The sequence below is a fragment of the Ranitomeya imitator genome, chromosome 6 (genome assembly GCF_032444005.1).
Source record: "Ranitomeya imitator isolate aRanImi1 chromosome 6, aRanImi1.pri, whole genome shotgun sequence".
NCBI classification, from domain to species: Eukaryota; Metazoa; Chordata; class Amphibia; order Anura; family Dendrobatidae; genus Ranitomeya; species Ranitomeya imitator.
In genome coordinates, this window is record NC_091287.1 from 412,301,270 (window position 1) to 412,373,358 (window position 72,089).

Here is a 72,089-nt window from a genome sequence, read left to right on the forward strand (position 1 = left end):
GAAGATTATCCAAAAGTGTCCTTGACACTTAGAAATATTTTGAAAAAATCACGATTTTGTGAAAATTGACACGTTTCCCCTACTTCCACGCCAGGGGGGCGTCAATATGTTGTGAGGTACCCCAGGACAGTCGCCCAAATGTGGGTGAAGTTTGCGAGTCATGGGCGCAAAGTCGAATTTTGGGTGAAAAACCGCATTTTCATACTCTAAAAATTTCAGACAAGTGTCAGACTTCCAGGCAGGGAGAAACCGCAGTAGGCGTACCGAGGAGGCTTCCAGGAGCCTGGGGAAGATTTTCCAAAAGTGTCCTTGACACTTAGAAATATTTTGAGAAATTTCCGATTTTGTGAAAAATGACCCCTTTCCCCTACTTCCACCCTAAAGGGGCGTCAATATGTTGTAAAGCACCCCGAGACAGAGACCTAAGCGTGGGCAAAGTTTGGGTCTGATGGGTGGAACACTGAAAAAAACGCGATTTTCCACTTAGAACAAACATAGAACTTTCAGACTTCCAGGCGGGGGGAAAGCTCTGAAGCTGTACCGAGGACACTTCCATGGCCCCCGGATCGATTTTCAAGAACGAGTCCTTGGGACTTTGAAATTTTTCGGCGATGCGTTTTTGGCTTCCGGGAGCCGCAGAACGTTGGGAAATTCGTTCCGCTCGCCGGCTCCAGGTGTTTCGGGCTAGTCCAGGCCCCAGCTACGCCGCCTGGCCGCCAAATTTCGCAAAATCGAAAAAAAAAAAAATAGAACCGGAATGAGGAATTTCTGGCCGCCGGATCCGCCGCACAGCTCCAGGAAGTCGGACACTTTTCGGCTTCGCTCCCTTAAAGTGTGGGTCGGTGTTTCGCCATGCAAATACCCACTTTTGCACACCAGCTGCAGGATATAGGAGAGAGGGGTACCTCTCGGGCCCGACTGATTTCCGATGTTTTCGTGGTTCCTCAAGTCGGGTAGGCGGTTTGGCGAGTACCCCCCTGTTTGCATGGAAGTCCGCCCTCGCGTCGACACCAGGCTTCCGCGGCTCCAGGGGGACTCTTGCCGGTCGTCTGCCCCAAGTCAGAGACGCGTTTCCCGGGTCGCCTGAGCCTGAACGGACCCTCCCCAAGCGTGTTCTGGTTCTCCGAGGGTGACGGATGTCAGAAGGGAGGCAGATCTGGAGTCTTCGTCCCGAGGAGGGCTCCAGGAGGGCGGATTGCACCCCCTGACTCGGTCCCCTCAGAGCAGGCTTGGCGTTTCTCTGTGTCGGATGTCTCCCGCTTCCACGCCACCGGGGAGACCTATGAGAGAATCGCACTGTGACCCGGATTCCGTCTCGAGGGCGCCCGTAGCGTGTCGGAGAGGGACCTCCAGGACTATCGGGCATGTTTCTTCCCCGTCTCCCCGAGGGGAAGGATGGCAGCGGGTGGGGTTTCTCACCCATGCCCCCCACCGGCTCTTCCTCCGATCGATTTGGCTCAGCGCTCCCGGGTGGGGAGGTGGTGCCGCTCGCTCGGCCCGGGCTTTGGAGCCCGCGTCGGTCTAAGGCGGGCGGTCTCCTTCCTCTTTTACCCCCCCGGGATTCAGGCACGCATCCTTGGGCGTGCACGCCGGCAGTCGCCTCCCGTTCGCAGGACGGTGGCTGCCGTGCAGAGGGGGAGTTTGACCCGAACTGTGGTACGGCAGGGGTCCGACGACCCGCGCGGGCGAATGGCGGGGCGCCCACCCACCTCGGCGTGGGGGCCCGTCGTCCGAATCGCTCCCCGCGCGGGGTAGCACAACGATCTTCTCCGAGGGCGGCCCTTTGACTTCCAGATGCGCAGCTCGCCCGCGGAGGCCCGTGCCGACCCCCACCCAGCGTCCGATGGGCGGCCTCCGCGGTGGGCATCGGCGAGAGCGGCGGCGGTGGGTGGCGCTTCCACGCCACCGCCGAGCTCCGCGTTCTCCAGTCTTTTCCCGAGCCCCTACGATAGTGGGGGGACGACAGACGCGTGGGGAGGCAGGCGGAGTGGGTTCTCACCGCGTGGTGTGCCCGGCCGAACGCCGTCGCCTTCCCCGCTCGTCCGACGTCCTCCGAGGCGGCTCGGAAGGGAGCGCGAGAGGGAGAGAGCGAGAGAGAGAGAGACCAAGCGGACGCCCCAGAGCGAGAAGGGAGGATGGAAAAGGGAGAGATGAGTGGGGCAAAAAGAGTTTTGGCGAAGGGGAGTACCCGGCGAACTGCCGCCCCGGGCTTCTTCTGTTCTCAACAGCGGAGGCACGGCTTTGGGGGGGAGACGCCGCTCGGTTGGGGCTCCTTTGAGGTTACGGGCAAGAGCCCGGGACGAGGGACTACGCCATAGGGCGACGCCGACACGGCCAGGCCAACTGCGCCCCCCGTGCGACCTCCGCGTCGCTTGCGGGCTCTGCGCCTGAGCCGCGGTGGACCCCGACGGCCAGCCCCCCTCTCCCACTCCTCGCGCCCGTCCGCCGGTGGGTCGAGGACCCCCCGCGGCGGAGGCAGGTCTAAGCCAGACGGAGGCCCCGCATAGGCCCCCCACCGCCCTGGCCCCTCTCCCCAGCAGCGACTCTGTGTGTCGCCCCGGGAGCGGTGGGTCACGAGGCAGGGTGGCCGTGGCGTCCTCCGAAGGCCAGTCACCTACGGCCCTCCCCGTGCAAGGGGTGGTTTTTACAACAGATGCCCTCCGATCGGGAGGCCGGGTCTAAGCCAGATGGTGGCGCCGCATAGGCCCCCCACCGCCCTGGCCCCTCTCCCCAGCAGCGACTCTGTGTGTCGCCCCGGGAGCGGTGGGTCACGAGGCAGGGGAGCCGTGGTGTCCTCCGGAGGCCAGTCACCTCGCCCTCTCCGTGCAAGGTGGGTTTTTTTCCAGACACCCTCCGCATCGGCCGCCTCGCACCGTACAGCGTGCACGATCTCCCCAGTGGCACTGCACTCGCCGTTCAGGCTCCTGTTTTCCTCCGGAAGGTGACGCCCCGGGATGCCCGCCTGCCGGCACGGACGACGAGGAGGATTTCCCTTCCTCCGGGTGCCCTTCCCGCTGCGGGGCTTCCTATCTGGCTTCTCTCCCTCGATTGATTAAGTCCCTGGCCTTTGTACACACTGCCCGTCGCTACTACCGATTGGATGGTTTAGTGAGGTCCTTGGATCGGCCCCGCCGGGTTCGGCCAAGACCCATGGTGGAGAGCCGAGAAGACGATCGAACTTGACTATCTAGAGACAGTAAAAGTCGTAACAAGGTTTCCCTAGATGAACCTGTGGAAGGATCTTTAATGGGCGAGTGAAAAATACCGATGAGGTGCAGATCAGGAGGCCAGCCGCCCGCCAAATCCCCGAAGGGTACCGAACGTGATGGGGGCGGTGGTAGGTCTCTTTCTGCTTCGCCAGGGCGCTCCGCAGGGTGGGGACGGTGAGGGCACGTGAGGACAGCGGGCGGGCGACGTCGGGAGGGTGCGGGGAGCCCCTCTCGCTCCGTCGCCCAGGAAAAAGACGCCCGGCCTCGCGCCGACGATTGTTGCCCTGCCGCTGCCTGCCGAGGAAAAATAAGAAGCCCCCCGCGTACGCGAAAGGCCGTCCCGGGTACCATTCTCCTGTGCGCTCACACACCCCTCCCCGGGGTATGTGGGTCTGGGCGGTAGGTTGAGAAGCCTCGAGCCCTCCTTTGTTCTCCTCCCCGCTGGAGGGAGGGACGGGGAGGCCGAGCGCCCGGGCAACAGGGCCGAGATTTGAAAACAACCCTCCAAAGCATCCCAGTCTTTTGCGGCCGGCTGACACGAGAGTGAAAAGGGGGGCGCCTCCGAGTGTCCCCAAACCAGAAAGCGCGACTCTTAACGGTGGATCACTCGGCGCGCGCGTCGAAGAACGCAGCTAGCTGCGAGAATTAAGTGTGAATTGCAGGACACATTGATCATCGACACTTCGAACGCACCTTGCGGCCCCGGGGTGCTCCCGGGGCTATGCCTGTCTGAGGGTTGCCCCTCCATCTATCGCCTCCATGGCGCAGCTGGGGTCCCCTCGCAAGGGTGACAACGAGGGAGGCCTGAGGCTCCGTGCCCTGATGGTCTCTTCTCCTTTATCCCTTACGTCCCCCCAAGGCCAGACTCACCTGCCCTGGGCCCACCTGATGGGGTTTACCATCGTCACTCCCCCCGTTGCGACGTGAAACCCTGTGGCGCAATGAAGGTGAAGGCCGGGGCGCTCCGGCCGAGGTGGGATCCCGCCGCCCGCTCCGGGGGGTTGACACGGCGGGTGCACCATCGGCCCGCCTCTGTCGGGGAGGTGGAGCATGAGTGCGCGATAGGACCCGAAAGATGGTGAGCTATGCCTGGGCAGGACGAAGCCAGAGGAAACTCTGGTGGAGGTCCGCAGCGACCCTGATGTGCAAATTGGTCATCTGGGTATAGGGGCGTTTGTAGATGTGCTTGGCCCGTACGGGGATCGAACCCACGACCTTGGTGTTATTAGCACCACGCTCTAACCAACTGAGCTAAATGGCCATAGGTGTGGTCCCTGGGTATAGGGGCGAAAGACTCACGGAGACCACGGGCAGACGTACAGGGGCCTGATCAACCCCTGGACCGTACGGGCTGCTGTGCCTGCCGCAGGCGAGAAGCGAGAACCCCTTCGGGGCACGGAGACTACAACCGGACGTACGGGGGTCTGACCCACCCCTGGACCGTACGGTCTGCTGGCTGCCGTGCCTGGTGCAGGCGAGAAGCGGGAACCCCTTCGGGGCACGGAGACCACAACCGGACGTACGGGGGTCTGATCAACCCCTGTACCGTACGGGCTGCTGGCTGCCGTGCCGTCCTCAAATTGCTTGGCCTAAACAAAAGTCAATTTTTTGTGACAACAGTGATGACCGTGACATAGCACTGGAGGTGTACCCCAAGACAGTGACCTAAGTGTGGGTGAAGTCTGTGGTTCATGGGCGGAAAGTTGAATTTTGGGTGAAAAACCATACTTTCACACTTTGAAAATTTCAGACATGTGTCAGACTTCCAGGCAGGGGGAAACCGCTGGAGGTGTACCGAGGACACTTCCAGAAGCCTGGGGAAGCTTTTCTGGAAGAGTCCTTGACACTTGGAAAATTTTGGGCAATTTTCTGAGAAAAAAAAAAATCACATTTCCCCTTACCCCCCACCCAAGAGGGGCTTCAATATGTTGCAGAGTACCCCGAAAGGGTCCCCAAAGTGGGAGAAAAGTGAGGCAAGTCAAAGAGGCAAAGATGAATGTACATTTGAATAATTTTATTAATGTCAGATAAAAATTGACATATTCACAAGGGCTTTGTTCTCCTGATTGGGATGAGCCGAATATTCTTGAGACTATACTCCTCAGTAGAATCGGATGACTCGGTATCACTTTCCGTGAGGTCTACCACCTCGTTATCCAATTCACTGGTTGATGCCATTACTGGCGACATAATTTTTGCGTCCTCATGATTTCCTGCGTTGAACACTAGCTCTTGGGCACGGCACATATCGGTCAGGGTCTTCTCCCGGTAAACTCTCTCGGCCACATCGTTTGTATGTGCCAAGTAGCGTGCAAACAAGCGCTTTTCGCAATCTGTGTATTGTGACAAAGTCCATGTCTCGCAAATCCGCCGTACAAGGTGGCTGGTGATGTTTGGGAGGTTGTAGCTACGGAGGAAAGCACATTGTTAGTACTGGTTGCTACTTATGGCTGTGGGTCACTTGACTTGTGGCTACCTTACCTTGAATGGTATCGTCTGAGTCTCATGGATGGATTTTTTATGACCTTCCCGGTACACGTCACGAAAAAGTTTGTGATAATCTTTCGGCCAAAGGTAAAGACCGGTCTGACATATTCCGCATACGCATTGAACCACTGAAAAAGAAAAAAAATATATATATATGTTACTCTCCAGTCTGGGGGCACCCCTCCAAAAGGTTTTACATGGGGACAAGAGAGTGTTTTGCTCCCCACAATGAGTGGGGTTGCCTGGGTTCCCTGGCTTTGAGAAAAGCTTACCGATTCCTCTTCCTCTGAAAGTACAAAAGTTGCTACCTGAGAGGTGGAGCACTTGTGAGTCTTCACACCCACAATTGTCTTGCGTCTTCCTTGGTACGTGTGATGGATCCTCTCATTCCACTCTGAAACCTACGATGTGAAAAAAAAAGGTGGAAAAATATTGAACCGGTTCAGCAAATACCGCTGACCCACAGGGCCCGACGACTTACCGTCATGTTACGAACAACACCTGGTCTTTGGAGATGTTTTAGAATCAGAAGGGCCTCGAGGTACAGTACCACTTCCCGGCGATCTACTTCTGATCCGCCATCTGTCACAGCCTCGATGCTAGCTAGAAATGTTGGCCTTGCCTCCTCCAGTATAATCTGGCAGTCCTTGGGTGACTTTGATGGCTTCATCAATAGATCGTACCTGTGGGGAAAAATAAAGGCAATTAACCAACATCCAAGGTTTGGTAACAATGCGCTGAATATTGGCTCTTTTGAACGGTGTACCTTTTACTTACAGACTCTCGGCAGGCTCCCTTGTACAATGATTTCTGAAGGTCTGTTGTAAAATTCATGAACACTTCGCATGCCTTATAAAGTTGAGGATTCTCTAGTCTCAGTTTGGTAGCCCTCATCTGATACATGGTAAATCTCCGTATATGCTTCAACATTTTGAGGGAGGTCTGGCTCGATAGATGGAGTTTTCCAAGTTGTTGAAAAAAATTATTAACCTGGTTTGGTTTTACGAGGTACTCCAGAGTTACAGATTTTGGGTTCACAAAAAATAGAAACCGTGCTACGTTTGATACCTCCTGTTGACAGTTTGGGACCCCATGGGTAACTGTTAGGTACGAGTGGAACCCCTTTAACATGGGGTGATTCAATGAGTGACGCTTGTACAATCCGGCGGCCTTGGTAGCCGTGCGGTTTTTGTCTTTCCATTCCCTTTTCTGGATACTTAAATTGCTGCCATCCATGACCTCCTCATTGCCTATGCGGTCAGAAATGCTCCCTGTGTGGTCAGGCTCAGGGCACGGGTCTCCCTCCCGACTGTCTACCGGCCGTAAAAGGAAAGGCACATCCATCTCATCCGAATCTAGCTTTGGCGTGGGGCATGGGTCTCCCTCCCGACTGTCTACTGGCCGTAAAAGGAAAGGCACATCCATCTCATCTGAATCTAGCTCTGGCGGGGGGCACGGGTCTCCCTCCAAACTGTCTCCCGGCCGTAAAAGGAAAGGCACATCCATCACATCTGAATCTAGCTCTGGCATGGAGCCTGGGCGGAGCTCCGGATTGTCAGTTGGTACCTGAGCGGGCCCTTCACAGGTCAGTGGTGTGATTTGTGACTCAAACCTAGGCTTGTTTGCTATCAAAAAGCCGCGACCTTCTAAGAAGGCTACAGTCTCCTCCAAGGATTGGAGGGGCTTGAGCTCACTGAATTGGATTGTTGTCCCCTTGTTGGCGATACAGCGAAGTTGATACTTTGCGGAGGCTATGGCGGTTTTTATCTCCGAATCACCGTGTGACCTCAGGCATACCCTTCTCAGATGTGTGGATATATATTTGGTTACCCTGTGGCACACGGGGCATGTAAGTGGTGTCCGTGGGTGCCTGCGGGGGAGACACAAGCAATAAAACCGGTCACCTTGCCAGCAAGTGTACAACTCCACTACAAGGTACATTCATGTGTCTCTACGTGGCCGACAAATGTCTTCTACTCACCGCTCCATTGCGAAGGGTTTCCCGCAGTCAAACAGAGCGTCTCGTAATAGTTTATTAAAGTGCCGTGTTTCTCTGTGTCTTGAACTGTGGCAAATGATTTTCCTCCGCGCGAGTCAGCCACGCAGGTGAAAGACGCCAGCTGAGGTGATTGAAATTAACCGGATGTGTTTTGCCGTACTCTGATATAGGTCACCACGGGGGTTGAGTCAGCCCAGGGGGTGGCACCTCCACGGTCGCTAAACATCCGTAGGGTTGATGATATATCCCTCTGCGGATTTTTCTGCTGCGGATTTGATAAATCCGCAGTGCTAAACCGCTGCGGATTTATCGCGGATTTACCGCGTTTTTTCTGCGCCTTTCACTGCGGTTTTACAACTGCGGTTTTCTATTGGAGCAGTTGTAAAACCGCTGTGGAATCCGCAGAAAGAAGCGACATGCTGCGGAATGTAAACCGCTGCGTTTCCGTGCAGTTTGTCTGCAGCATGTGTACAGCGATTTTTGTTTCCCATAGGTTTACATTGAACTGTAAACTCATGGGAAACTGCTGCGGATCCGCAGCGTTTTCCGCAGCGTGTGCACATACCTTTAGAATTAGGCTATGTGCACACGGTGCGGATTGGCCGCTGCGGATTCGCAGCAGTGTTCCATCAGGTTTACAGTACCATGTAAACCTATGGAAAACCAAATCCGCTGTGCCCATGGTGCGGAAAATACCGCGCGGAAACGCTGCGTTGTATTTTCCGCAGCATGTCAATTCTTTGTGCGGATTCCGCAGCGTTTTACACCTGTTCCTCAATAGGAATCCGCAGGTGAAATCCGCACAAAAACACTGGAAATTAAAACACAATGCCATTTACCCGCGGATTTTTCAAAAATGATGCTGAAAAATCTCACACGAATCCGCAACGTGGGCACATAGCCTTAGGGTTAGGGTTGGAATTAGGGTTGTGGTTAGGGTTATGGCTACAGTTGGGATTAGGGTTAGGGGTGTGTTGGGGTTAGTGTTGGAGGTAGAATTGAGGGGTTTCCACTGTTTAGGCACATCAGGGGTCTCCAAACGCAACATGGCGCCACCATTGATTCCAGCCAATCTTGTATTCAAAAAGTCAAATGGTGCTCCCTCAATTCCGAGCCCCGACGTGCGCCCAAACAGTGGTTTACCCCCACATATGGGGTACCAGCATACTCAGGATAAACTGCGCAACAATTACTGGGGTCCAATTTCTCCTGTTACCCTTGGGAAAATGAAAAAATGCTTGCTAAAACATCATTTTTGAGGAAAGAAAAATGATTTTGTATTTTCACGGCTCTGCGTTGTAAACGTCTGTGAAGCACTTGGGGGTTGAAAGTGCTCACCACATATCTAGATAAGTTCCTTGGGGGGTCTAGTTTCTAAAATGGGGTCACTTGTGGGGGGTTTCTACTGTTTAGGCACACCAGGGGCTCTGCAAACGCAACGTGATGCCCGCAGACCATTCCATCAAAGTCTGCATTTCAAAAGTCACTACTTCCCTTCTGAGCCCCGACGTGTGCCCAAACAGTGGTTTATCCCCACACATGGGGTATCAGCGTACTCAGGAGAAACTGGACAACAACTTTTGGGGTCCAATTTCTCCTGTAACCCTTGGGAAAATAAAAAATTCTGGGCTAAATAATTATTTTTGAGGAAAGAAAACGTATTTATTATTTTCACGGCTCTGCATTATAAACTTCTGTGAAGCACTTGGGGGTTCAAAGTGCTCACCACACATCTAGATAAGTTCCTTTCGGGGTCTAGTTTCCAAAATGGGGTCACTTGTGGGGGGTTTCTACTGTTTAGCCACATCAGGGGTTTTGCAAACGCAATGTGACGCCCGCAGAGCATTCCATCAAAGTCTGCATTTCAAAACGTCACTACTTCACTTCTGAGCCCCGGCGTGTGCCCAAACAGTGGTTTACCCCCACATATGGGGTATCAGCGTACTCAGGAGAAACTGGACAACAACTTTTGGGGTGAAATTTCTCCTGTTGCCCTTGGGAAAACAAAAAATTGCAGGCTAAAAGATCATTTTTTTTTTTAACCATTCAAATTTTTATTGCATAATAAAACACAAGGGAGTACAGAAACAGGGTAGGAGGGAAGGGTAGGAAGGGAGGGGATACAGACCATAATGAGGATCAACATGGAGAACAGCCCAAGATACATAGGGATATGTATACATGCGAGAAATGAGCTTAAACACATCATTAGAGGGATGAGGAGGAGTGGTGATCCGGAGAAGTGATATAAGGCGACGAAGTCCAAGGATCCCACCATGTAAGAAACTTATTCTTCTTCGAAAGGCAGTCAGCAATAATTGATTCATAACTAAAATGAAGGTTAATCTTAGCAATTAATTCAGCTTTAGAGGGAACAGTCGGAGATTTCCAATGTTTTGCAATACAGAGTCTAGCTGCTACAAGAATATTGGATATAACAGGTTGTAAGGAGGGAGGGAATTATATCAGTGAAATTCCTAAAACTGCTAAAGGGCCTGTTAACGTAATAGGAATTTGGGTTACTTCTGATATAACATCCTCAACCTGGCGCCAAAACAACTGCACCTGCGGGCAACTCCACCACACATGAGCGAGCGAACCTGATCGATTACACTTTTTCCAACACATAGGGGAGGATTGAGGATATATTTTGGCTAATTTGACAGGCGTGAAATACCACAGAAGTTGAGTTTTTTTGGATTGTTCGAGATGACCAAGACACGAGGAGAATTTAGATGGATGTAGCATAGCTAAAGTCCAGTCATCTGGGGGGCTTCAAACGAAAAAGCCGCCTCCCACGTGGCCATAAAGGGGGGTCTTTCTGAGAAGTCATGAGAGAGGAGGGCTTTGTAGATTATTGAAATGCCATGTGGGATTACAGTGTTAGGTCTAAAGAATCTCTGTACAGGAGTCTCCTCCCCCGGGGGAGACGCGGGGACACCAAATACATTCCGATGCTTCAAGAAGCTACGGATTTGAAAATACTGAAAAAGGGCCTTAGGAGGCAGATTATATCGAGCAGAAAGGTCTGCAAATGACTTCAGACCAGAGTCATCATATAGGTCACTTACCCGGTGTATCCCGCAACTCCCCCAAGCGGAGAGAGAGAGACCCTCCACTGCGTTTTCCAGTGCTCAAATAGAGATATAATCAAATAAGAATGGGAAATGGGAAGGGCAGGATTTTGTCCAAATCTTTGCAGCGGCGGACATTGTTTTGAGAGATGAGCTTGGCTCAGTCGAACGGAGTAGGCATAATTCTAGCAATAGTCTGAGCGAGGACCGAGGGGCGAATTGCGACTCAATATTAAAGCATTGGAGAGAAGAGTTCCCCTCCCACCAGATTTTTAGGGGCTCTATAAGAGCGGCTTTGTGGTATAATTGAATTCTGGGGACTCCCAGGCCTCCTTTGGAAGATGGTAGTGTCATTAATGCCCGTTTTATTCTATGAGGTTTGTTATCCCAAACAAAACGGTCAATAACTGATTGAAAAGCTGAGAGATCTTTGGAGGGAATGGAGAGGGGGAGACATCTGAAAAGATAAATAAGTTTAGGGAGGATTAGCATTTTAGATGCTTGTATTCTAGCCATCCATGATAGATGAGAACTCGTAAAGAGACCTATTTCTTTTTTAATTTCGGAAAGAGTTGAGTCACAGTTAGGGCGAACTATATTTTTAATATGGGTGATTTGGATGCCCAGGTATGTAAAACCCCCAGGGGACCAAATAAAAGGGTATTTAGCCTAAATTTGGAGCTGGAGGGAAGATGAAATAAACAAGGGAAAAATTGTAGACTTGGATAAATTAAGTTTATAGTAGGAGGCCTCGGCAAATTGGGAGAGGATGGAGGAGACCGCAGCTAGTGAACTAAGAGGAGAAGAACAAGTCAAAACTACATCGTCCGCATAGAGGCCAATTTTATGTTCGTGATTCCCTACCATCACACCCCCAATATCTGAACATTGTCTAACCGCAGCTGCTAAGGGCTCCATGATCAGAGCAAAGATGATGGGAGAGAGGGGGCAGCCCTGTCGGGTTCCATTGGAAATAGAAAAGACACGGGATTTGAAGCCAGCAGAACAGACAGAGGCACATGGGTTGGAGTGCAGGGCCATAATGGCTGAGAAAATTGGGCCTGCAAGGCCAAACCTACTCAAAGTGGCAGCAATATAACCCCAGTGCACTCTGTCAAATGCCTTTTCCGCGTCAAGGGATAGGAACACAGAGGGATGTTTCCCCCTCTCCACCACATCCAGCAGGTCAATTAAGCGTCTTGTACCGTCTCTAGTCTACCTGCCTGGTACGAAGCCCACCTGATCCGAGTGAATTAAGGATGGGAGAACCGACATCAACCTATTAGCCCAGACCTTGGCATAGATTTTGACATCACAGTTTAGCAAGGCGATAGGGCGGAAATTACCCGGAGAAGTCATGGGTTTCCCGGGTTTAGGTAGAGTTGATATGCATGCCTCCAATCCCTCCTCCACAATGGAGCCAGTTGTGCGCCAATAGTTGAATAGGCGTAAGAGAAAGGGGGATAAAATAGAGAGGAACTGAGAATAATATGAGAAGGAAAAACCGTCTGGACCAAGAGCTGAGCGTTTTTTGGCTTCCTTGACAATTTGTAAGATTTCAAATGCCTCAATAGGGGCATTAAGGAGAGATAACTGATCTGGTTTAAGTGCAGGGAGATTTGTTTTGTTTAAGAAGGCAGCTATTGAAGCTTGGGAAGGTTGGGGGGTGTTCGGGTCAGAATTAAGATTATACAGGGAGGCATAGTAGGAAGCAAATTCCTCCGCAATGTGGATGGGGTTATAAATACGGGTACCATCTGATTTAATTAGATAGGCAATTTTAGCTTGGGCTTCTTTTTTTTAACCCGTTTAGCGAGTAAAGTACCAGCTCTGTCACCCATGGAGTAAAATTTAGCATTGGATTTCCTTAGCGAATTTTCTGTTTTATGGAGGAGAAGCTGGCGGAGGTGAAGACGTGCAGCCGAGAGGTTAGAAAGGAGATGGGCAGAAGGGTGGGCCTTGTGGCGGGACTCCAATTGGGCCACTTCGGCTAAGGCAGACTGAAGATTTGAATTATATTTACGTTTAGCTGACGCATGCCATTTTGATAAAAAGACCACGTGCTACTGCTTTATGAGCGAACCATAGAGAGTCCTCGCGTACATCCGCAGAGTCATTAAAGGCAAAAAACTCTTGCAGAGAGCGTTCAATTTGTGAGGAGTTTGCCTGCTCAGAAAGGAGGTGGGTATTAAGGCGCCAGTGTGAGGGAGGTCTAATTGCAAGAGGGTCTTTAAGGGTAACTGAAGTTGGGGCATGATCAGACCAGGTGATATTACCTATGGATGCAGCGGTACAGTGAGGGAGGGCTACGTCATTCACTAAGATATAGTCTATCCTGCTGTAGGAGGCATGGCGAGGCGACCAAAATGTATAATCTCTTTCATTACAGTGGAGATATCTCCAAATATCATGGAGATTGTAAGAGTTAATCACGTGGGCCGCCTTGCCCCTAGAAACAGAGGATGACGAACAGTCTAAATTTTTGGATAACGGAATGTTAAAATCTCCGGCGATTAGCTTATAACTTTGCTGAAAATTACCTAGTGCTGTAAAAAAACTATTCATAAATTTAGTTTGACCAGTGTTTGGACCATATACCGAGACAATGGTGTAGGGGTTATTATTAATTGAACAAGAAAGTATAATATATCTGCCTGCAGGGTCAACTACAGATCTATGTAACTAGAAAGAATTAGTTTTACTGAGGAAAATAGCTACCCCAGCTTTTTTGGATTTCCCGTTTGCGAAGAATTGATGAGGGTATAGGTTTGAGTACATTCTTACATTGTCTCTCTCTAGGAGATGGGTCTCCTGTAAACATATAATGTCATGTTTAGATTTAGCAAGTTGGCGCCAGACAAGTGATCTCTTGCTGGGGGAGTTAAGACCATTGACATTAATAGAATATAATGAAACACTCATGATAAACAGTTATTAGGTTATGAATGCAGGCATACATGCTTATGTTCAGTAAAACAATACCGCAACACCATGGGCTACTATGTGGCAGCGATCTGAGATATGTAGAAGGGGGGAGGGAAGAGGGAAAAAGGGGAAACCAAACAAACAGTAACCAGACATTACAACAAAGGACCATCCAGGGAGTTCCTGTGTCCAAAGTGAATTAGCAAAACAGTTCACCTGAGGGGCAATAAGCTGAGGAAGGATCAGCCAGTGACCAACCTCAGCAAAAAATCAGCAAGAGAAAAAAAAGTAGAACAAATTAAGGAAGTACTATCATTGTGCGGGAAGAGGAAAAAAAAAGAGTTTTCCCTTTTCTTTCCAACCAGGAGATGGAGACGGTTAGCACTTAAGGCGACCTTCCAGTCGGGGGCAATCCGGCGTCTTCGGGAGTTAGAGCTCCCAGACTTGGAGGAAGGAACAGCAGGGAGGGGGCCAGGAATATCAAAGCCCCATTGCGACAAAGTCTCAGCTGCTTGCGACGGGGTTAGGCACGTGGTGACGGATCCATCCTTACGAATGCAGAGTTTGGTGGGGAATCCCCAGCTATATAATATACCTTTTTCCCTTAGGATTGTGGTATAGGGCAAAAACGCCTTACGGAGGGCTAGGGTTCCTGGGGATAAGTCAGGAAAGACAGTGATGGCCGCAAAACGTTCAGGCAGAGTTGGTTTAGCTCTCAGGGCCTGCAGAAACTCGTCCTTCATAACAAAGAAATGAATGCGGGCCAAAACATCTCTAGGGACCGAGGGGTCTAGTCCTGGGGGCTTAGGGATCCGGTGAATGCGGTCAATTATGATGCCTTCTTTAGTATAAAGTGGGAGGACAGTAAGGATAAAGTCTTGAAGGAAGGCTTTAAGATCCTCAGATCCAACCGATTCGGCGATGCCCCTGAGTTTGACATTATTCCTTCTGGATCTATCTTCTAAGTCTAGAGTTTTGGCATGTGTCTTTGTAGCAAGCAATTGCAGATTGTCATGAGCATCCCACAGATCATTATGGGAGGCCACTAGTTCAGCCATTTTATTTTCTAGGTGGTCCGTGCGGGCCCCCAGTTCCTCCACTTCTCCCCTGAGCTCCGACATCATGGAGCGCATATCCTCCTGCAGGGAGGCACGAAGATCCCCCAGCATGTCTCTGAGGAGCGACGCTGTGCCCGGGGCGCCGGGAATATCTGCTGCTGCAGCGCTTGAGGCAGAGGACTGAGAGCCTCTGCGTGCAGCCTGGGAAGATCTGGGAGACAGCGGCTCCATCTTGGATTTCTGGGGCTGCTGTGAGGAGGCGGCAAAGAAATCCACTATGCGCCTAGACGGGTCACCGGAGCTGGGCTTGGATTTCCCCATGTACTCACCGGCCGGTAAGGTTGCCGTGCGGGGAGTTTGGGGGAGGAAGGCGCCGTTCGTGCGTCGCTATGTGCCGCTTAAAGTGTCCTGGGTGTGGAGCTCCCGCGCTATGCGACCTGTGCCATCCGAAGCCAGGCCACGCCCCCGCTAAAAGATCATTTTTGAGAAAATAATTTATATTTTTTATTTTCATGGCTCTGCGTTATAAACTTCTGTGAAGCACTTTGGGGTTCAAAGTCCTCACCACACATCTAGATAAGTTCCTTTCGGGGTCTTGTTTCCAAAATGGGGTCACTTGTGGGGGGTTTCTACTGTTTAGCCACATCAGGGGCTCTGCAAACGCAACGTGACGCCCACAGAGCATTCCATCAAAGTCTGCATTTCAAAACATCACTACTTCACTTCCGAGCCCCGGCATGTGCCCAAACAGTGGTTTACCCCCACATATGGGGTATCAGCGTACTCAGGAGAAACTGGACAACAACTTTTGGGGTCAAATTTCTCCTGTTACCCTTGGGAAAATAAAAAATTGCAGGCTAAAAGATCATTTTTGAGAAAATATTTTTTTTTTTCATGGCTCTGCGTTATAAACTTCTGTGAAGCACTTGGGGGTTCAAAGTCCTCACCACACATATAGATTAGTTCCTTTGGGGGTCTAGTTTCCAAAATGGGGTCATTTGTGGGGGATCTCCAATGTTTAGGCATACAGGGGCTCTCCAAACGTGACATGGTGTCCGCTAATGATTGGAGCTAATTTTCCATTTAAAAAGCCAAATGGCATGCCTTCCCTTCCGAGCCCTGCCGTGCGCCCAAACAGTGGTTTACCCCCACATATGGGGTATCTGCGTACTCAGGACAAACTGGACAAGAATATTCGGGGTCCAATTTCTCCTATTACCCTTGGCAAAATAGGAAATTCCAGGCTAAAAAATCATTTTTGAGGAAAGAAAAATTATTTTTTATTTTCATGGCTCTGCGTTATAAACTTCTGTGAAGCACCTAGGGGTTTAAAGTGCTCAATATGCATCTAGATAAGTTCCTTGGGGGGTCTAGTTTCCAAAATGGGGTCACTTGTGGGGGAGCTCCAATGTTTAGGCACACAGGGGCTCTTCAAACGCGACATGGTGTCCGCTAACGATGGAGATAATTTTTCATTCAAAAAGTCAAATGACGCTCCTTCCCTTCCAAGCCTTACCATGTGCCCAAACCGTGGTTTACCCCCACATATGGGGTATCAGCGTACTCAGGAGAAATTGCCCAACAAATTTTAGGATCCATTTTATCCTGTTGCCCATGTGAAAATGAAAAAATTGAGGCTAAAAGAATTTTTTTGTGAAAAAAAAGTACTTTTTCATTTTTACGGATCAATTTGTGAAGCACCTGGGGGTTCAAAGTGCTCACTATGCATCTAGATAAGTTCCTTGGGGCGTCTAGTTTCCAAAATGGGGTCACTTGTGGGGGAGCTCCAATTTTTAGGCACACGGGGGCTCTCCAAACGTGACATGGTGTCCGCTAAAGAGTGGAGCCAATTTTTCATTCAAAAAGTCAAATGGCGCTCCTTCCCTTCCAAGCCCTGCCGTGCGCCCAAACAGTGGTTTACCCCAACATATGAGGTATCAGTGTACTCAGGACAAATTGGACAATAACGTTCGTTGTTCAGTTTCTCATTTTACCATTGGGAAAATAAAAAAATTGTTGCTAAAAGATAATTTTTGTGACTAAAAAGTCAAATGTTCATTTTTTCCTTCCATGTTGCTTCTGCTGCTGTGAAGTACCTGAAGGGTTAATAAACTTCTTGAATGTGGTTTTGAGTACCTTGAGGGGTGCCTTTTTTAGAATGGTGTCACTTTTGGGTATTTTCAGCCATATAGACCCCTCAAACTGACTTCAAATGTGAGGTGGTCCCTAAAAAAAATGGTTTTGTAAATTGCGTTGTAAAAATGAGAAATCGCTGGTCAAATTTTAACCCTTATAACTTCCTTGCAAAAAAAAAATTTGTTTCCAAAATTGTGCTGATGTAAAGTATACATGTGGGAAATGTTATTTATTAACTATTTTGTGTCACATAACTCTCTGGCTTAACAGAATAAAAATTCAAAATGTGAAAATTGCGAAATTTTCTAAATTTTCGCCAAATTTCCATTTTTATCAAAAATAAACGCAGAATTTATTGACCTAAATTTACCACTAACATGAAGCCCAATATGTCACGAAAAAACAATCTCAGAACCGCTAGGATCCGTTGAAGCGTTCCTGAGTTATTACCTCATAATGGGACACTGGTCAGAATTGCAAAAAACGGCAAGGTCTTTAAGGTCAAAATAGGCTGGGTCATGAAGGGGTTAATGTGCTCATTACTGATTTCCTCCTTATCAATGGTATGCCTGATTTTAGAGATTCCATTTTGAATTGCTTGTAGTTCATCCACCGATTTAGCAGCCTCAAGTTTATTATTGTTCGATATTCTCCTCCTTGTTTTTATTATGGAGAATAGGCTTGAGTAATGATCCTGGAATGTTTGGGATTGAGGTACCTGGGTTATGGCCTGTACCTCTATCAGCTCTTGTATGTCTTTCAAAAGTCTTTCGTGGATTACCGGAGACTGAGTTGAGGTTAGGCAGTATCTTCTGGGAGGTCGCTGGATAAATTCTATTTTGTACCCCTCTGCAATTGTATTTAATATCCACTAATTTTGGGTAATATGCCGCCAATTTTCCAGGAAGTACTGGAGTATCCCTCCCACGTTCCTGGCGTCATTGTCTGCTGGGTCTTGTCCTCTGGTCCTGAAAGGAACCTCTACCTTTCCCCCCTTTGGGATAGCTCCACCTGCCAGACTTCCCTTTATAGTCCTGTGTGGGGTGGGAGTGGGTCCTCTGAAAGGACCGCATTCTCTTAGGCCTTTCTTCAGGAAAGCCTTTCTTTCTGTCTGATGCTTTTTCAAACAGCTCATCTAGTATAGACCCAAATACATGAAGGCCTGAAAAGGGTATGGAACATAATTTGTTCTTTGACTGAGTATTCCCTGTCCAGGGTCTCAGCCACAGAGCTCCTCTCGCTGCATTAGACAGCGCACTGTTCCTTGCAGCAAAGCAGACTGATTCAGCTGAAGCATCTGCCATAAATTCAGTCACCATCTTCAATAGAGGTAGCAACTTTAGAATCTCTTCTCTGGGAGCTTTGTTCTTAATGTGATCTTCTAGCTCGTCAACCCATAAGCTCATTGATCTGGCTATCGAGGTGGCTGCTATCTTCACCTTCAAAGGTTGCCGATGATTCCCAGGCTTTCTTGAGGAGGTCTTCTGATCTTTTATCCATCGAATCTTTAAGGTCGGATGAGGGGATTGCTGTTTTTTTAGAAACCCTAGCCAAGGGTATGTCAATTTTTGGAATGGTTTCCCATACCTTGGTCTCCTCTGGATCGAAGGGAAGGCAGTATCTAAAGTCTCTTGGGACTATAAGTTTTTTTCCCCGTTTCCTCCCATTCTTCTAATATCATAGCCGCTATGTGTTTGTTAACTGGGAATACTCTATTCCTACGAGCTCTCAACCTGCCGAACATTTCGTCCTGGGTTGTTAACGGCTCTGTAGTGTCCTCTATCTTCATTGTATTCCTGACTGCTTGCAGGAGTATGTCCGCGTTATCGGAAGAAAATAGATATCTCTTCCTTTCTTTCGGAAGAACTGCCGAGGACCATTCAACCGAATCCAGGTCAGAGTAGCCCGACACCTCTCCTTCCTCTGAGCTCTGTTCCAGATCCCACCTGGGCCTCTTAGCCTGTGGAGATTGTGGTGGTACGAATGCTGCGACCGTAGTTTGCACCTCCTCTCGAATCATGGACTTTATACTATCCAATAGAGAGGACTGCTCCGCTTTGAGCAGTTCGGATATGCAGCCTTCACATAGCTTTTTTATATATCCCTCTGGGAGTCTGGCCGAGAATATGGGGCATCTATTGGGCTTCTGCTTGGTAGTTGCTGTGGAACGCCTGGGTGTTTCCTTAGTCTGAAAGACATCTATGGAGAAAGCTCTTGTAGGGCTGCATCCGGAGTACTGTTAGGGGACCCTTACTACCCCACTACACACATGTTCCAGAGCCCGCTGAGGATTTGACGTCAGGACAGCTAAGGCTGGAGTCACACTAGACCGTAATGCGGGTGAGTGCAATGCGATAAAAAAAATCGCATAGCACTCGGCCCAATATTAACCTATGGGCAGCTCCTATTATCCGTTGTTTTCTCGGCTGTATTCAGGATCCAAGTGAAATCGCAGCATGCTGCGTTTGTCAGCATATCTCGGCCGAGAATCGCCAATGCAAGTCTATGGGTGCGAGAAAAAAACGGATTACACATGGACCATCAGTGTGACTTGCGAGAAATACGCACCGGTGTTCTATAGAAAAGCCGGCAATTCAGCGCGGTGTACAGTAAAATCACACTGACAGGTTAGAATAGGACAGATAAAATTAATGTGTACACATAGTATACGTGCAATATATATATATATATATATAATCAGTGAGAAACATATATATATATATATATATATATATATATATATATATGTTTATATTTCATATAGCGCTAGATAGCAGAAAAGCCGGTAATTCAATTGCCGGCTTTTGCCATCTCCTTCCCAAACCCGACATTTACATACAGTAAACCATTTCATAACCCTTATTTTTTACATATTCCTCACTAGTAATGTTAGAAGTGTATGTGTGCAAAATTTGGGGTCTCTAGCTGTTAAAATAAAGGGTTAAATAACGGAAAAATCTGGCGTAGGCTCCCGCACAATTTTCTCCACCAGAGTGGGAAAGCCAGTGACTGAGGGCAGATATTAATAGACTAGAGAGGGACCATGGTTATAGGACCCCCCAGGCTAAAAACATCTGCCCCAGCCACCCCAGAAAAGGCACATCTGTAAGATGCGCCTATTCTGGCACTTAGCCTCTCTCTTCCCACCCCCGAGTAGCAGTGGGATATGGGGTAATAAAGGGTTAATATCACCTTGCTATTGTAAGGTGACATTAAGCCTGGTTAATAATGGAGAGGTGTCAATAAGACACCTATCCATTATTAATCCTATGTTCATAAAGGGTTAAAAAAAACACACACATTAGGAAAAAAGTATTTTAATGAAATAAAGACACATGGTGTTGTAATAGTTTATTAAACGCTCAATCCAACTGAAGACCCTTGTCACCTGAAGCAAAGTTAAAATAAAAGCAACAATATCCCATACCTCTCCGGAATTACAGTCATGTCCCACAATGTAAATACATCAGAAGGGGTTAAATAATTTTACAAGCAGAAGCTCTGCTAATGCAGCTGTGCTCCTGCCTGTAAAAAGTAGGGAATGAATGGAAAGCATGGGAACATAGCTACCTAGACTTGCGGAGCTGCGCCCCGTTGGCATAAACTCATATGAACTCATTACATTGTAAGCAGATGACCTAAGGATTGGACACACAGACGAGTACAATGGATGTGTGAACGCAGACTGCAAACTTTGCTGGGGAAGAAATATAAAAAGTTATTTTCTTCACTGAATTCAGGCACTTGGTGTTTATTGTTTATGGGTCAAAATTAGACAGGAGTGAGGACCCCAGTCTTGCAAGGCAAACAAAATTGCTCTCTACCCACCCCAAGTATACAAACACACTGAAGAGAATTGCTCCTCCTTCTTGTCTACATGTCCATCTGCCATCACCTTGCATCCAGACTCTTAAAACCTAGAAAGGAGTGACAGGGGAACAGACTGTATAGTGATTATACCAACGTCTTGTGATAGTCTAAGCGCTGCACTTTCATTGCTGGACTCAATGCATAGTAATATGGTATGTAGGCATAAATGAAATGCTGAAGCAGTGTACACGATGGGCCATTTATATGGATGCACCTGAGTGGGCCATTTTTAAAGTTGCATCCAAAATGGCCAACTTAAAAATGGCCACCATGGTCAATACCCATCTTGAAAAGTTTTCCCCCTCCCATACTAATGTGCCACAAACAAGAAGTTGATATCACCAACCATTCCCATTTTATTTAGGTGTATCCATATAAATGGCAAACCCTGGTGCTTCCATATAAATGGCCTACCCTGTATATAATTATTGTGCATATAGTGTAGAAGCCCATACACGAGACAATGGTCACAACTTTATCAGTAATAATTTCCCAATGTGGAGTCAATGGTTGACTGCACTTTTAACAAATTGTATTGAATAGCAGTGTATTACAGGATTGCAAAGTTATAGGCATACAATGAATTATGTATATTTACGGTATGTGGCAGAAGATTCTATTATACAAGACGGGAAGGGTAAGTTTACACAGGGTGTTTTTGCTGCATTTTTATGCCAATTTACAGTACCAGCAAAGCCTATGAGATTTCAGAAATCTCGTGCACACACATTGGTTTTTTGTGTGATCAGTATTTTGTGCTTTGCTGCGTTTTTTGGATATGGAGCATGTCACGTTCAGCGTTTTTTCAGCGTTTTTCACCCATTGACTTAAATGGATGTTGAAAAAAAACGCAGCAAAAATCATTATTTGCTGCGTTTTTGCTGCTGAAAATTCAAGGACATTAGCATGGACAAAGAAAAAAAAACGCACCAAATACGCAACTAAAATGCACCTAAACCTGCGTTTTTGACACAGCTTCTTTCCTGCCAAGAAGATCAGATTTTGCTGCAAAAAAATTGCAAAAACGCCCTGTGTGAACTTACCCTAACTCTGCTATGGTCAGCAATTTATAGCTGGAGGAATCCTGAGATTACACAGATCATATTCTGTGTGATCACGGTCAGCACAGACTAATTGCAGATTACTGTGAATATAAGGAACTTAATTACTTTTTCAAGATAAACCAAAAGATCGTAGGATAGAATGCTTGGATCAAATCATTAAACTAGACAATGATCAGCTTTTGGGCTCATTCACGTCCATTTTTCTCATACAAGAACTGTGTGTGGTTTTAACAGATCACATTCGTACTGGATATTTTTTGGCGCTGTGCACATTTGGACTAAATACTGCAGTCAAAGTGTGGTCCAGTTTTCAAGAACTGACAAAATGGGGAAAAAATATTTTTCCTCCATGTACAAGTAAAACTGATGGCACTCAGACCAAACACTGATCAAAGTAATTGATCCGTTTTTTTCAAATGTGGAAAAAAAAGGGTGAATGAGCCCTTTGAGAAAACTTATATTTGTTGGCTAATTGCATTTATAATATAGCCAAAAAAGTCTTTGTGGTCAGCAGGATCTCTCACAATGTAAACAGTGGTAGTACTGCGAAAAATGTGCAAACTGTAAGGGGGGGCCAATCAATCATTTGCCCAAATACCTTTTTCATTGGACCTTGTAAAGGGATTAACCCCAAAGCTTGTTTTCACCTTGATTACCAAGCCAAATTTTACAATTCTGATCACGGTTACTTTAGGTGGTTATATATCTGAAACGCTTCAAAGGATCCCACTGATGAGAATTTTTCTAGACAATCTACTTCATGATAATGGAGAAATTTGGTGAAAATATCACAATTTCAAACTTTAAGTTTTATGTCCTTAAGCCAGAGAGTTATGTCACACATAATAGTTAATAAATGTTTACCACACGTCTATTTCACATCTGCACAACTTTTGAAACAAATTTTTCCAACAAAATTTAGAAAATGGATCCTCATAAAAATCCTTATTTATTGCAAATCCATAAAAAACTCCAGAGTAATCGCAGACACATTTCAGACGTACACCCTTAATTATTGCATATATGTAAAATCTACAGCAGATGAAGAACTGGTGTCATTCATTTTTTATGCCATTCCTCATCCGGTATAAGTGATTAGATGACTTAATTATTCAGGTTGGTGCGATTACAGCGATATCAGATTTATATGATTAGAGCATTATACTGCCTCTGTACAAATCCCTAGTTAGACCGCACATGGAGTACTGTGTACAGTTTTGGGCACCGGTGCTCAGGAAAGATATAATTTAACTAGAGCGAGTACATAGGAGGGCAACAGAATTAATAAAGGGGATGGGGAACTACAATACCCAGAGAGTAGCAAAATTAGGATTATTTAGTCTAGAAAAAAGACGACTGAGGGGCGATCTAATAACCATGTAACAGTATATAAGGGGACAATACAAATATCTCGCTGAGGATCTGTTTATACCAAGGAAGGTGACGGACACAAGGGGGCATTCTTTGCGTCTGGAGGAGAGAAGGTTTTTCCACCAACATAGAAGAGGATTCTTTACTGTTAGGGCAGTGAGAGTCTGGAATTGCTTGCCTGAGGAGGTGGTGATGGCGAACTCAGTCGAGGGGTTCAAGAGAGGCATGGATGTCTTCCTGGAGCAGAACATAGTAACATAGTAACATAGTTAGTAAAGCCGAAAGAAGACATTTGTCCATCCAGTTCAGCCTATATTCCATCATAATAAATCCCCAGATCTACGTCCTTCTACAGAACCTAATAATTGTATGATACAATATTGTTCTGCTCCAGGAAGACATCCAGGCCTCTCTTGAACCCCTCGACTGAGTTCGCCATCACCACCTCCTCAGGCAAGCAATTCCAGATTCTCACTGCCCTAACAGTAAAGAATCCTCTTCTATGTTGGTGGAAAAACCTTCTCTCCTCCAGACGCAAAGAATGCCCCCTTGTGCCCGTCACCTTCCTTGGTATAAACAGATCCTCAGCGAGATATTTGTATTGTCCCCTTATATACTTATACATGGTTATTAGATCGCCCCTCAGTCGTCTTTTTTCTAGACTAAATAATCCTAATTTCGCTAATCTATCTGGGTATTGTAGTTCTCCCATCCCCTTTATTAATTTTGTTGCCCTCCTTTGTACTCTCTCTAGTTCCATTATATCCTTCCTGGGCACCGGTGCCCAAAACTGGACACAGTACTCCATGTGCTGTCTAACTAGGGATTTGTACAGAGGCAGTATAATGCTCTCATCATGTGTATCCAGACCTCTTTTAATGCACCCCATGATCCTGTTTGCCTTGGCAGCTGCTGCCTGGCACTGGCTGCTCTAGGTAAGTTTATCATTAACTAGGATCCCCAAGTCCTTCTCCCTGTCAGATTTACCCAGTGGTTTCCCATTCAGTGTGTAATGGTGATATTGATTCCTTCTTCCCATGTGTATAACCTTACATTTATCATTGTTAAACCTCATACAATATTGTATCATACAATTATTAGGTTCTGTAGAAGGACGTAGATCTGGGGATTTATTATGATGGAATATAGGCTGAACTGGATGGACAAATGTCTTTTTCGGCCTTACTAACTATGTTACTATGAATCACTTTTTTTTTTTGTGTGCGTTTGGCTGCCGTCACATTAAAAAAATGTTTATGGCAAAAGACAAGTTTTTGCATCGCCATATTTTGACAGCCATAATATTTCCATATTTCTTCCAACAGTCACGTGACGGCTTATTTTTGAGGGACGAGTTAATGTTTTTATTGACATCATTTTCAGGCACAGTTTTTTTTTATCGTTTCCTATTCAAATTTTTGGAAGGCAGAATGAACAAAAACCTGCAATTCAGGATTTTTTTTTTATGCCATTCTGCATGTGGTAAAACTGATAAGGCAGCTTTCGTTTTCAAATAAGTATGATTATAGCAATACCATATTTATATAGTTTACTATTTTATGGCGCTGTTATACAATAAAAAACAATTTTATAGAAAAAAAATAATTATATTTGCATTGCTTTATTCTGAGGGCTACAACTTATTTTTCTACTGATGGAGCTGTTGGGCAGCTTCTTTTTTGTGGGACAAGGTGACGTTTTCAGCTATACCATTTTTATTTTCATTCACCTTTTATTCCAGTTTTTGTTTTGTGGTATGATAAAAAAAAAAAAATTATTCACCCACCCGCCATTTTTTACGGTGTTCACTGAAACATGGACAAACGACGGCCACAGAATGAAGGGGAGGGGGGTACAGCAACAATTAGGAGACACGAACAGATTAGAGAATATGAATATTTACTAACCAGTTTATAAAGGAAAGGATGGTAGGTAAACAGTGTATCCGTAACAAATAAAATGACAGCAATTTCTTTCCATACACACAGACTAAGTGTACACTTTAACAGAATTAACAATTATACTAGCGGAAAATACAATGCGTTTAACCCTTTCTATGAATAAATCAATAACAGTATTTTGCCAATACTTTAGTCATCGCCTACTCGGCACAGTTTTCGAAGTGTCTCTTACAAATGAAGCTTTTTATCCTAACTGGACCCTTTTTAAGGCTATTTATTTAAGTGTATATATATATTCAGATGCAAGATGGTACCGGTACGTCCTGAAACTCAAGTAGAAGGATCCTTGCGTAGCTGAATCCCAAATAATCACAGACACCACCGTGAAGCTCTTAGGGTATGCAGATCTCTCCAACACAGTGCTTCCCTTAGTACTTGGCTGTCCTCATAGTCGACTCATGTCAAGTCGAACAATGAGTCCCAGGGTCACCAACAGGCCCAGGGGCGCATCGCACTATACATAATTTCTCCAAGGATCCGCAGCTTCACTTCCATCTGCACTCTTTAGATTCCTCCCAACCACCCACCAATCGCCAAAAACTCCCATGCTCCAACTCCGGCCTCTGCCCTCTACTGGCCTGATCAGATATTACAATCACAAGTCTCTAACAATACAGTAAACTGTGATTAATTGTGCACGTGCTCACAAAATTCACCAAGACGTACCCAGTACATCCAAGGTCGGGACATCATTTCCAAGTAGGACGTTCTAGATACGTCCATGGTCGTGAAGGGGTTAAAAGAGCATCGATAAGACTTTAGTTTTCTTATTGATCGGTGGTCGTAATGGAAAGTAAATCTTCCAGAACTGTCAGAATCGCAACATTTCAACATTTTTGTTTTTTGTAAAACAGGCTTAGGAACTTGCTCTCCAGTTGCAAAGTGCCTAATGACAATACAATCATTGAGGCCCTGCTTCAATCAGACTGGAGTGGTGTGTGTCAGTCTTGATGAAAGGAGTGCTGGAGAATAAAACAAATTCATTAAAAGGCGTGTGCGCCACTATAAGAAAGTATCGGGGACAGGAGTACATTTCTGTTCTGCTTTTTCTAGCATACATTTTGATGAATCTCATGGGCTAGAAGAAGAGGCATGAACAAAGACAAGTGTATCATTTAGCTTTTATTTAAAAATACTGCACAAATGTGTGACATGCCAATATTTTTATGAACCGTTTAAAATTTCAGACATTTTTAACATTCCATAAAAAAATAAAAAAAACATTATCTCCAAACAATTTGATTCCATTTAAAATTGCATCATATTATACGTAATATAATTAGTAAACCTGGAAGATAAGTGGCATCAAAAGTCTGGTACTTATATTAAATTTTTTTTCATTCACAGAGATATTTCCAATTTCTGGGGAGCTTAGTCATGATAGCCCCAATAAGTAGCGACAGGAAGTGAAGCCATATAGGCCTACAATTTGACCATTAATCAGTTTCTGATAACATATCATTTCAAACGATTAGCAATATATGGTTTTACTTCCAGCTGTCACTTTGTCAAAAAATGGTCTTTACAGCTTAAAAAGAAAATCTCTGCAAGAAAAAATGAATTATAATTACGACACTGTGTCTACTATGGGCAATTTTCTGTTGTGGGTGAAATACTATTTACAATATATAAAAACTTAAAAGAAAAAAGCAGAAGCCTTTAATCTAGCAATAAGTCATTCCAGCTCAGAAAGTTGGCTACGTAGTAGACTTTGCGAACTGCTAGAAAAGCATGCACGTTGCTGCCTCTCCATCCACTAGTATGTGAAACAATGGTAGCTTGTCCTGCTGCCTGGCATTGGGAACAACCAATGATAATGGGTTTTATATGGTAAAGTCTATGATTTAGCCCAATCTTAAATAATTTATACATATACGAAATTCAAAAAGGCTTCATTTAAAAATCAGTGTTTCCTAAACTCCTGTCCTCACGGCCCCACCATAGATTACGTTTTCAGGATTTCCATAGTATCGAACAGGTGATGGAATTATCAAGGCAAAAGAAATTGCAGCATCATCGCTCACCTTCTTCTGTGCAATATTAAGAAATCCTGATAACATCTCTTGGAGTCCACGAGGACTGAATCTTGGGAAACACTGATCTAAATAAAGGTTAAAAAAAGAGGTTATCTGGGACTATTTAATTTTTTTTCTTATGGGCCTAAGAACTTACAGGCAGGTAATTGCTATCTGCCTGCCTGTTGCGGATATCTGCAGCTTCCGGTGATGTCACGGTGACAGAGCTGCTACATCTCTTCCGCTCCACTCTTGACATGGCGTGAATGCTGATTGATAGATGACTCCCTGCTGCGTAACAGTGGGGAACTGGCTGTCAATCAGCATGATGGTGTCAGTCGCCCCCCGCGACAGAGCAGCCCAGAAGAGGAAGAGCTGGTCTGTTAACGTGAAGCAGCTGAATTGCCGGCAGGAGCGGTCAGAGATCACTCAACCACCAGTTCCCAGTCAAAAGAGGAGATGTTTAGAACTACCTGAGCTATAACTTCTTATCCCCCCCCCAAAAAAAAATTATAATAAAATAGTCCTCGAAAATCCCTTTAAAATCAACCTCAATTTCAAGATCTAGGCTTACTGCAGGTGAATTACATTTTTCTTGTTTGCATCTAGAGACTGAATGCAATCTTGCTTCTAAGCAATCCACTGTGGTGGATAAATGACATTTTCATTGATACATTGTAGCAGGATAAAATAAAAAATGTGACCTTGCTGATGTATTTAGCTAGAATGGATACAATTATATTTCTTGAGGTTTGTTGGCTTATTAGTGATCAGTAACAGATGTGAAACTCAGGCACATAACAGAATATATATTTTTGTCGTTCAGCGATTAAAGGCCATTCTGGTTGTAGGTAAATAAAAGTTAAAGTACTAATAGTATAAAAGCCAATTCTTACACATTATGCAGTATTTTTTTTTAAGAAGGCTATCTATATTGGACTAGAAATTGTTATTAAAAAGCATATTCTTACAAAAATATTTTAACACTGTACATTTTGTATTGGAAGTGATGATTTTCATTTCTTTTCATCTACAAAAGTAAAACTTTGAAAGCAACAAAAAAGAAAAAAGCATAAAAAAGAACAACACTGTACACTTTCCTCCCGTTTCAGTTAGTGCAATGCACAAAAGGGCCAATTCATCAAGACTGCTGTCTCGTATGCTTTCTAGAGTAAGATGTAGAAAAGACCACTGCTTAATGAATTAGGCTCAGTTGTAATTTATATTAAATTTTTGTTGTAAATAATAATGAATTGGTTGGGCTCAAATAGACCATATCCCTCCACTCTTAAAAAGTAGTCAGAGCTGGCAATAGCAAAAAAAAAAAAAAAAGCAGATCTTCAAATTTTTGTTCAACTAGTTTTTGCACAAAAATTTGCAACAGTTTTCTTGGGAAAAGACATCACTTCTGCAATAATTCTTAAATTCCACAGATGTTGTATGCTTAAGATATACTTTGCAAGTTAACAATTTAAATAATACCAGTGCAATTTACATTGGAGGAAAAACACAATAGATCAATGACATATTTGGACAGCAGAGAATGAGTGTTACAGTTACGCTCCGTTGCTGTAACTTATAGTATCGCACGGCATCACATGCCCACCAAGTACAACAGACAACTGAAAGTGAAGGCACAATTATTGGGTGCTGAGGTTGCGATCATACTAAGGCCTTGCGGCTTGAAGTGCTCACAACAAACATTTTAAAGTGAATCCGTCAACAGTGTTCAGCCATATAATCTGAGAGTGAATGATGTAGGGTCTCGGAGCCCGATTCCAAGGATCAGTCCTTTACCAGGTGGTGTGTTGCAATACAAATCTGTGGATTCTCACTAAAGAACTAGGGGTCTCACGCCACGTAGTCCTGCTGCTCTATGTCATCACAACCAAATTATCGATTAGCAGATTTCTGTCAATGTACAGTGTACACAGAAAGCTGGCAATCAGTGGTGTGGGCTGGGGTATACAAAAGCTGTATTCAGAACACCGCTAAGTCTGCAAAGAAAACTGTGATTTTTGTCAAAATCACAGTTTGCATCCACATCGCTGGAACCCGGGTCTCGGCCACTAAATCATCCTGCCCTCGGAGAACACAGCAAAAACCTGGTGACAGATTCCTTTTGACCACCCGAATCCAATCTAAATGTGTCTGTAACATAATCACCATCTTCCCTGTTTTTGCAGCATCGCACCGGTAGTCTTCGGGATTACGTGATCGCTCATCTTTTCTGGGTCACACAGGGGCTAGTGTGGGGCGATGCCACTTCCACCAATGTAAGCTTATGAAGCGTCAGAATTAGGGTTCATGGACTTGCATTGTGAAAACAACTTTTAGTCCACACAAACTTGTGTATGTGCCACCCAGTCGGATTTGAGGATACGTGATCCAGAAGAGCAATGCTGGAAACCGGCAGTTGCAAGTACGGTAGTTAAATGCACCTACACTACATTACAGACACATTTAGGAGCCACTAGGGAAGACAATTTTTGCCAGGAGTGCTTCATTAAGGGAGCCCAAAATAGTCCCTTTACCCAAAACACCAAGGAACCAGCACTATAAGTGTGTAATAGTGGTGAGGCATGGATTTTGCATTGGAGTCAATGAGATTCAAGCTACACCTCTGACAAACTCTATTTTTAGTTTACGGCCCAATGATGGGTGCATATTTATTTTTTTATTTTTTTAATATATCCAATAGAAGACTAGTCCTCAGTTACACAAATAAATACACGTTTAAAAAAAAAAAAAAAAAAAGTGTGTACATATGTATTAGTGTACATATTCACTAAGAATTTTTTAAACATTTCAGGTGAAGATACTTTTTCTAAATTTCACTAATTTCTTAAAAAATTGATAAGGTGCAGTGTCTTGAGAAGGAAGAGTCCAATTTTGATTAGTGTTATGCAAGCTGGAAAACCCTACTCCTCCTGCTCGAAGGTAAAAGGTGTAAGTGGTAACTGATAGTAAAAAGCTACACAAGCCATAGAAAAAGTGTTGGAAATTTGTGCCAAATTGCATTCAGTGTTAGACCAATCCGATAAATAGTGTATAATGTATGACGAACATTAAAAGTAATTTGGCTTCAGAATAAAAAAAAAAAAAAAAAAAAAAACACTACACATAGAAAACGCAATATACAGACACATATCATCCATCGTGAGAACTGTCAAAGGTTATATCCAAAACTCTTAATACAAAACCGCTCAATATACAATATTTTGCTTTAAAAATTTATTTCTACTCTAATTTTTATACCGAGGGCAATGTTTCAAATTTGTGTTAAAACGCAATTGCTTCAGAAGACATTCCTTATACAACTGACTGAATTGCAATTTTTTTTAATTGGATTTAGCTTTAAAATGTTGTAAGAATTTAGACCTAGGCAAAATTTTGTAAAGGATTTCTACTTGTAGACAAAAAGCTCATTTATTTCTTTGCACAGACTTCTGCTAGTGTCCTGAATTTAGGCTCTAATTGGTTTAAAAAGTCCAGTTTGTCGTCCTCGCCTCGAAGTTCGCTGCAGCAGCCTACAGATCCAGCCACAGATCCTTTTCCCTCATAGTTGTACGGCACAACATAATCCTCGCCACGTTGATGGTCTTCATCCTGTCCGCACATGTATAGTTTCTGCCAATGGAAAATAAACAATATGTAATATATGTATAAAGGCAACAATATTCCTAAAATGATGATACTTTTGCAGGCTATAATCCTCACTCACTTTGATTTCTGCTCAAAAAGAAATGTATTTGCTATGGGTGGCCGACACTTTTTAAAGTCTTTTTTTATGCACGAGGGAATATGCAGTTTTTAATTATGTATGCAATAGTTGGACATCTATGATAACAAACTTAACCTATCCTTTAGTAATTCATCAAATTCAGCTACAATGGAAACATATCTCCGACAAAGCATCACATGAAAGTACTTACATCTCCAAGATGAGTGTTCACAAAACTGTGCCACTCTCCGTAATTGTGTCTGCTTCCATCCATCATGTGATGTCCATCTCTAAGAGACTGGTATGTTAGTCTACCACCAGTGGAGTCTGAATGCAGATTGGTTTGTTTTATGGTCTGCGTTAGGTGTTGTCCCATTTGGGAAACATTTTGTCCACCTTCATGTCCACTGGGTGGAGCATTTCCGACAATATCCGGATTTACCATGATCACAGGAACTTTATAATTGCTTTCCTGTAAGATAGTGAGATCACTTAATAGTCGATAGTGCTGAAACTTAGAAAGTAACCAATCTTAAACAGGCCTTTGTCCATCCAATATTTTTAAACAGAAGGGTGCGATTACGTTTAACTTTTGCTGATATCCACCGTGCCCCGCTCTATTATAGCGAGGGTGGCATCAATGTCATGCAACTAGCACCACAGAAACTGATACTTTCAGAAATGGCTCCAATTTCAGCAACTAAACCCCTTAGATGCTGTTGCCAATCTTGAAAGTAGCATTTAAAGGGACACTGTCACCATACAACACCATCGGCACTCGCCAAATAGCGAAGCATCTCCTCTATTTCAAACCACTTAAAGGGACACTGTCACCTGAATTTGGAGGGAACAATCTTCAGCCATGGAGGCGGGGTTTTTGTGTTTTTGATTCACCCTTTCCTTACCCGCTGGCTGCATGCTGGCTGCAATATTGGATTCTCTGTCCTCCATAGTACACGCCTGCGCAAGGCAAGATTGCACCTTGTGCAGGCGTGTACTATGGAGGACAGAGAATGAACTTCAATCCAATATTGCAGCCAGCATGCAGCCAGCAGGTAAGGAAAGGGTGAATCAAAAACACAAAAACCCCGCCTCCATGGCTGAAGATTGTTCCCTCCAAATTCAGGTGACAGTGTCCCTTTAAGTGGTTTGAAATAGAGGAGATGCTCCACTATTTGGCGGGTGCCGATGGTGTTGTCATGGCAATCTGAGATCCATAAAAGGTTCCCAGGTATGCCATAGGAGAATGTCAATTATATAAAGCGATCACAGGTTCAAGTAATTAAAAAAGTTTTAAAAGAATTAGCATATGTGATATAGCAACAGTTATCTGAACTGATATAATACTGATCACATATGGTGAATGTCGAAGCAAAAAAAAAAAAAATATGGAACAGGAAAAGAAAGTTCTATGGACCTTAAAATATTATCAATAAAAACTATGGCTCATCCCACACACAAAAACTACTAATAAATTAAAAAATAAAGAACATTTTATTTTGTTATCACCACAATTATACTAACCCATAGAACAAATTTACCAGGTTAATTGTACAGCAAAGTGACCATCGTAAAAACAAAACCATTCTACCCTAAATTACATTTTTACTATTTTTACAGCAGTTTATACTGTATAGTAAAATTAATGATTCTATTCACACCTACATTTCTCCTTGCTAGAAACAAGTCCTGCATAGCTATGTGGACAAAAATAAAACAGTTACAGGAGGAAAAAAAAAAAATCCCATACACTCACCATAACATCTGCTCCAGGTGCTTCAGTGTTGTTGATAAGTAAATTTTGCTGTGGTCCATCATCAATGAAGCCCCCTTTAGCTATACCTGCTCCAGATCCGCACAGGCAGGCCGTTAACAAACCTATAGGACGTAGACACATGATTAATATTTATATGATACCCCACCCACAAAGTCATATCATATGGCCAAGCTGTCACTATGCTCTGGCTGTGACCATAGTTGAACGTTTCAATTAATAATAACTATGAATACAATCCTTTCAGATCATCACTGTGCTGGATATTTCAGCCATAATGCTCCCGTCTGTAATGACCAATGAAATCACAAGATTCCTGCCGCAAACTGGATTGGTTTCTAACCTAACTGTACGCAATCTGAGATAATTCTGACCCCACGAACTTTAATTACGGGGACACAATCAACAGCAGCCAAAGCATGTAAGGTGTAGAACATGCATAGAGGAGGATGCTTCATTTGTGTGGTCACAGGGACCCCCACAACATGATCACGATATACAGACAGGTTACCGCGGCAGTCACCAGAGTAAACCACCAGGTCTATAATTGGTTGCCTATAACTGGTGCAACATTACTAGGAATTCAAAAACCATCAAAGGAACACTGATTGAGGTTAACCAGAATGAAAAAAATAAAAATTGTGTTTTTCATTTTAAAAAAAAAAAAACAAAAAAACTACCGTATATACTCGAGTATAAGCCGAGATTTTCAGCCCAAATTTTTAGGCTGAAAGTGCCCCTCTCGGCTTATACTCGAGTCACAGTAGCGGTGGGGTCGGCGGGTGAGGGGGTGAGGGCGCTGAGGTATACTTACCTAGTCCCAGCGATCCTCGCGCTGTCCCTGCCGTCCCACGGTCTTCTGTGCTGCAGCTTCTTCCCCTCTTCAGCGGTCACCGTTACCGCTCATTAGAGAAATGAATAGGCGGCTCCACCTCCCATAGGGGTGGAGCCGCCTATTCATTTCTCTAATCAGCGGTAACGGTGACCGCTGATAGAGAAAGAAGCTGCAGCACAGAACACCGTGGGCCAGGATCGCTGGGACTAGGTAAGCATGTTATATTCACCTGTCCGCGTTCCAGCCGCCGGGTGCCGCTCCATCTTCCCGGTGTCTCTGCGCTCTGACTGTGCAGGTCAGAGGGCGCGATGACGCATATAGTGTGCGCGCCTCCCTCTGCCTGATCAGTCAGCGTGCAGAGACGCCGGGACCGGACGCCCGGAGCTGCAATCAAGAGAGGTGAGTATGGCTTTTTTTTTTTTTATTGCAGCGGCACAGATTTATACTGAGCATCTATGGGGCAGTATGAACGGTGCAGAGCACTATATGGGGCAGATATGGAGCAATAAGAACGGTGCAGAGCACTATATGGGGCAGATATGGAGCAATAAGAACGGTGCAGAACACTATATGGGGCAGATATGGGGCAATATGAACAGTGCGGAGCACTATATGGGGCAGATATGGGGCAATATGAACGGTGCAGAGCACTATATGGGGCAGATATGGGGCAATATGAACAGTGCAGAGCACTATATGGGGCAGATATGGGGCAATATGAACAGTGCGGAGCACTATATGGGGCAGATATGGGGCAATATGAACGGTGCAGAGCACTATATGGCACAGCTATGGGGCAATATGAACGGTGCAGAGCACTATATGGCACAGCTATGGGGAAATATGAACGGTGCAGAGCACTATGTGGCACAGCTATGGGGCAATAATGATCTATTTTTATTTTTGAAATTCACCGGTAAATGCTGCATTTCCACCCTAGGCTTATACTCGAGTCAATAAGTTTTCCCATTTTTTTGTGGCAAAATTAGGGGGGGTTGGCTTATATTCGGGTCGGCTTATACTCGAGTATATACGGTATTTGGATTTAAATAGCCAAGCAGAAAAAGAAAACCCGCAAACACAGTTTATAAAAACGCATGGCTGTTCGAAGATTGGAAAAAATTAAAGCAACTGCTTGGTGTTTAAGACAAACATTTTTTTACTTTCTGGAATGTCTTTATTCCACAGACAACTGAATAAACAAGAACACAAATAAAAATTAACTTACAAAGAAGTAACGCGAACAGCAGTGCTGACAGGACCATGACGAGAATAGCCAGACCTCCAAGAGAAGTATTTTTATCAGCCGCTCGGTTGGTGCAAGTGAGACTATCAAAGCAATCGCACTTTCGAACAACGATTTCCTGTGTAATGCCATAACCTTGCTTGTCAACTATTTTCATTGGAACTACGTAAGTTCCAAGTGGAAGGCTGCCGATTTCTTCTATACGTGCAGAATTTCCTACAGAAAAGAGATACAAATGTGGGCTAATGTAATTTGTTACCAGTTTTTATGTATAGGGCATAAATTGCGCTTTTGGGTTCATAAATAAAGTCTTACAAACCAATTAACACTGAAGTAGTCTACCAATAATTTAGGACAGCTATAAATTACTCAGGGGCATGGTTTTGATACATTTGCATATAAAACACCACCTATGAAATGGGCAAGTCTAAATTAATTTGGCCACACGCTATTAAGAAAAAAAATTATCCATAGTGGAAATATTCAGTATTATGGGAATATTAAACTTTGTATCCATAAACACGTTGCCAATGGCATAAGGCACATCCAGCGACACCGTACATACCATCCTGAGTAGCAATGCGCCAGTTCTTTGTGACAGTTGCATCTCTGCTGCTATCCAAGGCAAAAACGTAGGGATTGCCATGGGGCACACTGTCATCATCAGTTGCTTCAATCTCTGCATAGGTTCTGCCAAGTTGGCAAATAGTATATTCACTTCTTGGTACAACAGGAAAGTTGTCATTCACGTCTTCAATTGTCATTACTAATGTGCAGGTTCCAGATTTTCCACCTAGTTGTAAGGAAAAATAAAAGTAAAAAATACGTAGAACTAAGTTGCACTCTTGTTTAACCACACTCATTTAACCCCTTATGTAAAAATGAAAGGTATAACATTTTTTAAAGAAAATTCACAGCAATTTTCAAGATTTCCACCTGCGGTCTTTCAATAGAAAAATGCCTCTCTTTGGCTAAACATCTGCCTCGGTTCTACCTTTTAAGGTACCTTCACACATAACGATATTGTTAACGATATCGTTGCATTTTGTGACGTAGCAACGATATCGTTAATGAAATCGTTATGTGTGACAGCGACCAACGATCAGGCCCCTGCTGGGAGATCGTTGGTCGCTGAAGAAAGTCCAGAACTTTATTTCGTCGCTGGATCTCCCGCGGACATCGCTGGATCGGCGTGTGTGACACCGATCCAGCGATGTCTTCACTGGTAACCAGGGTAAACATCGGGTAAATAAGCGCAGGGCCGCGCTTAGTAACCCGATATTTACCCTGGTTACCATCCTAAAAGTAAAAAAAACAAACAGTACATACTTACCTACCGCTGACTGTCCCCCGGCGCTGTGCTCTGCACTCCTCCTGCACTGACTGTGAGCGTCGGTCAGCCGGAAAGCAGAGCGGTGACGTCACCGCTCTGCTTTCCGGCCGCTGTACTCACACAGACAGTACAGGAGGAGTGCAGACAAGCAGAGCGCCGGGGACAGACAGCGGTAGGTAAGTATGTACTGTTTGTTTTTTTACTTTTAGGATGGTAACCATCGGGTTACTAAGCGCGGCCCTGCGCTTAGTTACCCGATGTTTACCCTGGTTACCGGCATCGTTGGTCGCTGGAGAGCGGTCTGTGTGACAGCTCTCCAGCGACCAAACAGCGACGCTGCAGCGATCCGGATCGTTGTCGGTATCGCTGCAGCGTCGCTTAATGTGAAGGGGCCTTTACTCTTATAGGGAAAAACATGGTTGCATCATATCAAGATTAGAGAGCAACCAAATGAAGTTAGACCCAAGAATCAAGAAAACTTGAAATAAGCTGCAACCTCTTGAGCTCATTCTTCCATCCATCCTTGTGCAAACATTGACATTACGCATCTCTAGACTCAAAATGCAAGTAAAATAACCGCATCAAAGCAAATATTGATAATAAAGAGCAGAAACGCTTACTTTGATCAGTTGCCAAAATTGTTACATTGTATTGGTGAGTTGGAATATCTTTAGACTCATAGTCCAAAACTTTTGCTGTTGTTATCCGGCCGGTATTTGCATCAACGTTAACCAAGGACAGACGATCTGTCAAAATCTTGTACCTGTGGTGAAGTATTCATTATTAGAACACTAAAATATAAAGTAAAGTGTACGAGAACCAGTGCATTGCAAGGAGGTGCCTAGGATTTCAAGAACATGGCTGATTTAATACCAAAATATGTCCGCAGGCTGCGCATAATATTGCAGTTCAACCCTACTAGCCACAATGGAGCAGAGACACTGTAGCATGCACAACCCACGGTCAGGAATGGTGCAGTCACTGGACGCAGCCAGGATTTTCTAATCCTGCACAGTCCTTAATAGTGGATAAATACAAAGGCACTTACTGAATTCCAGAGCTGCTCTTAGTCTCAGGGTCAATTGCTGGGAAGTCAGTAACAACAATTCCGGCTGTCTGATTTTCTTTCACACGCACTTCTTTAATTGTGGGTTGGCACTCTGGTCCCTCATCCACATCTTTGACAATGACCGTAACTGGAATAGTGTTTACACCACTGGTTTTTGTCCCGGCCTGTGTTACAAGGCTCACTTCATTAGCAACTGCCACTTGTAACACAAATCGTTTGGTTTCCTCATAGTTTATTGGCTAAAGACAAAAGGAAATTTTATTTGACAGTTGTCCACATTAGAGTTATTGCGGAATAGTAAATTTTAAACAAGATAAGGGCCCATTCAAACATCCAATTTTCACACAGGAGTGCCATCCGTGGTTTTTACGAATAGCACTCATACCTGTAACAGTTGATGGGTCCCATTCACACATCTGTGAATTTTAGGGACTGAGAGGTTGTTGGAAAATCAAGGAGTCGGATCAAAATCGGCAATGGAAATAAATGTGTCTGAAAATATTGGACAACACCGACAACAGCAGAATGCCGTCTGATTTTCATTGTCAGAATGGAGAATTTTTTTTAATGAAAGTCTGATAAAATCAGCTCAATGGGCTCTGAGTATAACAGTCATGTATGGTAAGAGTATGCAGTCATCACAAACTCCATATTTAATTTAGTATAGGATTGTACACCGTACCAGACAAATAATCACGTAAAAAACATTAAAACTATTTTAATGTGCTCTTCCATGCTACAAGCAGAGACAGCATTGCATAGGCGGCTCCGAGGCTGACCAGACCGAGCCAGCTTGTGAGTAGAGTTGAGCGAATTTGTTCGGGTTCCCTCTTATTCAGCAAGCTATAGCTCTTATCGAATAAGTTGCAGATGGAACCCAGCTTCCTGGATCGCTCCGGCTGATCGGCGCCGCAGCTCCATGTGTCGCGGTTGTGTCACAGTCACAGCACATGCATGGGCTCTCAATGTATGGGTTGTGACTGTCACAAGCCAGTGGTCTTTGCTTAGGACACTGGTGGCTACTACAGTCTGGACAGAGAAGTTTTTAATTCTGTAGTACACTGCTCATTGCCCAAAAATAAAAAAAAAACTTTCTAAACCAATTTGAAATTTTACCGATTTAACAAGATGTGACAACCCCTAGGTTAAATGGGTTACATACACAAGAAATGAGAGGATGGGATTATTACAGATAATCAGTTACAGATGTCATTTTACCACAGAAATAGCACCACACATGTCTAATGGCTAAGTCTGGTACTGCAGCTCCACCTCATTCAAGGAAAATCAATACCACACACAACAAATGGCAGAGAGAAACTGTTACAGGGGCAGAAAATACCTTCAAGACATTTCCTCCGTATAGCTTAGAGGAAACCATCACAATGGTCATTTATTTGTATGCAACAGAAGTCTCAATAGTATATAGAAATATGAAGTCTTTTTACCTTGATAACACGGAGCAATCCCTCATTTGTTTTTGGATCAGTAGTAATATTAAAATGACCCAACCCATTTCCTTGGGTGATGGAAAACAGAGCTCTCCAGTTTGACGTGTTAACCAGGTCATCGTCTATTATGGGGATTCGCAGTATGACCATTCCACTTTCATTTTCATTTACTTCTACTTCATACTGATGGAAAGAATCATAGGAATATTAGTAAATGTGGAATAAAGGACACAGATGAAGATGATGTATTCAGATTGGAGTACTTAGAAATGTCTCTTGTAGTAAATCAGGCGCTTTATTCTACAGTCATAGGTTAGTGTATCAAGGATACTACAAAAAATGGAAACACTTACTGACTGCTTAACGAAGGTGGGAGCATAATCATTGACGTCCACCACAGTTACAGACATTGTTCCGGTGGAAGACAAAGCACCGATACCGCCTCCCATATCACGAACTTCAACTATAAGGGTGTAGTGGTCTTGAGTCTTGAACATAAGCAAAGACAGCACATAGAAGTTAAAACATGGAATCAAAAGTCGGTAATGAGAAGTTCTATTTTATTCTTCTACAAAGAATTTTTAATTTAACAATTTGCTGGCATTCCCTCTTATTTGACTTTTTGAAGAGTTTTTGAGTTCCTATTTCAATAAGTTTCTTGGGAAACATTTAAAAGGACTGATTGTGGAAAATGTTACATTCTTGCAAAGGGGAATAGGATGTTAGAAAAAAAAAAGAAAACCCTCAGCAATTTATGACTTCCTGGCATCCACTAATATCCTGCACAGGCCACTTTGTAGTCTAAACAGAGAAAGGAAGAAGAGAAGTCACAGTTCAACCAGCCATTGGAATGCTGCAGCCTGTGATTGGCTGCAGTGTTCAAGTGACTGGGCAGTGCGTGATCAGAAAACAACCATCGATGTGCTGCTCAAAGTCACCGGCAAGGTTTTATTTTGCCCAGACAACCCCTTTATGGTGCTTATGGATACACACAATATTGCAGAAGTGAAAAGCCTGTTTGACCTAAACTCCTGTCTATACAGCATCAGTAAGGGTGTTACTAAATTAGTGAAAGAGGATGAAGCTGATCTGGGATCACATACAGATCACATATAGTTAAACCACGTTCAGAATTTTACATAAGTATTGTAAGCCAAAGCCAGGAGTGAAAAAGTATAATGGAAAAAAAGTCACCATTTCTGTTTTTGGCTTACAAATACTTATGTAAAATACTGACCGTGTGAACGTGGTCTTACACAAATACTCATTCTGAAATTGAATACCCAGACACATCTACAAAATCTATTTCTAAATGAGAGACCTTCTGTATTATCAGAGGATGTTCACACAAACATCTTTCCATTCTAGATTTTGCTTCAGCTCCACATAAAAATCTGCCAAAATCCATGATTTACAAGCAGATCTGTCACAGATTGTAATGCGGATTGAAACTTATGCATTGAAAAAAGAAAAATAAATGGGAAAAATCTGAAGCATGAATGGCCTCGCTGTTAAATTTATCATTCGAAGGTCAAATGACACTGGAGATTTTTTTTCAGAGCGTGCGGATATGATTTGGTACAATCTCATTCACTTTGCTGCTACTGTACTAAACTGCCAATTCAAGTGAAAATCCACACAGAGAGCGTTCATTGTGTGAAAGTGTTCGTATCTTTACCTAGGGTTCTTGTAATACTATTTTCTATAAAATGCATTTTTGCATGTAATGACAGGCCATACAGAAGTGGCAGGTCTTCTGAAGTCAGTAGCTGACAGCCCAGGTTCACCAGCATTCTATTCTGTGTGCTCAGCTGCCCTCTTGCTGGAAACTCCAACGCCTAAACTAAAAAAAACTCATGCGTCTGAAGAAAATGCAATACCTCTCTGTCAAGCCTGTTTGAAGACGTTGTGATTATGCCATATTCTGGGTGTATGTTGAACATGCTCGGTGATGGAGGAATTTGTTGAAGAAGAGCATATCTCAGAAGGGTGTGCCTCGTGCCTTGGAGATCTTTGTCTGTAGCATTCACCCTCCCCACAACACTCCCTACACAGGGAAACAACAAAACATTAATACAAAATGCATGAGCAAACTATTACGTTTTATAGCTAAAATGAATAAAAAGTCATGAAATAAAACGACAAGCCACTTTAGATATTTGCTTTTGAAGAAAATGTTACCTTGAAGGCTCACTCACATGAGTGTATACATTGGACAAGTGCTATCCGATTTTTTTTTTAAATCTGACAGCACTTGGAACAATACCGATGTCTGATCTTTTCACTGATATAGAATCTGTCAGGTGGAGGAAGAAAAAAAAAAAAAATTTGCAGCATGCTGTGATTTCACTTTGAAATTGGATGTAAACCATCCATTCAAGTCCATAAGCTCATGAAATCCATCGGACTGCACTGATATCATCTGAGTGTAGTCTGATTTCCACAGACTCACGGCATGAAAAAATGTTGTTCTCCATCTTCTACTCATGGTGTGCTCCAATTCTCCCTACCGACACTTGGATCAAATTCTGATCAGTGTATCATTTGTATAATCAACCTGATTCTCTCAGGTAAGAGAACCTACAGTTGAGCGAGTGAGACCTAAAAAGAATGTATCATTAGAAGATGACTTAATGTATAATTGTAGTAAAGGAGCCTGACATGTTGCCTGACCCAAGGCCAGCAGGTATCAGATGCTGACTGAGTGATGGCAGACATGTATATTTGACATTGAAACATACTTTACCAGCTGCCTGGGAACCAAGCCTCCACACACCCGCTCCCCCTTAAGCGATGGGAGTCCACCTTTGTGCATGTATAGAGAGAGACCTTTCAGTCATTGGCAGGGGGGGAGGACAAAAATCACTGGGGACCTGCCTTTTCAACTAGTCACCTGTGTACTTGGTCCCCAGTCAGCTTTTAAATGCAGCTAGCATCCAATTCATCCGACTTATGTATCGGGCAGCATGTATCCACCGTCAGCTTCCCTTTGACACAGAACATAACTAATTGTATAAATCAAGCTTCTGATAACACGTTCCCTTTATAAAAGGAAGTCTGCCAATCCAAATAAACATCTTGAGAAATGCCATAACATCACGTCAGAAGCGCCAACTGTTAGATCCGCGACCTCAAGCTTAAATCCCTGCCAAATCCTACATCAAAAGGGTTGTGGTGCTCAATAAAGTGCCTGAGCTCAAGTGAAGCCTAATGGGCGGAAACGTTCTCACATCTCCAGTCTGAAAATTCTGAGCAGTAATGATAATTGTTTTGTTCAGTAGGCTGACCGGCCTGTATATAAATGCCCGCACCCACTGTAATTCAGTCCTGACAAGCAGAGTTTACGTGCAACAGAAACAATAATACCAGCAATGTCATTTGAGATATTTTATTCTGTAAAGCCATCTCATAAGACACTGCTGATATTATTGTCACTTAACCAGGGCTGTGAAGTCGCTGTCCATTTTGGTTAAGTCAGTATAAAGTGGACCGACTCCTAAAATCTATATATACGTATATATAATTGTCTAAGGGGTACTTCCGTCTGTCTGTCTCGGAAATCCCGCGTCGCTGATTGGTCTCGCCAGCTGCCTGTCCTGGCTGCCGCGACCAATCAGCGACGGGCACAGTCAGGCCGAGAATTAGTCCCTCCCTACTCCCGTCACCGCTCACACAGGGTGAATGCCAGCGTTAACGGACCACATTATGCCGCAGGTAACGCACTCCATTAACACCACTATTAACCCTGTGTAACCAACTTTTTACTATTGATACTGCCTATGCAGCATCAATAGTAAGAAGATCTAATGTTAAAAATAATAAAAAAAAAAACCTGCTATTCTCACCTTCCGTAGTCCACCGAGACGTGTGCGGCTGCCGCCATCTTCTGTTTGCATTGCGAAATTACCCAGAAGACTTAGCGGTAATTTCGCAATGCATCCTGGGAATGGCAGATGGCGGCAGCCGCGCGCCATCGGCAAAAACTTTTTTTTATTTTAAATAGTTTTTTTTTTTTTTTTTAAACAGGGATATGTGCCCACATTACTATATACTAAGTGGGCTGTTTTATATACCACGTGGCTGCTATATACTACGTGGCCAGTGTTACATACTACGTGGGCTGTGTTATATACTAAGTGGGCTGTGTTATAGACCGCGTGGCTGCTATATACTACATGACCACTGTTATATACTATGTGGCCAGTGTTACATACTGTGTGGGCTGTGTTGTACACTACGTGGGCTGTGCTATATATTACGTGGCCAGTGTTACATACTATGTGGGCTGTGTAATATACCGTTTGGCCTGTGTTATATACTGTGTGCCCTGTATTAACGCATCAGGTATTATATATGTATATAGCAGCCACATAGTATATAGCACTGGCCACGTAGTATTTGTCTGCTATATACTACATGGCTCCTATATACTACGTGGTCTGTGCTATATACTATGTGGCTGCTATATACATACATACATACATATTCTAGAGTACCCGATGCGTTAGAATGGGGCCACCATCTAGTAAATAATAAATTGGGTTCAGTAGTTCAGCGCAGGATGTGCTGCAAATGGCTTCATAACAATTTGGGAAAATTATGAAATGTCCTATATATGTCTGTTCCTGATCTAAGGATCTTGGTCTTGGAAAGTCTGAGGTTTGGCTTACCGTCTTCACAGCCCTTGCTTTTAACGACATGTAAATGCCAGTCGTCAGATAGGACTGAAGACATAGGTAGATACGTTTTCTTTTTGTGCATGCTAAAGTGCCTCATATACATAGAAAGTAACCATTATAAGACCACATGGTTAGATACAAGACTTGGATGGCAGAATATATAAAAGAGTATGTTAATGCACCAATGTGACAGGAAATAATATTGCCTAAGATTTGACTTACCAGCTTTGCTATGCTCCAGAACTTCTGCACAAAATATGGCTTCTGTAAAAACAGGTGCATTATCATTGTCATCTTCCACTATGACTGGCAGATCGAGGGGAGATTCAGGTGCATAGCCATCTTTTGTTTTTGCATAAGCCATAAGCTACAAGCAAAATACAAAGAATATTTGAAAACAGTGTGTAAAAGTCTGATGTCAATAAGCCTTAAATATATGCATTATTAAAGGTAATGCGCTTTTCTATTCCTAGACTAGGCCATGAAAGAAGTTGGCAAGACAATCACTAAGTCTAAGGCTAAAAGCTTACATTCCCCAATTTACTATTTTAGGAGAATAAAGTAACAAATATATCAAATGATAAAACGCCCATTGAACTAGTCAATTTTTCTTAAGTCCTTACGGTTTAACATCTCTGTTTGCAGAGGGACAATCAGAACATTAATTGTTTTACATCCGGTAGGTGACAATATTTGGACAACCCCTTGGGAAATCCTAGGACAACCCCTTGGACAATCCTAGGACAACCCCTTCTCAATCCAAATCCCCTCCCCCCCCCATCATGAAAATAAACACTTCTACTCAACTTTCCTGCCAGCGCTGTTCCAGCAGTGTTGGCACTCGCGTTTCCAGGGTTCATATACAGTTATGACATACTAGATGGCAGCCCGATTCTAAAGAATCGGGAGTCTAGAATCCATATATACTTTATTTATTCAAATGTAAGAATAATACAATTAATAAATAATAGTAAGAAAGAACAAAAATAATAGGCAGTATATGGAGAAAACACCAAACAAAAGTTCAAAATTGGTGTGAAAATGTCACTGAACCACTTCACAACTAAATATATATAGTTTTGGTAAATGGTATTATCATTTTTTTGACGAAATTCGGCAGGAGCTTGAAGAGCAACGTCACTGGGCCCGCCTCCACGCAGTAGAAACTTGCTGTGAGGTAAAAATTCAAAAATCACACCAAAATGGCGGGCGGAGTGTGTCACAGTACGGCACGTTTCTGATTGGTCGCTCGCAGCAGGCGGCAACCAATCAGACACTGGACACTGTTGACGTCACTTATCTCCGGACATTAGCTCCGGACATTAGCTCCGGACAGGAAGTTGGCACAAATTGCAGGAAGTAGTATTCTAGGCAATTATATATTAGATGGTCCCTGCATGCCAAAAAGCGCTGGTGTCTCTGATCCCAACTTTGGACTTATATGTACTCGAGAAGTCAGATCTGGGGCTGGCAGCTCACTACCTCTTGATTATTTATATGTCCAAAGGCAGGGAGTGTGACGCCAGTGCTGACTGGGGACAGGGCTCACGAGTCATAACATTAGGAGAGCATGTGCTGACACCGCTGGAACAGCACTGGCATGGGAGGAGAGTATAATTGCTTTTATTTTCATGGAGCCTAATATTCAGATCAAGAAAATGTTGTCCTAATAGTGGACAACACCATTGATTGTAAAATATGTTCTGTTCTCACATCAGGAAAAGAAAAAATATATATATACCTGGAAGAAAGGAAATTCTTCACGATCAACTGGTGCAGTAATGTATATATCACCGGTTTTAGGATTTATCTCAAACAATCCAACAGGGTGCTGATCTACCCCCTGTCCTGTGATAGAGTAGTAGATTTCATATTCTAATTGAGTGTCGGACTGGATCTGCAGGAGAAAAAAAAAATAGATTTTTTACTTAAAAAACACGTCAATTTACCAATGCTAATTTTGTAGGAAGACGTGCTGTACTACATGCTAGGAGTTTGAGAGAATGGCAAAACATGTCTAGCTATGTACACCCCTAACCTTGGCTGAGAACAGAAAATAATAATCACTATGATGCATGGAAACTGAGCAGGCAGTTAGGTACCTAGAAGAACAGCACATAGGAAAGTTAAAACTCAGCATAAGAACCTGCTGCTGGTTCTTCTTCATCCGCATTTGTGTATGTACACATATATTAAAAGGGAACCTGGCACTAGATTCATGCTACCTGAAATACAACTGCATCCAGGCATGTTCTACTCGAAACCAATGCGGCAATTGAAAATTAACAGTCTGAAACCCAGGCGCACCCTAGGGAGAGACTTTACTAGTCCATCCTAGTCCCAAGCCAGCTTCAACCTGCCCCGCTTCAGTTGACTGACAGGTCTCTAGAGCCGAGGAAAGAAGACTGCCAAGCCTTCAAATTAGGTGTTCTCTGAAATGGTGTAGCATTTTTCAATAAAACATACATGGCTCTAACTGATATATACGTGTGCGTGTGCGTTTCAGTGATAAATGCTTATGGCTCACAAAGTTATTCATTATCACTGATTGTATCGGAGTAATTTGACTAAAGTTTAGATGTATACAGCCATAACAGTCGGGTTTGAAGTCCTGCGACTGATTCAGGAAATCAGAGCCCATACTCGGACGTCTTAATTCATCCTAATTATCAGGTGTAAGATTGGGTTTATAACACCATTGCTAACCTGCAGAGCATTTCACATGTATAGAACACATGTATAGAATATACACCATATTTTTCAGATTATAAGACGCACATTTTGTCAAGAAAAAAATAAAAAATCTTGTCAAAAAGTGGGCATGCCTCTTCGTTTGGAGGCAGCTTCCTCTGATATAGGAGAACACTGTCAGTGAATCCTTCCCGATCACCAAGAGAACTACTCTCTCACCTATTTGATCTGTGTAGGCCATGTCCTAAGTAGCTGCAATAGCTTCTACCAGACTTGGTCTAGTGTCTTTCAGAGTGTGAGAGTGTTTTGCAGGGAAACAATAGAACTATAGCCTCCCTAGTGCATTAAAACTAGTGAAAATGCACCGTGATGTTTTAATTAGTAGGAAAACCTTTTTTCCCTATTTTCTGCCATCTAAATCTGGGGTGTGTCTTGGTGTACAAAAAAAACAGTACTATAAATTAAACTATAAATTAAAATATATATATATATATATATATATATATATATATGGTATATTATAGGTTACCCGTTCAACGAAGCATGGATATTTTCCTCTATAGTTCTCATGGACTGAAAAGGGCATAGGGCGCCATCTTCTTTTTGTACGCTTTAACAGTTCTCTGGCCTGTCTTGTTTTCTTAACCTAAAAAGAAAAATAAATTAATTAAAAAATATATATATTTACAGAAACAAATAAACAGGGAAAGATTCTAAATTGCAGAGCTTTAAGACTTCATGTACTCTCTCCTTGTTCAGCATTGCTTTATTGCATTGATGGGGATTTCCACTTTTGGAAGAGTGGATCCCTCCAGTGATTGAAAATAAAAGAGACCAGAGTCACAGTAATCTGCCTCCAATGATCAGCGCCGGCGCCCCACAATGGCTCTGTTCTGTGCTTTGCTTGCAGTGGTCACAGCTCACATCACCGCTGCAGCCAAAACAGACACCAGAGCAACGGCGGGCGGGGAACAGAAAACTAATCTTTGTTATTCTACATTACTGAAATCGAAAAAGTGGAAAAACTCCTTTAAAGTCATATTTTGGTGGCACTTATTTTTACATTACAAATAATGTAATTCAGGAAGGAATCCGAGCCTCACAATCTAAAAATCACTTTAAGAAATAACAGAAGCTTAGCACGAAACAATTAAAAAGAATGCCATATAAATCAGGTCCAGTGTTGTCAGACTTTCCTTACCTGCAACAGATCACTAAAGCTTCTGCAGGGGTTTCTCTGCAAAGTTATTTAAAGCACTACACACCCTGCATTTTATGGTAATGGGCCAAACATTCTTTCATGACAAACAGGACAGATTATTCCGAGTTTTTATGCTGTTAAAGCAGAACTTTATCATTTTTTTTCTCAGTTATAGTGTATGACCATAGCAGTGGGTGGAATTTCCGTTTCATGCAATCAGACGCTGTCTGACCAGACCAATAAGGGCCGGGGAAGTAGTTTCACCTCAGCTCTGATTGATTCTGAACAAATCATTACAAGCAGCAGTGTCTTGTCTTCTCCGTCTAACCACCAATATAGTAAATGCTCTCCTTTGTTGGCGAGAGTTCACTACGGTAATTTCTTATATACAGTGATCCTCAACCTACTGAACAGCCGCACAGCCAGCTTTTCCCTCTCCTAGTGTATCCTCACCCACCCCCTGCAGACTGTGAGCCCTCCCGGGCAGGGTCCTCCCTCCTTATGTACTCGTGTGCCTTGTTATCTGCTCATGTTTAATGTATTTGTCTATATTTGCCCCGTATTCACATGTAAAGCGCCATGGAATAAATGGCGCTATAAAAATGTATAATAATAATAATAATAATAATAATAATAATATACAACAGTATGAAATAATCACCCATCAGATCCTTCTGGGCAGCAATCATCCCTTCCATTCCAAGCTATCTCCACCATCCTCACTATGACGCCCTGCTGCTCACATTGCCTTTCTTTTATAGGAGAAAGAATATTAGGCGAGTGCATACAATGATTAGCTGCACAGTAACAAAACTTCCCTTGCTCACACTGCCCCATTCTTCTATCCACAAGTGCTATGTGCAGAATTTCGAGTGTATTGGACTAAATGCCATTTCCCAGTGATCCCCTGCCTCCTGCTGGTAAGAGCTGACTTGGTGAAACTATCAGAAGAAGGAGACACGGTCCAGACTGACATGACATCACACAGGATACATAGACTCTGTAGTCTGAAGTTACTGTATGTCAGGCAGGATACACTGAGCATTTGCAGTGTGAGGGGACAGTAGTCCTATATTACAGACTTATTTTTGGCAATTAGAAAGGAATCAAAGCTAGTATAGTAGCGTGATAAAACTTTGTCCCCTCTGCCTGAGACAAACCAGAGGCAACATGAGGAATGCAAGCTGCGGGATTGCAAATGTGATGACATTAGGGAAACTATCAGAGAGAGAAAAAAAGGAATCTGGCACACAACTTGTAAATGGCACATTGACTAAAACAATTATACAAATGGCATACACAAATTTAACAATATCTTATGCAGTATTAGCCAATAACAAATTGCCTTTTAGTGAAGGTGACACTTCGACAATGTTACATTTATTGCATCTGTGCATGAATTGTTAGTACCTTGTTTCTAATATGAGCAGGAGGGATTGTCTAAGTACAGTTTAAAAATATGCAGTGCTGAGTCTATCCACATTAGATGCCAAGGAAAGCAAACAAAGAAGTGTCCAAACCATACAAAGTTAATTAGTTAGGCCAGAGTCACACTACCGTACAATACGGCGGAGAGATATGCGATAAAACATGGCACAGCACTCGGCCCAGTGTTACTATATGGGGCAGATCACATCTGCGATTATGCTGCGATTGGCACCGAGACTCGGCTCACTCGCACCCATATAAGCCTATGGGAGTGTAACACCCCAGGTAACCGGTTGTTACAATGGCATTGCTTTCCTCACGGGGAGTGATGTCACGCTTGGAAGCAGTGAAGGATCCATTTATCAGGTAATCAGCACACACAACACCATTCTGACTTCAGGCCAGAAGGGGGAGCTCTATACCCGACTTCAGGGGAGCTGCTCGCTCTGGTCAGGATGAGTCCGTTGCTAGGTAGTTAGGAAGAGTTAGTTGGTGAGAGGAGAGCGACGTGTGAGGAAGGAAAGCTGGAGCCGGGCAGACGAGTGATTCTGCAGCTCCTGGGAAGGAAAGACAGAGCAGAGCAACTGATAAAGAGACTGAAAGGGAAAAGAGGCAAAGGCGAAATTAAGACCAGAAAATAGCTGCAATTTAGCTACCTCTTGACAGAGCGCAGATACCGGTGGCCGGGAAACCGAGGTTGTGAGGGGCTCTAGGACTCACAGCAGAAACCAGTAGGACAACTGTACTACAGGTCACTTGCCCGCCCTAACACCTGAAGACACAGTGGCATATAGAGCCCGGGTCGTGATAGAGACCCTGTCAAAAGGCTCAAGCCACCTGTCATACAGGTTAGTGTCCCACTAACACAAAAGGACAGAAACCTCGTGAGGACCTTGTTGGACAGCTATAGGCAGCAAGGAACTACACCACAGCGCTAGAGGGAAGGCTTCTAACCTCACCTGGGAGGGGGAAATCCCAACTTGCTTCCAAGCCGGCCGGACCACCACCAGCACCTGTGATCCGGTACCCTGGACTGTGGCTGCCTGAATTGCTTCAGTAAAGAGGTAAAGAGACTGCAACCCTGTGTCCTCTGTTTCTTATTACACCAACTCCATCTACACACGGGAGACCTGGGAACCTACTTCACCTGTGGGAAGTTATACCATCTGGCTCCCATAACATCACCCCAGAGGACCCCTTTAACCCCTTAATGACCGCCAATACGTCTTTTAACTGATCTGAGATATAAGAGAATAGCCTCCCCATACAGAGGACAATCCAGCATCTGTCGGTTGTACACTATAGCTGACAACTTGCTGTACCAGCCACGATCAGTATTTGCACCATCTAAATCTGTTTAACCCCTTAGATGCTGCTGTCAATAGTGACTACATCATTATAAATGGTTAACAGAGTGTGGGGGCTTCTTCTTTGTCACAATTGGTGCCCTCAGATCATGATTTTGTTGTCCTGATGTTTGCCATGGCAATTCATGACCAAATAGTGGTCTTAGAGTCTGATGGCTGTAGTAATCTGTTTAGAAGTTAGCAACATTTAGGTGGTAAAAATACACATTTTCATTTCTGTCATACCACTTTGCATTAATTCCTGTAAAGCACCTGAAGGGTTAATAAACTACCTGACAGCAGTTTTCAATATGTTTAGGGGTGCTGTTTTTAAAATGGTATCACGTTTGTGGGTTTCCCAATATATGGGACCCCTAAAGTCACTTCAAACATGAATAAGTCCCTAAAAAAATAAATTTTGTAAATTTCTTTGAAAAAATGAAAAATTGCTGCTACATTTTTAAACCTCCTAAAATGCTAACAAAATAAAATAACATTTTACAAATGGTGCTGATGTAAAGCAGACATGTGGAAAATGTTATTTATTAATGGTTTGCTGTTGTATGACTATCTGGATTAAAGGGATAATCATTCAAATTTAGAAAATTGCTAATTTTTTAACATTTTTCTCAAATTTTTGATATTTTTTATAAATAAACACAAAAAATGTTGAACAAAATTTACCATTATCATAAAGTATAATGTGTCACGAAAAAACAATCTCAAAATCACTGGGATTTGTTGAAGCGTTGCAGAGTTATTACCACATAAAGTGACACTGGTCAGATTTAAAAAATTTGGCTCGGTCACTAAGGGGTTAAGCAGCCTCGGTTGCTCCTGTTTGTATCTGCATCCCCAGTAAAGCGCAGTATTCCTAAGAACAGCAAGAAATGCTGTATGTTTGCTTTTGGAGTTCAAGATTTTACATGAGACTAAATTGCCCAGATTAATGGATTTACCTTTGATTCACTTATAAGCTTCACAGAAATAATCTTCTCAGACGAGGAAACTTCATCTTTCAGAATAATTCCAAATGACAGAGGATGATCAGGTATTGTAATACGCTTCGTAGCATAAATGGCGTAATGGGAATCCACATGTTCAACAACAAAATCAGGATTATCTGTTCCACTGATAACATCATTGAGATGCATACATGATTTCAGGTTAACTAGTAAATAAAAAAATATATATATTTATGTAAGAAAACAAGAAAAATACTATCTTTATCTACTGTCGGAAACATTCAGTGAAAATCTGAGGATAAGAAACAGCAGTAAACGTAAACCAATGTATTGGGGGGAGAGTCGTATTCGATTTTTACGGAAAATTTCTATAATAATACTGGGAAAATGTATGTGGCATGTTTCAATGCAGTCGTATGAAAGTGGATCGCACTCTGACACGAATGGCGCATGGATAAAAATTAGAAGGAAAAAAAAAATCTTTAGGGTACTGCAGACGAGCATATGGAAAATCATTGGAGTTTCAGCTAGAATAATCGGGTGAATTTTCCCCATACGCTTGTTTCACCCTAATGATGAATTGTAGGCAAGCCACTAATTAAAGTCGGAGAGCTTCAGTGTGGTTATGTGGCATCCTATTAACTTGAAGTGCATTTAATATAAGTGGTAATAGATGTGGGAACCGAAGAATGTGCTCAAACCTTTTCCAGCTGAGGGAGCTTTTCATTGTAGACTATTCATTTCCTTAGAAATGACCAATTACGGTACTTCAGAGCCCCATCCTCAAGCTGGGTCTGCTCTTTAACATTTAGGGAAAGCTATATCCTCACTACTGATCTATTAGAGGATACCTGGTTGCATCAATGACCTAAAAAATTTTTATGCTATTCTGTAACTGTGGCTCACAAATCCAGATGTATCCTGTGCTTTAAAGCCTAGCAACACAATTACACCAGCACACGCCAACCATCTTTTCTAGGACTTTATACAATTACAGTAACCCAAAAGCAAGCAAAGTAACAACACTATAAAATAACCATACCTCGCCAGGCAGTCTCATGCTGTACATGCCGGCATCACCGCCAACTCCAGTATATAGCTGCAGCAGTCATGGGAAATATATACATTATGAGGACCACCAGTGCAGCCAGTTATCAAAGGGTTATTTTACTAGATTATCACTTTCCCTGTGAGACAGTCCTCAAATCCTGGAAAAACCCTTTAAAATGTTAATCTAAATACAGGGATGGTCTACAGATACCTGGGACAAATAAAAGGGCAACAACTCACCTTTGCCAACCAAATATCCGGAGTAGATGACAGGTGGTACTGTGAGCTTCACTTTGTGGCATTGCTTTCCCAAAACGATCAATGGCTAAAATAAAAAGAGAAAAATAAGTAATGTGCACTAGTCGTTATAAAAATGTCTCTAGAATAAGATATCCAATTCATTCTCCTTATGGCTAGCACCTTGGCCCAGATTTATCATTGCCCAGTGCCTGTTTTTTTTGTCTAGTTTTGTGCCCTTTTTGTTCACACCCAATTCACTATTCTATTTGTGTCTTTTTTAAAGTCCATTTTATATGTGCCTGCATGCTTTTTTTTTTACTTCTGCTCTGTGGGTGGAATTCAGCGATTTCAGAGGTTTTAGGTCAGGTTCATATTGCGGTGGTGCAGTCCGTTCAACGCATGCGTTAAACGGACTGCACCAACGCTAGTGCCTTTTAAAGGGAACCTGTCACCCCGTTTTTTCAGATTGAGATATAAATACTGTTAAATAGGGCCTGCGCTGTGCGTTACAATAGTGTATGTAGTGTACCCCGATTCCCCACCTATGCTGCAAAATACATTACCAAAGTCGCCGTTTTCGCCTGTCAATCAGGCTGGTCAGGTCGGGTGGGCGTGTTCACAGCGCTGTTTCTTCCTCAGCTTTACGTTGGTGGCGTAGTGGTGTGCGCATGTTGAAGTGACTAATCCACTGTGGGCACGTGAACAAGCAGCGCGCGATCTGCGCTATCACCCCCTGTCATCGGTGGGGGCGGCCATCTTCCTGGGGCCGTGCGTGCGCAGATGGAGTGCTCTGCTGCACGGGGCTTCAGGAAAATGGCCGCGGGATGCCACGCGTGTGCAGAAGAGATCGCGGCGGCCATTTTCCCAAAGCCGAGATGCAAACGCTAGCAGTGACGGACTCGGAAACGCTGCACACCGTGTCCGAGGGTACGACACAGAAGGACGGCACATCGCTAACACGTGCCGATTATGACATGCGTTAGCGATGCGCTACATAACGGCAGTCAATGGGTGCACTGAAGCATCCGTTACATTGCGTTAGTGCCACTGCGTAGCGGATGCCGTCAGCGCATTGCCATTAGCGCAATATGAACCTGCCCTTTGCCTGATCAATTTTGACTTGGGGAGGTGGAGGGAGGAGAAATGCATATATACTAGAATATATATGCCAGTATTGCGGCACTTTTTTTTTTATTATTATTTTTTTGGGGGCACCACTTTGCAATATGTGAGACATTTGGAGACAATAGTCGCAAAACACTTCAAGACAGATAAGGCCACGTTCTCACGTTCAGTATTTGGTCAGTATTTTACATCAGTATTTGTAAGCCAAAACCAGGAATGGGTGATAAATACAGAAGTGGTGACGTGTTTCTATTATACTTTTCCTCTGATTGTTGCACTCCTGATTTTTGCTTACAAATATGGAGGTCAAATACTGAACTTGTGCACATGGCCTAAAAGTGACATTTTTATTTATTTTAACTTTGCACCAAATTCATGAACCGCGAGCACCATTTTGAAGAATTTAGTGCCCAAACAAAACAAAACAAACAAACAAAAAAAACACAAGACAGAAAAGGGGAAAAAAAATGCAAATGATGAATTGGGGTTTATTTCTTCCACCCAGAAAACTAAGGTAAGAACCTTTGCCCATCTGGAGCATGTCAGCTACTAAGCAAAATAATCATAATGCTGGCAGACCTTTCTTTCCACCATCATTCTCCTTCTGACTGCACAGACCAAGCCCAGTGTTGTGCTGGGCACATACGTAAGAACATGTGAAGAGATTTATGTACATGACGTGCTTGTGCCCTGACAAGAAAACGTCATGTCATAAACATTTAACCATTTCTCTGAAACCTTGCAGAATCTACTATAAACCCATTTTAATAGTAAAAGAGGAAAGCTATAAAGCAGTGTTATCAGAAACCAATTAATCTGCTTGTCAGGCAGCTTCCCCATTGCCCACCACTCCACATTCCTGAGTCTTGGTGCTGGGCTTTCGTCAGTAACCTGTGTTAGGGGTCATGAGACCAAGCCTCTCTGGACCAAATACATCAGCACATCTCCCTGAGAGGAACAGATCACTTTACTGCTTATCCTGGGAACAAAGGAGCAGTAGTTTGCAGGGTTCAAAAGGTTATTCAGAGAATTCACCATTTTGTAATGTATAGAAGGAAGAAAAAAAAAAAAACAGGTCTCACACCCTATTCTGGTTAAATCCCAGAACTATGTCCACGATCATATAGCGCCACCACATGCCCCCTAGATCAGTACTGGAGTACTCAGCACTTGGGGGAATACGGTAGTTAAACTATTTTCAGTTCTTTACAATTTATTTGTAATTTCATACATCTTATGCCTCATTCAGACATCCGTGTTGTATCAATTTTTTTTTTTTTCACAGCTATAATATGTATCCATTATAATCTATGTGGCTATGAACATGTCCGTTTTCCACAGACTGTGTCCGTACAAAACTCACAGGGACTTGTCCATTCTTCTTCATGGATGAAAAAAAGGAAATACAAGTCTATTGGGTCCCTGAAAACACGTACAGCACATGGATGGTAGAGTACAGTTTGTGTGCGGTCTGTAATTAACACGGCAAAGGATAGGAGAAGCTTTGAAATTTATTTATCCACCATCCATGAAAAACATGGATGACACTGGTGCCATTTTTTTCATGTGCGTGCTTAAACACGGAGGTGTGAATGGGGCCTAAATTAAACCTGATAATGAATGACTTTACTTCTACTGAAGCTACATAGCTCTCTATGGCTATCCTACATAAATATCAATTCTCAATATCTATATAGTGCCAACATTTCACAGGTTGTCTCTGTTAAGGTCTATGAAAATTGGCATTTGGGGGTCATTCTAAAGGTCAAATTGGCTCCTGCAATGCTCTAACTGGTATATAGCATTTTGTAAGGATGTTGTGAATTCTGCTTTTGGGTTCCCTCCAGTGGTTGTAGGTGGGAATGCAGTTGTCTCTGAGTTGCAGTCCTGGCCAGGTGTATCTGCTGATTGCAGTTCTGACTGGGATATTTAGGTGTGCAGGATTCATTAGTCCTTGCCAGTTGTCAATGTTTTTTGGGAAGTGTTGGATCACTTTCTGACTTCTCCTGCTTAGCTGCCAATTCAGCAAAGATAAGTGTCTGTTTCTTTTTCTGTGGCACACATGCAGTGTGCTTATATTCTGTGCTATTCATTTGTTTTTCTCTTGTATAGCTTAGACTGTGTCAGTGTTTTCTCAGTCTTGTTGGATTCTTTGGAGTTGCAGATATACGCTCCACATCTTTAGTTAGATGGTGGAGTTTTTTGTATTTTCTGCTGTGGATATTTTTGGAAGGATTTTTAATACTGACCGCTTAGTATCCTGTCCTATCCTTTCCTATTTAGCTAGTGTGTGCCTCATTTGCTAAATCCTGTTTCCTTCCTGCGTGTGTCTTTTCCTCTACTACTCACAGTCAATATTTGTGGGGGGCTGCCTATTCTTTGGGGTTCTGCTCTGAGGTAAGGTAGAATTCCTATTTCCATCTATAGGGGTATTTAGTCCTCCGGCTGTGTCGAGGTGTCTAGGTTTTGTTAGGCACACCCCACGGCTACTTCTAGTTGCGATGTTAAGATAAGGGTTTGCGGTCAGTATAGTTACCACCTACTCCAGTGAAAGTTTTCATGCTTCTCCAAGGTCACCTAATCATAACAAAGGATCACTAAGCTACAACTTGCCAACTTTGGACATATCATACGAAGACGGCAATCACTGGAGAAGGACATCATTGTCTGACAAAACGAAAGCACAAGGAGAAGAGGAAGACCAGCAACCCAATGGCTTTTTTCAACCAAAATATACGTGGAGAAGACCCTGATGAACCTATCTAGGCTTGCACAAGATTGATCTTCCTACATTTCATTCATCCATCAAGTCGCCATGGCTTCAGATAGAGTCAGTTAAGCTTTGTTCAGCATTTTACCATGTCATATGTTTGTGGCATTTTTCACGTCACAACTCGTGATTTTATGAGAAATCTTGAAATCAAACGATCCATGAAATACACGACTTGTAATGAGAAGAAAATGCAGATAAGACACACTAATGCAAAAATACAAAGTTTTGTTTAACATGCATTTTTAACTATTTCCAGAAAGAGAAAAATAAAAGGGGAACTGTACCCTCCATTACAGAATCAGCCAACACACACAAAAAAAACCACCACAATACCAACCCGGCCTCTAATCATTATCACGCTCCAATGAAACAACACAAATAATAGAAGCATATTAGGCAACTGCTGTACATGAAACTCCCTGACATACGAGTCTATTTGATCAGACTTAAAGGAACTTAACACGTATGAAAGCCGGGCTGTCACTGCAGCATTAACACGCAGGATTGTTATGTACAGCACAAAGAAAGGAGCTTTACTTCCACATTACAGGCCGTATAGTGCTGGGCGAGACGTACAACCCGCCACAGCTACTGTACCAGACACTGGATCAGTACAATGTGATCCAAAACAGACACTTCTCAATAAAACAAAGCTTATTTGATGTTGTCCCCGTATGGATTCTGATAGATACAATTCATACCAGATACCATTTATTAGGAAGACCAGAGATTCACCCTTCTAACATATGTATGAATGGCGTGTTACATTTAGGCCACGTTCAGTATTTGGTCAGTATTTTAGTGGGTGATAAATACAGAAGTGGTGATGTGTTTCTATTATACTGTATGGTACTTTTGCTCTGATTGTTTCACTCCTGGTTTTGGCTTACACATACTGATGTAATACTGAACGTGTGAATGGGGCCTTAAATTGTACTTTGAAAGGTCATGGCAGAGATTTAAAACAAAAAAAAGATCAAATCTCTTTCTTGACATTGATTTTAAGGCTTATCTGCCCCAAAACCCACATATTTTTTTAGTGTGAATTTACAATCTCCGATAACTACAGTCTAGATGAACCATACAAGCCAACAACAAGGGATACGAGGAAAACGGGATCTATACAATGGCCTCAGGTCTCAATTGTCGCCCATCAGCTATTCCTCATGAGCCCCAATCGTACCTCTCTCCTACTTTTACCATATACTTATAAGAACTCAGACAGAATGTGTCAGCGAGTCCACACTAGGAAATAGCCGCAGTGTGGTGCTAACAATCAATGCACAGCATCGCCTCTCTCCGCTGATGTTCAAGGCTTCCTGCCATGTTGCATCGTATCATTATACCACTTATGATTTATGCCAAAAATAATAGTCAAACAAGCCAGACCTGAAGCACCGGCCGTCATCCACTGACACATTGTCTCATGTAACACTTTACGTATGTGTCACAACTGCTGCCCATGTAAGTGCCATCCCAATGATGGGGCAATGGATTTCTCTCCACCCATGAGATTAGACACTGGAATATCGATAGTGTAGATGCCGATACCATACAAGAGCAGCGAAAAGAGCCAAGGTATCCATTCACACCCAAACAATTACTACACCCCGACCGCCTCCGCACTACTGATACATGCAGTGAGCAAACAAAGGGTTAAGTCCGGGCACACATGAACCAATATACTACATATCTAGCAATAAACAAAAAGCCAATATTTGGTAAATACACTCACACATAGTGACAATACTTAATCCAGTACAATCTGACACCAAATCATGGCCAAGCAGAGATGTAGCAGTGCTGGGTTTGTCATTTGGCAAAACTCATGGTGTTGTTTCCAAAAGTTGTAAATAGGACTTTAGGTTAAAATACTGAGTAATGTAAAAGGACACAGTCAAACCATTAGGGTCAGACAGCGGGATTTAACAAATATACAAAAAAATAACGACCAAGTGTCATCAGTGTTTAGGATCGGATTTGATCAGTGGCAGTTTTTACCATTAAGAGTTTCATCACCGATGAGGGTAAAAAAAATAAAATAGGGTTTCTATAACTTCTTTCACACAGAGAAAGACAGAGCATTGATGGCATCTGAACGCTGTCCGAATTTTTCAAAGAACCATAGACTTGGATATATGGCTTTGATTGCGACTGGGATCAGAGTCAGACGTGTCCCTTTTATATTTGTGTGGATGGGACAGTCCCATAGACTAAAATATTATTATTATTAGCGCTTTACATGTGAGGAGGGGTATACATAATAAAAAGAAGTACAATAATCTTGAACAATACAAGTCACGACTGGCACAGGAGGAGAGAGGACCCTGCCCGCGAGGGCTCACAATCTACAAGGGATGGGTGAGGAATAATAATAATAGGGGCAAGATCTAGCCATGATAAACACACATAGAGCTTGTACATGAAAAAGTGACGTCTGGATGATCCGTAAGGGGTAAAAGCATAGGATGCCATGTCTAAGTGGCTGCGGACACAATCTGCCAGGGTGGCACACACAGGACAATCGGAACCATTTCTATATAAACTGATAACACCGCCATAACTGGACCAGACTGATACAAATCCCAGGAATATTTCCGCCACATCAGATACAACCAGACATATCGCCGCCATTCATTCATCTTGCCTCCATCAGAAGCAGCGTCCTGTGCATGAATAGCATAACAAGAGACTTTATATCATATGTCACAGCAATCACAGGCAGGCGAGACTCAGAGAAGACTGAATGTGGCGGGTACAGATGTAGCAGAGCTGAGGTTCCCACTACAGCTGCCTGCACTGTGTATATGTAACCCCAAACCAGGAGAGGGTGAAGCACAGAGGGGGCACACACAATCAGGAGGGGGCACACACAATCAGAAAGGGGGGGGGCACACGCACAATCAGAAGGGGGCACACACAATCAGGAGGGGGTACACACACAATCAGAAGGGGGGCACACACACAATCAGAAGGGGGGCACACACACAATCAGAAGGGGGGCACACACACACAGCCCTGCTCTCTTACAGTGTGTGATGACCCTAATAACACACTCGGCTCTGCTACATCGGTTATAATCAGGGCACCCTGGCACCCACGGATCGGCCACTAGGCTGCATGAGGAGCGGCCTGACACATCGGACACTAGTAATAATGGCTCTCACCAGGAGCAGCGCCAGGAAGCAGCCCAGAAGACACAGCCGTGTGCAGCCCATGCTGAGCAGGTCCCGCGGCTCCCGGTGCGCAGAGATGAAGGTTCACTCTCGTTCCTGTCGGTGTCCGTCTTCTCGGCTCTGCACCCTCGGCTCTGCACCCTCGGCTCTGCACCCTCGGCTCTGCACCCTCGGCTCTGCACCCTCGGCTGCCGCCCGCCCTGACTTCCCGAGCACACTGCTCACCTGTCCCCTCCCTTGTGGACGCCATAGAGGTGTGACCTCCCCGCCGGGCGGGGCCTCCCCAGTTTCATAAATAAACTTTATTGCCTCCCACCTGTGACTGTGAAGAGAGTCATATTGTTACCTGTGAGGGCAGAGTCCTTGTGTCACCGGCCTGTGAGTCAGGGCGACGTCCAGCTCCAGTCAGCCGGGAGGAGCGGGCGCATTCCTGTGTCCCTGCACAGAGCGCCGCCATATTCCTGCCGGTGCCGGAGACTGCGGTGATGCGGCGCCCAAGAATGTGGCCCTGGAGCTTCTGTGCAGCCGGTCCCGGGGGTTTACATGGCTGCTGCTGCAGGAAAACACCGACGTGTCTTGTGGAGTTTTTGTAGACTTCTTTCTGGTTACAAATGTTCCCTTGAGTGTTTTTACAGCAGACTCTACTAATCCTCCTCAAAGACTCCATAATTACCTCTGTGTGCCCATAGCATTAGGCTGTGTACACACTGAAAGACGTCTCAGAAAACGCCAAGGAGAACATACACAAGCGTTTCTATGGAAAAACGACCAGCTGTCCGCCTGCTCCGGCTTCTGCCCCAATTCCTAAAATCGGCAAGTTGTTAAAGGGAATCTGTCACCTCATTCTGGCCCTATAAACTGCGGCCCCCGGCATCAGGGGCTTATGCACAGCATTCTGTAATGTAGATAAGAATTCATCATCTTTCCCCCATCTCACCCCCCCAACGAACCTATCCATTACAGTAAATGCTGCCCACTCTCCCCAGTCCCACAAGCTCGCTGCCTCGGGGTAATCCTTGACACTGATCTCTCCTTCAAACCGCATAACCAAGCCCTTTTCACTTCCTGCCGCCTTCAATTCAAAAATATTTCCCGAATCCGTACATTCCTAAACCAAGAATCTGCAAAAACCCTAGTCCATGCCCTCATCATCTCCAGCCTTGACTACTTAACCTCCTGCTCTGTGGTCTCCCCTCTAACACTCACGCACCCCTCCAATCTATTCTAAACTCTGCTGCCCGACTAATCCACCTGTCCCCCCGCTATTCCCCGGCCTCTCCCCTGTGTCAATCCCTTCACTGGCTCCCTATTACCCAGAGACTCCACTACAAAACCCTAACCATGACGTACAAAGCCATCCACAACCTGTCTCCTCCATACATCTGTGACCTCGTCTCCCGGTACTTACCTACACGCAACCTCCGATCCTCACAAGATCTCCTTCTCTACTCTCCTCTTATCTCCTCTTCCCACAATCGCATACAAGATTTCTCTCGCGCATCACCCCTACTCTGGAACCCTCTACCGCAACATATCAGACTCTCACCTACCATCGAAACCTTCAAAAAGAACCTGAAGACCCACCTCTTCCTGCAAGCCTACAACCTGCAGTAACCACCGATCAACCAAACCGCTGCATGACCAGCTCTACCCTCACCTACTGTATCCTCACCCATCCCTTGTAGATTGTGAGCCTTCGCGGGCAGGGTCCTCTCTCCTCCTGTACCAGTTGTGACTTGTATTGTTCAAGATTATTGTACCTGTTTGTTTGGTTGTATGTATACCCCTCCTCACATGTAAAGCGCCATGGAATAAATGGCGCTATAATAAATAATAATAAGCCCCCGATGTAACCTGAAAGATAAGAAAAACAATTTAGATTATACTCACCCAGGGGCGGTCCCGGTGCGGTCCGATCCGATGGGCATTGCTGTTTGGGTCCGGTGCCTCCCATCTTCATACGATGACGTCCTCTTTCTTGCTGCTGTCACGGCTCTTGCACAGGCGTAATACTCTGCCTTGTTGAGGGCAGAGCAAAGTATTGCAGGGCGCAGGCGCCGGGAAAGGTCAGAGAGGCTCAGCACCTGCGCACTGCAGTACTTTACGCTGCCCTCAACATTGCAGAGTATTATGCCTGCGCAGGAGCCCCGACAGAAGCAAGGAGGATGACAACATTGTATGAAGATGAGAGGCACCGAACCCGGACCTGCGACGCCAGGTGAGTATAATATAACTTGTTTTTCTTATCTTTCAGGATACATCGGGGGCTTATCTACAGCATTACAGAATGCTGTAGATAAACCCCTAATGGCGGTGGCCGCAGTTTATAGGGCCAAAATTAGGTGACGGATTCCCTTTAATTGGAGTGATAAGTACATGGGATCGCGGAGAGCACGGGAGACCCCAGAGGAACATCACCCAATAAAGACTACACACTGTGTTATGGTGAATGAAGGCTGCTGTGTTAATGTGTTACCTAATAATAAACTATTCAAATAAATTATCATAAAACCTATAAAATTATATATCCCCTTCGCCCCGAAGCCTGTTTTCACCTTCGTGATCAAGCCAAATTTACAATTCTGACCATTGTCCCTTTATGAGGTCCTAACTCTACAATGCATTAATGTATCCCACTAAATATGAGATTATTTTTTCGTGACATATTGTACTTTATGATATTGATAACATTTATTCTATATGATCCAAAAAGAGTATGGGTCATACAATAATAGGTACAATATTATTATTATTATTATTTATTGTTATAGTGCCATTTATTCCATGGCGCTTTACATGTGAGGAGGGGTATACATAATAAAAACAAGTACAATAATCTTAAACAATACAAGTCACTACTGGTACAGGAGGAGAGAGGACCCTGCCCGCGAAGGCTCACAATCTACAAGGGATGGGTGAGAATACAGTAGGTGAGGCTAGAGCTGGTAATGCAGCGGTTTGGTCGATCGGTGGTTACTGCAGGTTGTACAATACACCAAGCCCTACATGCCCAAATGCTTTATAATGTATAATCCCCTAATCAATGATAATTAGATGCAAATAATACAATAAACAGACTAATGAAAGTTATAGATTGTAAATTGTGTACATGCTGCTATCATGAAAGCACCATGATACCCAAGCAAAGCATCCCATATAAACAAGTTTTGCAATATTTTACCAACCGCAAAGGACATAGCATGAATGGATACACACTAATATAAATAGTAAGCTGTGTGCATGCAGCTGGTATGCAGATAATGTAATAACCATACAGCAAGTCCTATGTTGGGAGATCTCACAATATTTGCAAAAAACAAATAATACAACAAGTGATATTTACCAAGCAAGGGTATTTACCAAGCAAGGGTCTGAAGAAAAGCAACATAGGCAGGGAAAAAAAGCATTTGTGATAGAATGACTGCCACTGAGCGATCAATATGCTGGTGAGACCAATACTTCACCCTGATCTAAAATAGCAGTTGCTCCCCATGTGGCAGAGCAGTCAGGCAAGGTAGGTGCTGGACCCACGCGTATCGACACACCAAGGTGTCTTTCTCAAGGTCAAAGGCTCAGTGGTGGTGTAGGTACACTTACTAAATATATACAAGCTATAATTATGTTCAGAACATTACAGGTGTGCAACGGTGATGACCAGGAGATCTCCATGATAAGACGGCGTCCCGTCGTTTGTACTGCACAAGTGCAAGTCGGCCCGATAACCGGAAGTTACAAATGAACTCAATGCGCATGCGCTGGCAATGTCAGCACACCATAACATGTGCAGAGCGACGATACTTATTGCGCAGGCGCAAGAGGCTACAACGATACTCCAGTGCTTAAGAGAGAAATATGATCACTGTGTTTACTGGTATCAGGCACCAGCGCTCAGACTTTATGTATGCCGCAGTGAGATAGCAGCCGAAAAACTGTATAGGACAATAACATGCAAATACCGAAAACATAAACTTTGTCTGAAAAGCACTACTCATTTTATATGCGCATGGGATCTCCAAACACAGTACTGTGTAAGATGTACATATTCAAACGTGTGGAGCCCTGTATGGGCTTCAAACATATGCAAATGAGCAAAAGACAAAGAGATGTACAAGGGACTAGTAGAATAAAGCCATACCTAATTACAAAATGATAAATCAATTATATATTAATACAGGTTAAATGATAGCAGCATGTACACAAGTATATAGAGGTAGTCAGGAAAGATTAGGAAAGGGGGGATATAAGGGAGTAGGTGGGGCCAATGCCAAAGAAGTTGGTGCCAAAGAAGCTCTTCATATCCTCCTGTACATTCAGCAAGATGTTGATCCTCACTCATCTGTAGCTTACCCACCAGACCACAGGAGGAAGCACAGGCATCACAGGAATTGGTCACCAAGTTTCAAGAGGGTGACATGCTACAACAGCCAGAGACGCTAAGGGAGGCACACAACCAGGTGGCAGGACAAAGTCCAAATCTGGGTGAGTTAAGGATCATTAATTTGGCACCATATATACTGTCTCCTGCTGATCTAAATTTGTTGTCCAAAGGTCTATCTTTTTCACTGATGAGTGACCATGTATTTACTTGGATTTCTTCTTACAGCCAATTGTTCTCTCACTGGATTCCTACATACGGGATTCATTGCACTTGATGCATCAGTTGGACACATTGGAATTGCCTGACAACATTATTCCTGCTACTCTTGATGTAGAAGCTCTGTACACCAACATCATGCATGAGTTAGGTACTACGGCTGCCTCATATTTTTTGGATCTTCAAACCACTGGGGATAGTTCCCATGATTCTTTCATCACAGAACTTTTAAGGATGGTATTGGAGAAGTTATTTTGTATTCGACAGAGTCTTCTATAAACAGGTATCCGGAACAGCTATGGGTGCCAAATGTGCACCCTCCTATGATAACCTATTTATGGGGTGGTGGGAGGAAACCCATGTGCGAAAACATGTGGACTTCAGGTCCCATGTCCTCAGATGGTATTGATTTATCAATGACATCCTTGTATTGTGGACAGGCACAACTGAACAGCTTGAAATGTTTGTTCAAGATCTTAATGACAACAGCTGGAATATTAGACTGACCTCTTGCCTTTCCACTAGATCTGTGAACTTCTTGGATTTGAAAATCATAGTGCAGGGTAATCGGATCAACACTACCTTGCATCGTAAGAGTACAGCCACCAACAACTTATTGCACTAATCGAGTTTTCATCCTGCACACCTACATAATAGCATCCCCAAGGGACAGTTCCTAAGCCTCAGAAGAAATTGATGAATCCCCTTTTCGATAGTTTGGGACATCTGGAAAACAGCTTATTCGGAGAAGAAGAGGTGAGCGCTACCACCAGTCTTGTCTCATGCCAACTGTAAAGCATCCTGAAACCATTCATGTGTGGGGTTGCTTCTCAGCCAAGGGAATCGGCTCACTCACAGTCTTGCCTAAAAACAGCCATGAATAAAGAATGGTACCAGAATGTCCTCCAAGAGCAACTTCTCCCAACCGTCCAAGAGCAGTTTGGTGCCCAACAATGCCTTTTCCAGCATGATGGAGCACCTTGCCATAAAGCAAAGGTGATAACTAAATGGCTCATGGAACAAAACATAGAGATTTTGGGTCCATGGCCTGGAAACTCCCCAGATCTTAATCCCATTGAGAACTTGTGGTCAATCATCAAGAGACGGGTGGACAAACAAAAACCAACAAATTCTGGCAAAATGCAAGCATTGATTATGCAAGAATGGACTGCTATCAGTCAGGATTTGGTCCAGAAGTTGATTGAGAGCATGCCAGGGAGAATTGTAGAGGTCTTGAAGAAGAAGGGTCAACACTGCAAATATTGACTTGCTGCATTAACTCATTCTAACTGTCAATATAACTTATAGGTACTCATAATATGATTGCAATTATATTTCTGTATGTGATATAAACATCAGACAAACACTAATAAAAACCAGAGGGCAGCAGATTATGTGAAAATATAATTTTGGTGTCATTCTCAAAACTTTTGGCCATGACTGTACATAAGGTCTGAGCGCTGGTGCCTGATACCAGTAAACACAGTGATCATATTTCTCTCTTAAGCACTGGAGTATCGTTGTAGCCTCTTGCGCCTGCGCAATAAGTATCGCCGCTCTGCACATGTTATGGTGTGCTGACATTGCCGGCGCATGCGCATTGAGTTCATTTGTAACTTCCGGTTATTGGGCCGACTTGCACTTGTGCAGTACAAACGACGGGATGCCGTCTTATCATGGAGATCTCCTGGTCATCGCCGTTGCACACCTGTAATGTTCTGAACATAATTATAGCTTGTATATATTTAGTAAGTGTACCTACACCACCACTGAGCCTTTGACCTTGAGAAAGACACCTTGGTGTGTCGATACGCGTGGGTCCAGCACCTACCTTGCCTGACTGCCACATGGGGAGCAACTGCCATTTTAGATCAGGGTAAAGTTTTGGTCTCACCAGCATATTGATCGCTCAGTGGCAGTCATTCTATCACAAATGCTTTTTTCCCTGCCTATGTTGCTTTTCTTCAGACTATTAATACCCTTGCTTGGTAAATACCCCTGCTTGGTAAATATCACTTGTTGTATTATTTGTTTTTTGCAAATATTGTGAGATCTAAGAAATGTTAAGATTGTTCCAGCTCCTTTTCGCTTAAAAGTCCTTTATTGATCCATATCCTTAAAAATCATCCCTGCACAAAAGGGAATGTGAACAGCGACAAAAACCTGCTAATAGCAACGCGTTTCGATCTAAAAGATCTTCATCATGGCTATCTACACACAAATGCAGAGGAAGTATATATACAATGCTTTAGCAAATCACAATGAAACTTCAGATCACATGGTCTAAACGCAGGTCCTGCAAGCACAAATGCAGAGGAAGTATATACAATGCTTTAGCAAATCACAGTGAAAATTTCAGATCACATGATCTGATCGCAGGTCCTGCAGGCAATGCAAACATGCAAAAACCATATAATAACAATAAAAAAAGAGCAAAAATAGATTAAAATTAACATTTTAACAATAATGGTACATCATTTTGTTAAGTCCCAAAGGCAATCTAGTTTGTAAATTATATATCCAGTATGCCTCCCTTGTGAGGAGGCGTCTCTTGATGTCTCCTCCACGGACAGACTTCTTTAATAGCTCAATCCCCTGAATGAACATAGCAGACATATTATCTTCGTGGTGCGTTGCAAAATGTTTTGAGACCATAGATATATTTCTATTAATGGCATTACAATTTGTAATATCCCTCAGGTGTTCCGATATCCTTGTTTTTAATTTCCTAGTTGTACACCCAACATATGCAACCTTACATTCCCTACACCCAATTTTATACACTACATTCACAGAATGACAGTTGATAAACTCTTTTATGTTAAATTCCTTTGTATTATTGTAATTAGTAAAAGTTTTGCCAGTCAGGCTGTGAGCGCAAGTGGTGCAAGACGTAGTGCCGCACTTATAAAATCCCTTGCAATCCAGCCAGGTTTGGGATCTAGGTCTGGATAGAAACAATCCTGGTGAAATTATATTACCAATTGTAGCGGCTCTACGTGACACAATATTAATTCCCTTGCTTAAAATTTTAGCAGTTTCCTCATCTTCCAATAATACAGGCAGGCGCTTATGAATAATAGACTTAATGTCTGAAAATTGGGGGCTAAATTGAAGGCACACAAATGGTTTTTCTTTTCTTTTGTTAATATTAATTTTGTTCTTATTTTTCTGTATTAACAAATCAGCCCTCTCTTTTTTGTCCACTATTTTGCGAGCCCTATCAAGGCACCACTTGGGGTATTTGCGTTTTATTAGTTTATTTTCAAGGGCATCAAATTCTTTAATCCTATCCTCTTCCTTGAAGCAATTTCTTTTAAGTCTTGTAAATTCCCCGATTGGTATAGACTTTATTGTATGCGTAGGATGGCTACTTTTAGCGTGCAGCACTGTGTTGCTGCTAATTGGTTTAATAAATGTTCTACTGTTAATTATTTCCCCACCAATCCCACTCAATTCCAAATCCAAAAATGATGTCTGATTTTTGTCGCGTCTATGGGTGAATCTAATAAATAATCTAATCTATCTAATAAATAATCTAATTGTGAGATCTCCCCACATGGGACTTGCTGTATGGTTACTACATGATCTGCATACCAGCTGCATGCACACAGCTTACTATTTATATTAGTCTTTATCCATTCATGCTATGTCCTTTGCAATTGGTAAAATATTGCAAAACTTCTTTATATGGGATGCTTTGCTTGGGTATCATGGTGCTTTCATGATAGCAGCATGTACACAGTTTACAATCTATAACTTTCATTAGTCTGTTTATTGTATTATTTGCATCTAATTGTCATTGGTTAGGGGAATATTCATTATAAAGCATTTGGGCATGTAGGGCTTGGTGTATTGTACCTATTATTGTATGACCCATAGTCTTTTTGGATTGTAGTCCAAGTTGTGACTTTTAAATGTTTTTAATAGTTTTGTATGCGGTGGTTTTCAATAAAAGCATTGTTGTATTATACTTTACTTCTTTTGGTGATCCCCTTCTTTTGATACATATGCTTTTTCTGTATTTTGTATGATGTGTCTTATATGCATTGGGTGATCCCAAAGTTATTGTATTTATAGATGGTGCCCGCTTACACATTTCTTCTTATTTATTCTATACGACGTGCATTTATTTGCCTACAAAATGGAAATTTGGCAAACAGTTGAAAAATATTTTAATTTTCTAACTTTTAATTTGTATGCCCTTAAATCAGAGGGTTATGTGACACAAAATAGTTAAAAAAATAACATTTCCCACATGTCAACTTTACATCAGCACAATTTTTGAAACATAATTTTTTTTGTTAGAAAGTTTTAAGGGTTAAAAGTTGACCAGCAATTTCTCATTTAAAAAAAAAAAATTCAAATCCATTTTTTTAGGGGCCACATCTTATTTGACGTGACTTTGAGGGGTCTATATGGCAGAAAATACCCCCAAAAAATGACACCATTCCAAGAACTGCACCCCTCAAAATGCTCAAAACCACATTCAAGAAATGTATTAACCCTGCAGGTACTTCTTAAAATTTGTTGTGCAATTTCTCCTGACTATGTCAATACTCCATCTGTGGGGGAAAACTATTGTTTGGGTGCACAACAGGGCTCGGAACTTATAAAGTGATGTTTTGGAATGCAGATTTTAATGGAATGTTCTGCGGGTGTCATGTCGCATTTGGAAAGCATCTGATATGTCTAAACAGTGGAAACTCCCTACAAGTAACCCCATTTTGGAAACTAGACCCCTCAAGAAATGTATCTAGATGTGTGGTGAGCACCTTGAGACCCCAGGTGCTTTACTGAAGTTTATAACATTGAGCCATAAAAATAAAAACAATTATTTTTTTCCACAAAAATGTTCTTTTAGACCCAAATCTTTTTTTTACAAGAGTAATGGGAGTTTTCCCCCCAAAAAAAAGTTGTGCAATTTCATCTGAGTACACCAATACCCCATATGTGGTCAAAAACTACCTTTGAGGAACAGTGCAAAACTCATTGGAGTTCAGATTTTGCTGGACTGGATTGAACATGCCATGTCACATTGGTAGAGCCCCCGAGGTGCCAGAATAGCAGAACCTCCCAAATGTGATCCCATTTTACAAGCTACAACTCTCAATGAATTCATCTAGGGGTGCAGAGATCATATTAACACCACAGTTGTGTCACAGAATTTTACACCATTGGGCAGTGAAGAAAAAAAATTACATTTTTACCATCAAAGTTTTGTTTTAGCCCCATATTTTCCTTTTTCATACTGGAAAATAGGTAAAAATGGCACCAAAATTTGTCCCACAATTTCTGCTGAATGTGGAAATACCCTATACGTGGCCGTATGGTGAGACTCGGGAGAAATGGAGCGCTGCTTGCCTCCTAGAGTGCAGATTTTTCTAGAATAGTTCGTGGACTTCATATACAGAACCCCTAAGTGCTAGAAGAGTAGAATCCTCCCTCAAGTTACCCCATTTTGAAAATTATACCGCTTTAGGAGTTTATGTAAAGGTGTAATGACGATTTTGACTCCATGAATGTTTTCCAGAAACAAGCAGCAGTGGATGTTGTGGAGTGAAAATAGCAAACTGCCATTGCAGTGCCAGTACGTTGTGGTGCCCAGTTCATGCTTCTTGACTTGCACCTGTAAATTAAGTGGGCTGTCATCACTACAGAAATGCCAAAAATGTGGAAGCTAAATGTGGTTTAGGTACAATAGAGCTCAGAACGGAGGGGGACATTTGAAAGCGCAGAATTTGCTGATTTTTTTTTGGGGGGGGGGGGTGAGGAGCTATAGCGCTTTTACAGAGCCTTTGTATTACCAGTAATGTGGAAGCTCCCTATATTTCCATTGACAGAGGACGTAGCTGAGTGGGGACTTGCTTTTTTTGTGGATTGGGTTGAAGCATTTGTTGGGAACATTTTACATAACATTTATGATCATATTTATCTGGCGCTCTACGCTGTTCACTTACGTAGAGGTTTACATCTAAACCTCTGAGTGACGTAATTCAGTTTTTGAAGGAACAAATTATGAAAGATTCTCCATTTTGTGGTAGATTCTCCATTTTGTGCTTTGACTCGATTTTCTTGTTGGTCAAAGATAAATTCTGTTATTTAATTAGGTAGAAGGTTACAGCTGCCATGAAGTAACTGTCCTGTTTCTCACGAAGATAACATTTTGTTATTCAACTAGGCTATGGTTCATAATTGGTAAAAAGACCTTGAGTGTTCTAACTCGAGCCAGATAAGAGACTCGGGGGTGTATCGCTATACAAGACTGAGGCATCTGTTAATATGTTTTTTATGCCAAAAAGACACGACCATATCTGTAGTTTCCGTTTTTTCCTGTATCTTTATGGGTTAAGTTTTTCCTGCATTCTTATAGGTTAAGAACTGTGAGCGTGTTCTTATGCTGATTGGTTGAAGTAGAATTTGCTAATATGATAAAACTGCAACACAATAAACGGGGGCCCAGAGATCTGCTCGATCCCCCATACAGAGACATGAGTCTCCGTCTGGTCATTTTCAGTTGCTGACAACGCCCTGCAGATTAATTTGGAAATCACTGAGTCAACCGTGAAGGATCACTTTAGATCCTCCCTCAACAAGATGAAAACATTGATTCATTAACTACAGTTAGGCAGCAGAAATATTCTGCGGGCCGTCTGGCCTCTGTTGAGTTACATAGTTATATAAGTTGAATAGTTGGCACGGCACTGGTTAAGGAAGTGCCACTGACTGTGGTGCCCTCCTTTTCCCCCCCAGCCTTCCTTTGTGGTCCCCTCTCCTCCCCCTCCTTTTTCCATTATATGTTATTGGTACGTTCCTGTTCGGTTTGGCCAATTAGTAGCCTGGTGGGCTGGTACCCCGCTTCCAAACCCCTCCTTCACCTGATATACGTTGGGGGTAATAGCCTGGATCCTCCTCTTCCCCTTTGGGTCCCGGAGGTGCTCGTGTTAAGCACTGTCTGGCGAAGAGTGAGATGGCTGATCCGCTGCTGGAGATGCTGCATGCCAGAGCGTCACAGGAGGGTGAGCAGTCAGGGTTTAGTGCTCATATACCGCCTCCTACTGCTGCAGTTTTGGGAGGCCAGCGGTCTGCAAAGCACACCCGCCATCCTGCCCAGCTTAGCCCCAGTCCCATCTGCAATCCCTTCCCCGACGCTGCTTTATCATTCGGGCGGTCTTGGGACGACCGAATGGAAATGATGGCTCCACCCACTTCCGGTCCGGCCACAATAGCTCCACCCACTTCAGGTCTCACCATAGCTCTGCACATGATGACTCAGGATCTGATGGAGCCTGTCACGGCGGCATTGTCCTCTCGTCCCACCGGCCACTCTCTGTCGCGCCGGGGGCGGGACACCGGGAGGCGCGGTCTTCTGCACAGTCCACGTTCTCTGCGCCTCTGTCTGACCGGCCAGTGCTGGTGCGGTCGGGCAAAGTGGGGGAGCAAAGCCCTGCCCCCTTCCAGTCACAGCTCTCCCTGCATCCCGGATCTGGCGGCATTTTTGGAGCCAGTATTACAGCGCCATTAGTGCCACAAGTGCAACCACACAAGCCTGTGGAGGCGCAGTTATTAGGGTAGATGGGGTCTAGAGACAACACCGCTACATCTGCGGAGGATACCTCTGATGCTAGGCAGGATAAGGAGCAGCAGGACACTGTAGGATCACTTATGCCGGAAGCTGCTGTCCCCAGCATGTCTGATGCGGTTGCTGTAACTCCTGCAGTGCCACAAGGGTTGTCTTTTTCTCTGCCCACAGATCCAAATAATGTTGTGGAGCCATCTAGGCATAGGGGCCAGGGTTCCAGTTCATCGTCCTCGGAGTCACCTCATCTTTATAGTCGGTGCAGACACTATTCCTCATGCCGACACAGCAGGCGTTCCTTGCATGTGCATCAGAGGTCCAGATCTCACAGGAGGGGTCATAGGTCATGGGTCTCAAGAAGGCGGTCTCCGTCATCGTCGGAGTGTACGAGCGCATCAGCGAGTCCCTATTACTGGCATCGTTCTCGGGGCGAGAGACGAGAGCCAGAAACAACAGCCAGGGCGTCAATCCTGGCGGGACCTGTGGAGTCTTCCAGGGCTTCCAGCCTGGCTATCATCCACCCATCCGTTGATCCAGGTGCTGGAGTTCCTCCTTCGGTTGGAGTCCCTCCTGTGGCAGGTATGGGTGAGTGCAATTTTTCTCTTGCAGGGAGCGATGGTGTTAGGGCTAGCGGAACGCAC

General features: G+C 43.6%; 1 protein-coding gene and 1 non-coding gene across 2 annotated transcripts; one reads left to right on the top strand and one right to left on the bottom strand.

The window, feature by feature from the left end:
* Positions 1–3,796: 3,796 nt before the first annotated feature.
* Positions 3,797–3,948, top strand: LOC138643654 (5.8S ribosomal RNA). Its single transcript, XR_011314239.1, has one exon. It is a non-coding gene; the product is annotated as a 5.8S ribosomal RNA (ribosomal RNA).
* Positions 3,949–26,261: 22,313 nt separating this feature from the next.
* Positions 26,262–59,531, bottom strand: LOC138642774 (desmocollin-2-like). The gene is made up of 16 exons (XM_069731243.1): positions 59,267–59,531; positions 52,202–52,286; positions 50,906–51,117; positions 46,501–46,617; positions 45,022–45,177; positions 43,503–43,647; positions 40,482–40,648; positions 38,955–39,089; positions 38,599–38,784; positions 37,130–37,389; positions 36,702–36,844; positions 35,314–35,541; positions 34,731–34,964; positions 32,650–32,771; positions 31,105–31,365; positions 26,262–30,799 (listed from the first exon to the last, which is right to left on the bottom strand). The coding sequence occupies exons 1-16, from the start codon at positions 59,315–59,317 to the stop codon at positions 30,599–30,601; spliced, it is 2,703 nt and encodes a 900-aa protein (XP_069587344.1). The 5' UTR covers positions 59,318–59,531; the 3' UTR covers positions 26,262–30,598.
* Between the last annotated feature and the right edge of the window lie 12,558 nt (positions 59,532–72,089).

Coding starts and splice junctions, on each gene's coding strand:
- LOC138642774 (XM_069731243.1), bottom strand. CDS start 59,317: ATGGGCTGCACACGGCTGTGTCTTCTGGGCTGCTTCCTGGCGCTGCTC. Junction 40,649..43,502: donor TCTGGAGCATAGCAAAGCTG/GTAAGTCAAATC, acceptor TTCCCTGTGTAG/GGAGTGTTGTGGGGAGGGTG. Junction 35,542..36,701: donor AATTTTGGCAACTGATCAAA/GTAAGCGTTTCT, acceptor CCTTACAACTAG/GTGGAAAATCTGGAACCTGC.